Genomic DNA, 70,727 nt, shown 5'->3' with positions numbered 1-70,727 from the left:
TCATATATGTAAAATGCTTAGAAATCCTTACGGAAGTGTTGTTGATAATCGTTCAGAAATGTTCAAGACATGGTAACTAAAAAAAAAGTTGCTAACCACAAGGAAACCAAATTCAATCCTTTAGCCCCATTTCCATCCTCATACAATTTGTAAATCGAGCTGGAAGACAAGCTGAAGATTAGTCAGTCTGTCCTTCCCACCAATTGTACAGGTGAGCCAACTGAGGCTCTGAGAGGTGAATGACTCCCCTGGGGTCTCTCAGGAGCTCTTGGCCATGCTAGAACTTGAACCCAGGTTCCCAAGCTCCATCCAGAGCTCTTGATCCGGACCTCCTGCACTCACTCACACTGCCCTACACATCCACCCTGGCCTTTGCCACCCTCATCCCAGACCATGTAGCTCTGCCCTGACAAGCGCCAGCCCTCCTGTCCTGTGGCCAGGTCCTTAAAGAGACTCTCCCCTCTCCCCCTTAAATCATTCCTGTCCTTGCCATTGAGTCCGGGAGAATGAGGTACAAAGAAAAGAACGATGGCAGCAGGCCCAAAGGAATTCAGGCAACTGATCTTTTTAAGAAACGATCCTTTCTGGGGGTCACGTTCTCAGTTATTTGTCTGTATTGAAGGTAAATAGTTGGAGGGAGAAGAAACAGGCCTGTGGGGGCGGGGGTGGGAGTTGAGGCGAATAAGATGGGGAGCAGAGGGGCGCAATTTTGAGTGGGGACAAAAGGCAGGGGGAAGGTGGGGCAGGGGTGTATTCTAGGGACTACTCAGGTAGGGACCAGACTTGGAGAGTGTTGTCAGTGGATGGAAAGATGTCCTCCCACCAACACACACACACACACACACACACACACACACACACACACACACACGGCTTCCCTGGACCTCCCAATCACAGGTGAGGAGAAAGGAGCTCTATTAATCTTAGACACAGGTGGGCTCATGGCCTTCTTTGCCAGGAGGAGGCTAGAAACAGCCCAGTTCCCCTAGTCTGAGCCCCTAGAAAAACCCTATGGAATAAAAGAAGCGGGTGTCTTCTCCCTGAAATCAAAAGAGCAACCGTGTCAGCCCTCCCAGCTTCCACTCTGAGAGCAGATGTTTGAGAGGCACTGCAGGGAGGAGAAGCCTCATCACACACGCACACACACGTACACACACGTGTGCACACACACCACCCCCCAGCTCGGCCATTTGTCTTGCCGGGGGCCTAGAAAGAGATACAGACAAGGAGTCTGCTGTAGAAAAGGCTACATGGCCCCTTGCTCAGCCAAAGCAGCTCTAGACCAACAAATCTCATCTGATCTCCAAAATCAGCAGCGAGGGCACGTGATTGCTCCCGTGACTCCCCTCCTTGGGTGCATGCATGGCCAATTCAGACTGCTCTTCCTCCCGCATTCACTGTGAAGATGGATATAACCTTACTTTTGTCTATTGTTTCCTAACCCCAGGGAATCCACTTGCTGGATTGTTCTATGTGTAATAGTAACCACTACACAGTGTGGCCTCCAGGTGCTCCTCTCTGTGTAAATAAACATAGGCCTGCACGAGCAGGGTGGGGTCAGGCTGTGCCCGGTTCTGGCCAGTTTCATTCCCTCCGGGTGCAATAGGTCCAGAGGTCAGACGGCCATCCCCCTAGCAAGAGGGCAAGTGAGGAAACATGCCTTGCCCCGGCGTTCTCTCGTGCCTATGTCAGAACTTGTTTAGGGCAGCGTAGTTTATATTATTAGTCCCAAGTAAATATCTGACACGGTGAAGTTCAACAGATACTACAGATGAAATGCCTCAGACCCTTTCCCAGAGTTTAAAAGGAGGCCTGGAAATGCACGCACATTTATCTTCTATGGTTTATGCAAACTACTCAAGTGACTGAAACAGGAACATGGTCACGTGTGAAGGCCGAGTGGAGCATTCTTCCCAGGCCCAGGAGGTGTTTTCTGTGGCATGGTCAGAGCCTATGGTCCAGCCAGGGGCCAGGAGTCACCTCTGGTGGCACCAACTCTGTCTCTTGCGTGGAAGCCTGGGCTCCCACTCCGGTAGCTAACTCCCCGGACCCTGCCATCTTGCCTGCACTAACACCTCTTTCTGCCACCTGCCTTCTTTAGACACCCCCATTTCAGGGACACTCAGCTACCAAGGGGTATTTCTGGCAACCTCTGGCCTTGGGGGTCCAGGGAAAGGGGAGCAGGAAGAACAATGGGAAGCTCTGAGCCTGGGGAGTTCAGGGAGAGGCCCCTCTGCCTTCAACTTCACCTTCAGATCAAGACACAGGCCTACACCTGCCTGAAATCCTTCAGTCCCTGTCAGAGGTAGAGCTTCTGAGTCAGAGGCTGGATAATTACAGGGTGGGAGGCTATCACAGAAGTGACTGCAGGAATCACAGAGCCTCTAGGTGGAAAAGACCTCACATAGGAGGGGAGACAGGCTCACATTTACTGAGTGCCTATGATGTGCCAGGGACTGCTGGGTATACCACCTCCTGCTGAATTCTTAGAACAGGTGAAAACGCTGAGGTTCAGAAAGCCTGTGTGACTTACCTGAAGCAACACAGCCATTAGAATAACTACGACCTTACCACAATTGTGTTAGCATCAAACCTGTACTAAGCATCAAACCTTAACTCATTTAATCCTCAAGCAACCCTGCTAGGCCGGGAATCTGAGGCTCAGAGAGGTTAAGTAACTTGGCCAAAACGCACAGCTGCTACGTGATAAATCTTCACTAAGTGGCTTAGTTCTTGACCAGTTCTTTGACCAGCTGGCTTCCGAAGCCCGTGTTCTTGCCACTCGACTACACAAGCCAACTAAATAGCTGCTCGGTCATTACCAAATATGCATGGAGCCCCTCCTTTGCGCCAGGCCTTGTGCCAATATTCTCAAAATGTACCAGCCAAAACTTTGCAAAACCTACTGGACACAAAGCTCTGACCTGGGAGGAGGGAGAACCAAATAACAAAGATACAGCCCCCATCCACCAGGGGGATGTGACCCCACGGGCCCTGTGGCAACCAGGTCTTTGCTGCTCCTTGAGAGCTTGGTCTCCCCTTCTCTCCTCCAGGCTCTGCTTCCCACCCAAGCTTCCCCCACAGGCCAGCCCTGCAGGGCTGCAGGCTCTAGGAGGCAAGTGTCTGGGCTCTGCCACGGACATACTGGGCAACACCGGTGAGTGGTTCCCCCCCACCCCCACCCCGGGCCTTCATCTCCTTAACTGTGAGGTGGGGGAGCTGCACCAAATGATTTCCACCATTGCTTCCCGCTCTGACGCGGTGGCGGCTCCTCACCTGGGTGAGGTCGGCCAGGCAGGGCACTCTGGGCACACTGATGCCTGGAAGGGGTACAGAGTGAGTGGGTGAGGGGCTGAGGAAGCTGCCCCACCCCCAGCTGTGGTTTCTGGTGGGGCCACCGTGGCAGCAGGTGGAGGGAAGTGTTTGTCACCCTTCCAACAAAGCAGTAAAACAAAAGCCTCCCGGGGCACTATGGGAGCAGGCAGCAAAGGGCGCCAAAAGTGCCAAAAATAAAACACACCTTTCCTTTGATAGACACCAGCGGCTGCCGAGGTGCCTGGCCTGGGGGCGGTGAGGAAAAGGCTTCGATTTCATGCCCGAGACAGCACCTGCACACAACCGGCATGCACATACACATATACAAGTTGCACGCACTCATATACACAACCAGCTTCACGGGCCTGAGACCCGTGCAGTCCCACAGAGCTGCGCTCAGAAGGGCCCACACTTGATTTAATGCTCAGCTGTCTCTATCTTGAACTTCTTAATAATTTTTGCGCAAGAGGCTCAGCGTTCTCATTTTGCACTGGACTGGACTGTACAAGTTCTGCACTGAACCCTGCTGGTGTACATGCAAAAGCATGTACATTCACAATATGCTTAAGAAACACACAAGCATTTATATACACCACACACACACACACACACACACACACACACACACACAAGTATAGATATGTGCATACACTCCCACGTAGAGCAGTAGTCCCCTCAACCTCCATGCACACTCACTGCAGCACACACATGACCAAGGGGCCATGGACACTCACCAGTAACACTGAGACACCTGCAGTTCACCCACACCTGTTGGCACAGCTCAATCACCTTAACGTTGAGAGACAGCCGAACAAAGCTTTGGGGAAGGGGCATGGTGGGAAAGCATTTCCTCCTGTCCCCAGCCTCCCCAACAGCTACAGCTGGCTTCTCTCATCAGCCCAAGGCCAGCAGCTGGGACCAGAAGCAAGGTAGAGATTGGGAAGTGGAGGGATCAGTGGGAAGGGAGCAGGACATGGGGTGGAAGGGAGAGAGACAGCAAAAAAGAACAAGAAGAACAATAATGGAGTCTCCAGGCAAGTTAGCCAGAGCAGTGGTCCCATACGAGTTTAAAAGGCCTTGGATTCTGGGCACCTGGGTGGCTCAGTTGGGTAGGCTGGTTTCAGCTCAGGTCATGATCTCACGGTTTGTGAGTTCAAGCCCCACGTCAGGCTCTGCACTGACGGCATGGAACCTGCTTGGGATTCTCTCTCTCCCTCTCTCTCTCTCTCTGCCCCTCCCCTGCTCACACACACGCACTCTCTCTCTCTCTCTCAAAATAAATAAACTTAAAAAAAAAGAAAAAAAGGTCTTTGACTCAAAAAAGTAACAGCACTGTCCGCCCCTGAAAGCACAGTACCCCCACTCCACCCTGGAGAGGCAGTCACAGGAACCCCACCTCCTCTTCTCACTAGCTCCAGGGCCTTGGGCAAGCCACTCAACTTCCCAGCCTCAGCTTCCTCCTCCTCGGGATGGAGAAAACGATGTCCACACCAGAGGGGTATGAGGTACGCCCAGATCCCGCAGCCTCGCCTCCTGGATTCTTCCCAAGCTTCAACATCTTGTCTCCTTGTCAGGCCTTGCAATCCGATCCTTGGTTCAGAAACTCCAGACCCCTCATTAATGGCAGATGTTCAGACGTGTTTATTCCCTGTCTTCCCCTCCCCTCCTTTCCTAGCCAGACGCAGACGTGACAGGTAGACACATTCCATGACCCACCATCCCTTCAAAGACCTTCAGCATCCTGAGGCCCCTTTTGATGCCACTGCACACACCCCCTCAAACCAAGCAGGGCCTCAAGGCCTGGAACATTTTCTTCCTTCTCTGCTTTCTGCCCCCAATCCTAATGTTCCCTCCTTAAAGTTGTTCCAGACTCTGTCACTACCCTAAGGGCCCAGCAACCTGTTCAGTGTTACCAGACTCTAAGGAGTTAACCGGGAAGCAAATCAGCTCCAAGGGGTGCCTCTTTTCCCCTAAGAGATGAAGGAACTATTTCCCTTGACACATGAGAGAAGAAGTCACTTGCTTTGGTTGCAGAGTGAGGGCCATGGCTCTGCCCCCCCTTACACCCGCCCACACGAAGAGTGGAACGGCCATCTGAGTGACGACCACCAAGAACCTTGATTTCATTAGAATTCTTACAAGGGTGTAGATCCTTCAGATCCCCACACACACTCCCTCGATGTATGGAGAAGGAAACTGAGGCACTGATGAGTGAAATGATGGGGAAGATGGGCCTGTGGTCTTTCTGCCATGCGGCCCCTAAGAGACGAAATTCAGAGCGTCCTTCCCCACCCGCCCCCAGTCTCTCTCACACACAGCTGACTTTTCCCATTCCTCAGGCAGGTTGGAGGTCAGCCAGGGAGGGGGAGAGGCGGTCTGGTCACCAGGTACCCCTTGACAGGCAGGAGCGGGGCAAAACAAGGGATCTGGCGCCCAATTCCCATTCTGGTTTCAACATTTACTGTCTGTGTAGCCTTGACCAGTGCCTTACCCTCCACAGCCTCTGTTTCTCCCTCTGAAAATGGGCATGATGTTTTTCCAACAACTTTCCTACAGCTGTCGGGAGAATTACATTGAATGACATAGGGGAGACAGGAGCTCTTTGTGACAGTAAAGTCGTGTGGAAATAAAGCCTTTTTGTGTTGGCTTGCTAAATGATACCTAACTGGGAAATTAACACAAAACGAGGGCCTCGGCCTGGCGATCGCTAGACAAAAAGCCCTTCAGCCTGGACGACACCTTTGGAAAAGACACCCTTTCCTTCACAGTAACTGGAATACTCCCCTCTTATGTGAGTACATGCTTGACCATTTAGGGGCAATTTTTCCCCAAAAGGTGTGGGAAGTAGCCCCACCCCCCTTGGCACATGAGAACAGAAGTCTCTTGCTTTGGTTGCAGAACAAGGGCAGTGGCTTGGGTGCACCTGTGTGCTCCTGTACCATGTGGTCGGTCCTCAGCAGGTGCCCACCGTGCTCCTTCATGACTGCAGCTCCTTCCAGGAAAGGAGGCTTCAGCCACCAACCTGAGCTGATACAGACCAGTTCCTGATTGGCCAGCCGAGCCCAGTACCTGGCACAGAATAGGTCAAAAACATTTGTGGAATAAATGTATAAATGGTGAATTTGGGGTCTTCCCACACCCTTGACTCATAAGTTTAAAATCTACCCAAAATCCCCCGTGCTGCAGAGATATGCCCAGCAGACGGGCCTCTGTGTGGGAAGAGCTTAGTCAAGGCTAAAGGTAAGGGGGGCCCTTTCAGACGTGCTGTCCTGAAAGAGTTTCAGACCATAAACAGATGACCTTGCCTTCTGATGCCCGCCCCCACCCCCCACCCCCCAGCACGGGGTCCAGGTGCTGACGCAGGCTCCTCTGCAAATAGATGCCGTTTCCATGGGAACTGAAACCCCAGTTTGTTTTTCCCTCCAAGGCACTCTGTAATTTCCAGCACATTTCTGTGCAACGTCAGCATCGTAACCTCACGGCAAGCTGCTCCTCGGAGTGTGAATCCAGACCAGGGCAGCTGAACTGACCCAGAGACATCACAATGAGGGTCCTCTCCCGGAAGGGTCTCTGGGGGCAGCAGTCGCCAGCCTCTGCCTGCCTCCCCACTGCGGAGCGGTGCCCAGCAGAGGAGGAGAGGGAGAGATGAGTCCTCCAACCTCCCCAGGGAGGCTGGGTGGGGGACGGGGGGGGGGCAGGGGTGGACGGGGGACTCATTTCCAGTAAGAAGTAGGAGAGATGCACAAGGTCTCAGTCTGGCAGCCTGGGCCCCAGCGATGGGTAACAGATGATTTCTGGCTGCAGGGGGGAGGGGAGGTGGTGCTCTCAGCGGTTGGATCATCAGCCTCTATTGTCTGAGCCTCTGAGGAAACCGCCACGAAAGCAAAAGCAAAGCGGAGAAGGACTTGGGAGCTGGAGGGGGTGTGGTTGGTGGACAAGGCAATGGGGAACTTAAAAGCCAGGATGAGAACTATATGGAGCAGGGGTGGGGGGAAGATTCTCTGCTCTCTGTCTCCTGTCCATTCAGGCTTAGGGCCTGGGAGGCATGTCCTTCCCAAGTCAAGCCCTGAGATGGCCACAGCCTGGGAAAGACCCAGAGCCAAAGGACCCAGCTAAGCCCACCTGGACTCCTGGCCCAGGGCGGCTGTGGCCTCTGCCTCCCACCACCTATAAAGGCAACAGGTGCACGGCCCAGGCACCCTCAGGGGCCCCAGAAGGGGAGTGTGAAGCCAGGGCAGGAGTTTGGATGCCTTTGAACTAGGCCCTTGACCTCACACACTCTCTCTCTCTGAGCATCATCATCAGCAACTCGGGACATAACAATAACGCCCACTCCTGCCCCTTCCAAGGGTGTCGTGGGCGGGGTGAGGAAACGTGTGACAATGCTCTGCACCCCAGAGCCCTCAGCTGCTGCTGCTGCTGTTGTTGTTATTGTTACCTGTGGGGACAGCTCCACTGCACCCTGCTTCAACCCCAGAGCTCTCCACACTGCCCACCCCTCCTGCAGAGCGCCCGGCCACGGACCGACTGATGGCCTGCCTCTCCGCGGGCCGGGTTCCCCGATTACTCAACAGCGTCCACTCGGGACGCTTCAACCCCAGGCAGGCGGCCGAGGCCCCCAGCAGAGCGAGAGGAATGTTGAGAGGAAACGGGACACGGCCAGCAACGTGCCCTCCCCAGATTGGTAGCCATGTGGCTGCTTTCTGGGGGCCCCCGTGGCCCGGTGGCCCCATACCCCGGCCTCACCCTTCTGCCCTCAGCACTTGGAGGCCATGGCCATTCATGCTACCTATTCAGTGCACCATGTGGTTAACGACAACTGTCAAACCACTGACCTGATTTTCTGCAAAAAAGAAAAGATAACAGGGCACTTCCATGTGGGTGGTGTCACAGGCGCGCACTTGCACACACATGCAAGTTCCACACAGTGGAAACTTTCTCTGTCTCCTTGACAGGAACCCAGCCCTGAGAGAGAGGGGGAGAGACTGAAGTGCCTATACCCGGAGCTTCCTGGGGTACAAAGCTCGGTGTTTACCTGAGCTCACTGAGAACTCCTTCATGAGCACGGCCGGTTTGAGGTGCCTCCCCTGCAGGGGACATTGCCTCTAACATGATCTGAGCCTCTGTGAGGTGTCAGCTTTCCCACCGGGTTGCTAAGTTCAGGCAGGATGGGGCCATATACCACACCCCCACGGATCCCCCAGCTCAGCGCCATGCTACGGTCCCACAAAGGGATTGTTAACAAGTTCCCTAACCCCCAAAAGGTCCAGAGAGGTCCTGAGTGGAAATATCTGCCAGAGGAAAAAAAAAAAAAAAATGTGTCCTGTCCCTGCACTTTCTCTACACCCAGAGTCCCGCAGACCCAAACAAAAATATCTTAGGGCTAATTCTGCCACTTATAAGTGAGATATGGTCTCCTCGTGGTTAGTTCTTGGTGGTGGGCAGCTGTTATTATTATTAGTCCCCATCAAAGGGAAGCTGCCTTCCTCTGTCAGTCTGGAACAGCATCGAGAAGAGCCGTCGAGTGGCCGAGCTCAGCACTGTGGCCACCCACCCCCATGTGGTCTTAGCTGTGCAGGGTGTCAGAATGGAGACACCAGAGGTCACAGGCCAACACCGCAAGGACTTGCCTCAGGCCTGGAGAGTCCCCAGCACCCCCACTCCCCATTATCTATCCTTCCTACTCAAGCGTGGTCCTGAACCAGCAGCACCTGGGAGCTTATAGGAAACGCAGATGTTCAGGCCTTACACCTCTGAAATCAGAATGTGCATTTTGACAAGCTCCCTAGTTGACTCCCCAGCCCAGGCCCAGGTCTCCTGGGAGTTGTGTTGTGCCCCAGGGAGGCTGCGGCCAGCTCACCTCAGCCACCACTGCCTTCTTTCCCCAGAGAAAAGTCAGGTGAGGTGGGTGTGCTCATGACTCAGAGGGTGCTGGCTGCCTGTGCTGACAATGGGCAGAAGCCCCATGCCCGAACCTACCTCTCATCCCCCCCGTCTCTCCACCTTCCAGACTTTGTCCGTCTCGAAGCACGGAGTGGTGGTGGGCAGGGGGCCACGTGCAAGGTGTCATCTGGTCTGACCAAACCTTTGAAAGTCTTCCGGCTCGCCCACTCTCCAACAGTTGATGGTCACAAAGGTGACCCAGCGCTCCAGGTGTGCCTACCCCTTGCCCTTTGGCTTGTGTCCCCTGGTTAGCTCTATTCTGAACCTCCTCGGTTGACTAGAGCCAAAACTTGGGCCTCCACTCCCTGCAGGCAATCCGCACTCCAGACGAGCCCCAGAGCCCCAGCGGAGTTCAGGGAGGGGAGTCATGTTGGTTAAGAAGGCAGTTTGGCTGAACAGAAAGCCCTTAACAGCTATCAACGCCCCTAGGGTGTGAATATCATCGATTCACTTATTCACTTAACATCTTAGTGTGAATTAGCTACTGGCAGAGGTGGGGTGGGACATGTGGCCTGTGAGAGTTTAAGAGACCTGGTCTCAGGATTGGGAAAGCAGGGGTCTAGCTCGTTTCCACTCCTCTCCCCCACTACTCCAGCCAGCCACTCCTGCAAGGGCAAAACCTCAGAGGTCTGTGCCTGGGGGTGAAGTCACCAGTTTCCAGTTTGCCCCTGTCTCCTGACCTGGGATTTCGAGGAGTTCTATGAGGAGGGGGCTGCCTCAGAGCTCCTCCTTCAAAGCAGCTTTGAAATTCCCCAGAATGGAAAGAAGAGAGGTAAGAAGAAGGGAAGGAGGGAAACTGGTATTTAAGGGGCTCCTAATATGCATTGGTCACTGTGCTGACTGTGTAACCATTAGCTCATTGGGTTCTCACAACGCTGTGAGTTGGTACTGTTACTATTCTCATTTCATAGTCAAGGAGATTGAGGCTGGAAGAGGTTAATAATGCGCACAAGGTCACCCAGCTAATAAGAGGCAGAGGCAGGATTAGACCCAAGTTCTGTCTAACCTGGGGATTCCCCCACGACCAGCCAGGTCTAGCGAGGCAGGATCATGAGTCCGTTTGCTCTGCCTCTGAGACCAGCCAAAGGGGGCGGACAGCTCCAACACGTCCCTCCTCATGGACTTTGGACAAAAACTGGCAAAATGAACCTCCATCCTGAAGCCCCTCTCTGTAACGCTCCTCCTGGAGAAAGTTTACAAAAGGAAAGGGAGCCGGCAAGCCAGCCTGAGTGGCACCCGCTGGTGACCTGGTGGCTGTGCCAGCATTGGGCATAGGGCCCAGAGATCCTGACACCGCCACCCCTCCCCCCACGTAGTCTCATTCCCAGCCCCTGGCGCTGCAGGGCTCCTGCTGGCCTGATGTCACAGCGCCCAGGACGCCACAGATCCCAGGGCCCTACCCATCCTACCAGGTGGGAGAGCCGGGGGAGGAGCCAGCCGGGGCCGGGAAGGGCACAGGTGTTCCAGCTGCACCCTCCTCTCCCCCAACCAGGGCAGACACGGGGTGAAAAGGAGCAGGGGCCATTTTGCCAGGCTGGCCTGCCACAGTACTGAAGAGCTCCCCCACCTGTGCCATTCCCAATATTTAGAAAACTAATATTTATTGAAGTAAGCCAGGATGGCCATCTTATTTTACCCGTGAGCCACAGGTGTTGTTATCCTCAGGTCACTCTGAGGAAACTGAGGCCCAGAGGGATTTACCAACGTGCCGAACGTCCCACAGCCGGTGGGTGCAGCAGCCAAGAGGCAAGCCCGGGCTTCTCTGGCTCCCTCTCCGCTCAGGGCTGATACTTCCCCCAGGATCTCAGTCCTTTAAATGTGAGCCTGATTTGATTCTTGAGACCGGAAGCCGAATTGCCCGCGCGCAAGCCCTCTGGCCGCTTCAGTGTGGTCAGCGCTGCTCTGGGCCTGACCCTGGCACTACCCCGCAGGCAGGTGGACGGTCTCACCACGGGGTGAGGGCGGCTGGAAAGGTGTGTTCCACACAAAGAGCAGGCTGTCAGTTACGTCCTCGTCCTTCCTCCGCTCAGAAACCTCACAAGGGTCCCACTGCCTCTCAGTGAAACACAAGCTTCACATTCGAGCCCTCCTCTGTCTAACCCCACCCTGCTCGATACCCCCCTGACTCCCCATCACCCCTTTGGTTTCAGCTCAACTGGACTGGTCTGTGTTCCCCCACTGAGACCTGCGTTTCCCTTCCCCTCCACCTTTGCTGGGCTCTTTCTTCCCCCTGAAATCCCCACCCAGCCATCTTCACCTGTCCGAGTCCCGTGTCTCTGTCACGACCCATTACCAATGCCACTCCCTCCAACTAACACTTTAATGCGAACTCCCCTTCCTGTAGCTCCCCGTGGGTCTACTCCACCAGGTTTACAGTTCTCCAAAGAATAGCTCATCCCCCACCCCCCTTGCCCCAGTCTGTTGCGAGCTCCCAGGGCAAACCCTGTCTGGTTTCTCCGTGCGACTTCCCTGGTGCCCCACACGGCACTGGGAACGTGGCAGGTGCCTCGCAGGCCTGGGTGGAACAGAATTGTCATGGCATCTCTCTGGAGGCAGGTCTTGCACCTAGAGAGCTAGGGTGGTTCAAAATGAGACTCGGATTTCCTGGGGTGCAGGGTGTTCTTGAGCAAGGCTCTGCCCCTCTCCAAGACTGGTTAGAGGTGCCAACTCTGTCACCAGGAATCAGGAGAAATCTGGGAACGGTGCGCAGAGCCAAGGAATGTCCCACCCACGGCATCTGGAGCCACTTCCTTCCTGGAAAGAGAACAAAGCAGAGAGAGGAGATAAAACCTCCCCCTGCATGGAGGGTGTGGAGGGCTGGGCCCCAAGTGGGCAGGTCTCCAAGAAGGGAGGCTGCCAGGTGACAAATGGGAGACCTGAGGGTGTGGTCGGCCCAAGACCCCTTCTCTTCCCCCCTTCTCCTCTGTTTCTTCCAACCTCTCCTCTGTGAACCCCAGACTTTCCTCCCCCACCTCCTTTGTCTTTCTATTTCCTCACCTCCTCCCCCATCTCTCCCTCCTTTGTCTCCATGACCACCTACTCCCCTGGACTCCACTGCAGAAAGACCACGCGTGACTCTGCATTTCCACCCCCTTATCTTGACATTCCAGGCTTCCTCGTGGGCTGCCAACACACCTCTCCACCCCTTCCCGCCTCCGCCTCCCCCTCCCTGAGCTTTCCTCCCTCTTGACTCTGTTCATGTGATTCCCTTAGGCCTCCATGAGCTTTCTCCACCTCCCCCTATGTGGCTGTCCTGCCTGTCCTTCAAGACCCCTCAGATTCCACCCCCCCCCACCACACACACGTCGGAAGTCAGAATGTATCACCCCCTTTGCTAAGCTCCCCCTGTGCTTTTACCTCCCACCCGATGTTTACTACTCTCTGCTCTGGATGGAAAGAGCAATAATAACAGAAATAGAAATCTTTGTTTCCCAGAGAGTCCTGCCTCCCCTTCCGTAGTACACAGAGTCGACCCTGGGAAGTGGCTGCCCGCCCAGAACTACATTTCCTGGCCCCCATGGCATTAAGATGAGGCCACGCGACTCACCAATAGAATGTGAGCACATGTGGAGCTCCTGGGCCGAGGCGGTAAGAGGCTGATGTACCTTCTCTACACTCTCTTCCCCACCCACTGCCTGGATGCCCATGGCCGAAGAAATCTTGGAAGCCACACGTTGAAGATGGCGGAATTGGCAGCAACCTGGTCTCCCAATGAGCTCCACGGCCAACCTGGTATCTCCCGAGACCATCCTAGGAGCAAAAACCAAACCTCGAATCGTCTCTCAGCCATTATACATTCTTGGGCCTATTTGTTACACCAGTTAGCCTGTCCTGACCAATACAAGCAGCTACCAATGCATGGAGCACCTACTATCTGCCTGCAACTCTATTAAGTGCTTTCACATTCATTACCTCAGTTCATGCTCCCGGCACTTCTGTGAGGGGGTTGCTGTTAAGTCCCCATTTTACAGATGAGAAAACTAACACTTAGAAAGATTAAGTAACTTGGCCAAAGTTACCCAGTTAATAAGCTTCATTCTAACTGGAACCAGAGAACAGAGCCATCTATAGTGAGTTGGGCACTTGTCTGATATCCTCCCTGAGGTTATTGTCACTGGGAGGGTCAGGGTGGTGTTCTAGTCAACCCTTTCTCCGCCGCAGGGCCAAGTGTGTGAGCCACCCTAGATATTGTTAAATGTAACTGCTTTTTAGTTCTTATTTTCCAAAAGCCTGCTAGGTCCTACAACGGGGATGGGGGGGGGGGTGGCACTGCCCATATGTCACCTCTGATCACTGCAGAAACCCTGCCCGGTGGGTATTTACTTGGCTGACCTGGAAGCAGGTTCCAGGAAGCTAAGCGACCGGGCCAAGTAGAAGGAGCCGTGTCTGTTGGGCCCTCACCTCCTCGCTGCGCCCAGGAGAAAGCCTCACCTTCATTCCACCTCTCTCTTGTCAGATCACTGCTGACCCTCCCCGGGGGTTCTGGCAGAGCCAAGGTGGGACTGGAGGGGCACATGCACACGCATGTGTGTGCAGGCACGGGTCCTACGTGAGTGTATCAGTGTTTTGCCGTTCCTCTCTCACTCAGTCTGGTTTTCATTTCTTCAGGGAAGGGGGTGGCGTATGACCAAAAAGTAGAAAGAAAGAGAATTCCTCAGGCTGATGGAATGAAAGATCAGAGAACATCAAGGTCGACAGAAACCGTGGGTATCATGGCCAGCCCACTGGCTTACCTCAGGAGGAAACAGGCCCCAAGAAAAAGACTAGCTTGGTGAGCTGGGGTTAAAATCGGCACTTCAAAACCCCCACAAGTGTTCTTTGTATAAACCCCTCCGCCCCAAAGCTGCGGAGGGCCTAGAGCACCCACAGCTTCGCGGCTCAGCTCAAGTGTCCTCTCCTCCAGGCAGTCTTCCTTGGCGACTCTACCCCTTCCCTGTACTGCAACGGTTGTCTCACCCACTAGATTGGGAGAGGGCAGAAACAGATTCTGTCTTTGTCACTGTTGCTTCCCCAGACCTCCGAAGACCTGGCACGTAGTAGGCGCTCAGTAAATACTGTGGAACTGAATGTCCACCTGAGCAAATGGATAAACCGAGTGGTTATAGGTGCTCTTATACATAATAGTGGCCTGGTGATGTCCGCACATTGCTTTCGTTTCTCAGACCAGATAGTCTCAATGGAATCCCATGAGACCCCTGGGGCAAGAAGAGTGATATCAAGTGTACACGCAAGTGCTCACGTACACACATGCAAGCCAGCACAAGCAGTTCCCATTTGTGCGTAGGTATAAGCATATAGAGACTCATCCCCTTTCTAGCTAGCAAGGAGGATGCCATGACGTGCTATTTCCTGTTTTATCTGCAGAAATGGAAGCCTCCTCCACCACACACACACACATACACACACATCTGGTCCCTCATGAGTGCAGGGCTGGTTTTCCCCTTTAGTGGAGGAGAGCAAGAGAAAGCCAGCTGGCCACAAGGGGGCATCCAGAGACCATTGGGACTCAACGCCTGAAAGCCAGTGACTACTCTCACTTCAGAGACAAGGAGACCCGACCCGCAGGGAAAACTGAAGGGCCTGGGTGGGGTCTCGTGTGGAAGTCGGGAGGAAGAGATGACCAGCCGCTGGAGAAACGAGACCAAGAGACGAGGATAGAGCCTCAGTCACTAGATAATGGAAATGGTAATAACAATTGTTCTGTTTACTCAGTGTTTACCATGTGATGTCCCATGTGCTGATCTAATCGCCCAGCAGGTAATAACCCATTTCATCCTCACCTCACCTCTGCAAGGCTCAGTATTGCTATAATCCCTGTTTTATAGGTGACAAAACACATGTCTCAGAAAGATTAAGGGGCAAAGTCAGAATTTGAACTGAGGACCCGTTGTCCACAGTCGACACTGTTAACTACTCTGTAGCCTCGGCATTAGACCTACAGACTTCCTATTTCTTAAGAGTTTTTTTTACGTGTTTATTTATTGGGGGGTGGGGGGCGCAGAGGATCTGAAGCAGGCTCCGAGCTGTCAGCACAGAGCCCGACGCAGGCTTCAAAGTCACAAATCACGAGATCATGACCTGAGCCGAGTCAGACGCTTAACTGACCGAGCCACCCAGGCGCCCCCAGACCTCCTATTTCTCAGCCCAGGACTCCACACTGCACCCCATTTGCCTCGTCTGTGAGGCCTTTCATGTAGTTTTGGAAGGGCCTGGGAACCGATTTCCCAAGAGTGAATTGCTTGTTGCCCTGAAGCTATCCCTTCGCATGCTCTAAACTGTTGACGTTGGTTGGCATAGTTCCTTTGAAAGCAATAAAGCATCTCACAGCAACACCCATAAAGCTATTTCTCTTCCTCTGACCCAATAATCTCATTCCTGGGACTTTATTCCAAGGAAATAATTCCAGCGGAAGCCCAGTGTTATCTGCATAAATGCGTGCACTGAAGTCTTTTCTTTAAAGGTCAAAAACTGGGAACCAGACTAGGGAAGTGGTTTAGTAAACTGGGACATCAACACAATGGGCAATCAGGCCTGGAAAACTGCAGCTGTAGAACTGTGACAGGAATGGGGAATGCTTTTACTACCCGCTGTGTCACCACCAACACCCCCCCCCCCCCACTAGCTAACTCAACTAACCACGCTTATCAGAGACACGGAGAGGGAGAGAAATCTCTGCTGGTGTTCAAAATAGATTCTTAGCCTCCGCCGCCCCCAAGGAAATGAAAGACAAGCTGAAACACAGCGACAATATAAAGCTAAGGAATTCTCTGCTTTTGAGTTTCCGAGGCCCGAGGTCCTAATGATCTAGAGGATTTTCAGAGAGTGATTTTGATTATTGGTTATTGATGATTTTCACCTTTCACACCGTGGCTGTGATGGAATTAAGTGATGTGATTCTTCATAAATTCTGTGAAGGTTTAAAAAAGTAATAACAGGGGCACCTGGGTGGCTCAGTTGGTTGGGTGTTCGAATCTTGATTTTGGCTCAGGTCAGGCTTTGCACTGACAGCATGGAGCCTGCTTGGGATTCTCTGTCTCTCCGTCTGCCCCTCCGCCGCTCATGCTTTCTCTCCCTCTCTCTCAAAATAAATAAATAAACACAACACAAATAAAAATTTTTTAATTTTAAAGAAGAATAATAAAGGGGCGCCTGGGTGGCGCAGTCGGTTAAGCGTCCGACTTCAGCCAGGTCACGATCTCGCGGTCCGTGAGTTCGAGCCCCGCGTCGGGCTCTGGGCTGATGGCTCAGAGCCTGGAGCCTGTTTCCGATTCTGTGTCTCCCTCTCTCTCTGCCCCTCCCCCGTTCATGCTCTGTCTCTCTCTGTCCCAAAAATAAATAAACGTTGAAAAAAAAAATTAAAAAAAAAAAAAAAGAAGAAGAATAAAATAAATTCTGTGAAGGTAACTGGTATGGTTTCTGCTTTCTGGCGGGACCCCGGGAGACACATACACGGACCACAGACCCTGATGTGCGATATCGCGCCCCTTGTTGATAAATGGAGGGGAAAAAGGAGATTTCAAAATTAGCCTGCCGCCAGGAGTTCAAATTACGTGAATGTATATATACGTTAGGATGGTGACAAGGATGGCTTTCAAATCAGTCATACTTTTCCAAATCATACTTTGCATTAGTTACCTACTGCTACAAATTGCCCTAAAACTGAAGTGTCTTTCACCAACTTTTAGTAAACCGCAGGTCACGGTGAAGGTCGTGAATCCAGGTACAGCTTAGCCGAGTCCTCCGCCTCAGGGTCTCTCGAGGGCCGCAACGAAGTCACCGTCCAAAGCTCACTCACGCGGTCGTTGGCCGGATTCAGCTCCTCGTGGGCTGCTGGGCCAGAGGCCTTGATTCCCTCACCGCCAGTTGGCTGGAGGGCTCCCTTGGCACCTTGGCACATGGGCTCCTCCATAGGGCAGCCCCAAGGCTGCAGCTGGCTTCAACAGAGCGAGTGAGAGAGAAGAGTCACAGAGAGTGGGTTCGGGCAGGATGGAAGTCACAGTCCTGAATAGCCTGACCTCAAAAGTGACAGCCTCTCGTGTGTGCCATGTTTTATTCATTAGAAGCAAGTCACTAGGTCCAGCCCACACTCAGAGGGAGGGGAATACACAAGGACGTGTGGTATGCCTACCACATACTTGAACACTTATAGCATCTTCTCAATAACAAAAAACAGTATTTTCGACATGACTTGTCTGACATGGGGATTTTCTAAATCTGTCGGCAAACTCCCACACCCATTTCTCATAGGCCGCGGGCGGGCATCCCCTGCCCCCATGGAGCTAAGATTCATGGTGTTCATGGCCTCTGATTCCCACCTCACCTAGCAGAAAGGCCCGGCTTAGTGAGTGAATTCCAGACTTGGAAGGAGGGTGACGGTCGTGTGAGAATGGGGCAACCAGACACTTGCAGAAGCCAACAAGGCCTGGCCAGAGGTGGCCTCATCTCTCTCAGGCTCAACTCCCCCCTTTCTTCTCAGCCCTCCTCACTCCAGCCACACCGGCCTCTTCCCTGGTCTCAGACAGGCCAGCCTCTCCCATCTCCCTGCAGGAGCTTGTGATCTTGCCTCTCTCGGAAGCTGGCCTGCCCCAAAGCCTCACCTGCCTAACCCTTACTGAACCTTCAGCCTCAGCCTGGACATCACCTCCCTGCAGGGACTTCCCTTGGGCCTCCACACTAGGCCAGGTCCCCTCCCTAGAGATTTCTTTTTTTTTTTTTTCACATTTCGAAGAATTTTGACATTTATTTTTACTCAGTCTCCTAAAAGCTTTAGCACAGACTTTTTTTTTCAAAGTTTCAAAGTATTCTTTGCACACAAGTTCTTTCATGTTTTTAAGTTGTATCATCTACTCTCCATGAAACTTGTCTCCATTAAGTTGACGATACATCCAAAAGGGAAGGAATTCCCCAAAAATGCCAAAACGAAATAAATTCTAGACTCTAAATCATATTGATATCCATCTGGTTATGTCTACTTTCCTCTGGATCCTTAAAAGTGACATTTCCCAAAATGCTCCCTGGGAAAAGAGTTCTGTGGTCCGGTCGATTTGAACAAAGTTGCGTCCTCTGCCTCTATGCAGATCTTGAAAACTCCTGCAGTAACTTTGAGCAGGTGCAAATCTGTTTAAATCCATTTTCTTACTTAAGGTTATTTGGTCACCAAACTACCAAAAAAAAAAAAAAAATCTGATCCTACAAATACTCCAGTGTATACACTTAGAGAGCCACCTGTCTAGAGTAAGCTGGAGACAGGACGCCTCCCTGGAGATTTCTGAGGCTGACTCACTTGGAAGAGCATTTTCAGCAAGCCCTGGGGGATTTGTTATGTAGTGCGGGTTTGGGAGACCCTGGCCATCACTGTTACAGGCTCCCACAGCACTTCCTTCCCTAACCTCAGTCAGCACATGGCACACAGGGGAGTGATTAGTTAGTTCCCTGAAGGCCAGGTCCACCATGGGGGGTGAATGGGGAAGGGAGGAAGCAGGCCAGAGGGAGATGGGGACAGTCTGCCACCGAAAAGGTGGGGCAGAGCAAAGCAGCACTGATTGCTTTGATGTGGACAGGAGGGAGACTCAGCTTGGTTCTGAGGGAGGTAGGCCCCACAGGACATCTGGGCTCCACTGAGAACACTGAGGATGCCAGGGGAGAGTCAGAGATCCAGGACTAGCAGAGATCTTCCAGAATTCCTGCAGAAAATCGGGATCCTTGGGTTCCTTCAGGTACAGTGTGGGTGGCCCACAGCCCCGAGATTTAGGGTTGCCAGATTCAGCAAATAAAAACACAGATGCCCCCATTAAATTTGAATTTCAGGGAAGCAACAAATAACTTTTTAGAATAGGTATGTCTCAAATATGACACGGGCGTCTTGTATTTTAGCTAGCAACCCTGCCAAGTATGAATTGAGTCTCTGGCACCCGGGCTGGAGTCCATGATTGTTCCAAGGAGTTTCTGGAGAAAGGAACTAATTCTAGGGCTCCTCTCTCCAAACAGGCCAGGCCCCAGCCACACTGCTCAGAAAATGGCAGCAAGCATCACTATTATAATAATGCAAGATTAGAAGCACATAAATGTCCTTCGAGAGGAGTGTCTTGGGTTTCCTAGGTTTGCTGTAACAAATACCACAAACGAAGTGGCTTAAAATAAGAGAAGTTCATTGTCTCACAATTCTAAAAGCTAGAAACCCAAAATCAAGGAGGCAGCAGGGCCAGGCTTCCTCTGGGACTCTGAGCAGAATCCTTCTTCGCCTCTTCCTAGCTTCCAGTGGTGGTCACCAATCCTTGGTGCTCCTTGGCTTGTGGTTGCATCACACCGGCCTCTGTCTCTGTCATCACTTGACATCGTCGCTGCATCTCTGTCTCTCGTCTTCTTATAAGGAGACCAGTCACCCTAATTAAGTGTGACTTCATCTGCATTCAATCGCCCCTTGCCAAGATCCTCTTTCCAAATAAAGTCACATTCCCAGGTAGGGGGGATTAAGACTTCAACATACGTTTTTGGGGTCACAATTCAACCCACAACAAAGACAGTGCATACATTAGAAATGGATACACGGAAGAAAGTTCCTTATGGACTTTTGAGTAAAAACAAAACAAAACAAAAAAACCAGGGTACATGAAATAAAGCATGCATGGCATGATCCTCTTTGTGATCTTCTACAAAACCTACGTCTGAGCCTTTATGTGTAATTATTACTTATTTGTTAACTCATTCAACAAATATTTACCGAGCACCTACTAGGAATACTGCAGTGAATAAGGCGGGTCCCATCCCTGCCTTCCTAGAGCCTATACAATTGGGGGAGCAGCTTGCTGGAAGGGCACACATCTACCCATTGTTTCTATTTCCAAGTGAGTTTGGAGGGGGAGAAGGAAAGAGGTTTTCTTTGCAATTTTTTTGCTGTGCTGCTTGAATTTTTGTAACAAGCATGTTATTAATTTGTCACTTTCAAAAAAAAAGTGTTTAACCATTTTTTAATCTGAAAGCCTGGCCCTTTGGAAGTTCCTCTGCCATGTCTTCCTGAGCACGGCGGTTCTGACACAGTTACAAAACTTGTGACACCACCTTGTGTGGCTGTCGGACCAACCAGCAGGGCTTTCCCTGAGTGTAGGTAAGCGATACCCAGTAGGAGTGCTGCGTATGATCCAGGTGCTTATTTCTTAAAATTTTATTAATTAAGAGTGAGATACTTATAACTACACACTTATCTATGTGCTTATTTGACGTCTATCTCTCCTACTAGATTCTAAACCCCAAGATGGTGGGGCCATAATTTTTTTGTACAATATTGGATAACCAGCCTCCCGACACAACGTTCAACACATATCAATGAGGTACTCCATAAAACTGCGGTGAATGAATGAAAGAATATCAACACTTGGGTTGGCTCCTACCCATCACCTAGTCGAACCCATTCGTTTTATAACTGACAAAGCTGAAGCCCAGAAAAGTCAAGCCGCAGAGCCAGTAAGTGGTAGCATAACCTAGAAGCTTGTCGCTCTCAATCCAGCCTCTTACTCTGGGGGAAAAAAAAAAAAAGTGATACACGTTCTACAGTGAGATCAAAAGACATACGCAATTAAGTATAGAGAAGCACTGTCCAATAATTATCAAACTTTGAAACCACTGTTTTCATCTAACTGTGACTTTTCCCACTGGGGCTACGTAGTCAACAGATGTTGGGTTTTGCGGGTGCTAGTTAATCACACCCCTCGATTTTCCAAGTTCTGATCCAATTGAGAAATAGTCACAGGAGACAAGTAGGGATTAAAATGTCGGCTTTATTGCTGGTCCAGATGGATCGGAGGATGTGGCTGAGACCCAAGACCCGAATGGGCTTCCTTTCCCTTCTCCCCTGACTTGACCCTACCCACCCACTCACACCAGAGCAGCTGGACTATTGAAGTCCTCTCGGGCCGGGGCTGGGCCTGCCCTGGTGCTCAGCGCCTGGAGGACGCAGGAGCAGAGAGGGCAACATGCCATTTGGAGTCAGGTCAGTCCCAGAGCGAGAGCCAAGAACAGGCTGAGCAATTGCACACTTGATACCTTTTCCTTGCCCCACCAACCCAAGAGGTCACTGCTTCTCTCACACTGAGGACCCAGGAAGGGGGTGGCAAGAAAGTCGAAAGGTTTCTTCCCAATACTTCCAAGAGGATGTAAGTTCCTGTTTCATAGGCTGATGGGAGAATGTGGAGAGGAAAAAATTGTCCCCCTTAATGACAGCCCTCAATTCACTCAATACCTCTGTGTTCCAGAGGATCTGAACACCTTTTCAGGGATCTGAATACCTCTGTGTTCCAGAAGGCAGCTCCGAGTTTAAAGATTGGATCAAGTGAAAGGTGAATTTGCTGGGGGTGGGAGGGGGAAGAAGCCACAGAAATCTGAACAATTGGTAACTTAAACTAATAAGGGATATATTTTTCTTATGCAACAGGAAATGCAGAGGTGAGCAGACCTGGGTTGGTGTGAAGCTAGGTGATGTACCCCAGACCAGGGCTCGTTCTGTCCTTCTGCTGCACTTTCTTAGCAAGTGGCTTTTGTCTTCACGCTCACAGGATTCCTACTCCATGTCTAGGCATGCTATCTATGTTCCAGGCAGGAGGAAGGGAGAAGGGCCAAAGGGCAGCTGAGTCTGTCCCTTTTACCCAGAAAATGGTCGTTTTTTTCATTCAGTACATGTGTGTTTTCTCACTGGCCAGAACTGGGTCACTTTCCCCACCTCTCCGCAAGAGGACCTGTGAAATTTAATTTCTAACTTGGCAAAATTGATTTCTTTCAAGCAAAGGAAGAATAAGAATAAATACTGGATAGCAGAATGACCTGCCACAAAGGTCGTAAAACAATGATGAAAGAAAACATAGAAAATATTGTCAAAATATTGCTTATTTTAAAAAAAAAATCTAGGGGTGCCTGCGTGGCGCAGTCAGTTAAGCATCAGACTCTTGATCTCAGCTCAGGTCATGATCTCAAAGTGCATTGGGCTCCATGCTGAGTGTGGAACCTGCTTAAGATTCTCTCTTCCTCTCTCTCTCTCTCTCTCTCTCTGCCCCTCCCCCACTTGTTCTGTCTTTCTCTTTCTCTGTCTCTCAATAAATGAATAAATATTTAAAAAGTTTTTAAAATAGAAAAATATCTAGGGGCACCTGGCTGGCTTAGTCAGTGGAGTATGCAATTCTTGATCTCAAGGTTGTGAGTTTGAGCCCCACACTGGGCATAGAGATAGCTTGAATGAATGAATGAATGAATGAATGAATAAAACTCTTTTTAGTTTTATTTATTTATTTTGAAAAAGAAAGAGAGAGAGGCATAAAAAGAGAGGGAAAGAGATAATCCCAAGCAGGCTCCATGCTGTCAGCACAGAGCCTGGCTCAGGGCTTGAACTCATGAACCGTGAGATCATGACCTGAGCTGAAACCAAGAGTCAAACACTTAACCGACTAAACCATCCAGGTGCCCCTGAATGGATAAAACTTTTAAAAATAAAAAAATCTAAATGGGCTGGGCTTACTGGGGAGGGGAGCAAACATTCAAGAAAGAGATTATCCCCTGTGCAAACACATTCAGAGCATAAAAAAGATTATAAACTTAGTTCATTTTACAAAGCTAACATAACCCTGATGCCTAAACCTAAGAGAAAAACATACTAACGTAATTAATTAATTAAGCAGTTAAAACCACATACCAAGCTAACTTGCAGGCTGACAAAAATTCTGCTTTTCCCTTTCTTGGTTCCCCCCTTGTCTTACTTCAGCACATCCTCAAATAACTTCCTCGGAAAGACCGTGTGGCAAGTAAACCTCCTCAGCCCTCATCTGTCTCTGTGTGTCTTTGATTTGCCCTGGTCCCTAACAGACAGTTGAGTCAGGTAGTGCATTCTAAAGTGAGAGTCATTTTCCTTCAAAATTTTGAAGATACTGTTCCACTGTCTTTTGGCATCCAGCACTTCTGGTGAGAAATCTGGCACTTTTCTGATCTTCATCCCTTTGTAGGTCACTTTTTTTCTCTCTCTGGAAACTTTTAGGAGATGCCTTCTCATTTTCTTGGGTATTCTGAAATTTCAAAATCTTGTGTGTTCTTTATGCTGCGGGCTCTGTGAGCTGTGTTAGTTTGAAGACTTGAGTCTTTTTGGTCTGAGAAATTCCGTTCAATTATTTATTTGGAAATTCTCTCCCCTGCTTTCTCTCTTCTCCCTAAAATACTTATTCATCAAATGTGGACTTCCTGCATTGTTTCATTTTTCCTCTGTCTCATCTTTTCTCTAATAAAATTTTGATTATTTTCCTTTTTGCTTTATTTTCTGAGAGATTATCCTGACTTTAACTTCCAACATTTCTATGAATATTAGTTAATTTTTTTTTTATGTCCAGGGACTATTTTGTTCCCTAAGTGTTCCTTTTTTTTAATACTACTCATGTTTGAGAAATCCAGTGCCTTCTTGAATTCTCTTTTTAACTTCTACCTATAAATTGTTGTGATTGACTCGGAGGTCTTATTTTCAGTTTGTTTATCTTTGTCTTTCTATTTCATATTTCAGGTTTCCTTAAATAGCTCCTGGCTCGTGGTTGTCCCTTCATATTTAAGAATCGGGCAGTAGAAAAGTTTCCTGGAAGTTTCGTGCACATGGATAAGAAGAGATGAATGGCAGGCTTTGTTTCAGAGTGAGCTGGTCTTTATTTACACTTTTGGGCTTCTAAATGTCAGCCTGTGATGTGCTTTACTTGAAAATACCACCTCAAAACCCAGCTTTCCTAGTCTTCCTCAGACAGTTTAATTTCTTTAAAGAAGACTCTCCATTTTAGGGGGAAAAAGTAATACGGGGGTGGGGAGTAGAGCTGAGCACCGTGCTTGTCTGGCCGAGCACTTTGTGTGCAAGGCTCAGGGAAATTTATTGTCCCACTTATAGACTTTTTTTCTTTTTAGAGAGAGACAGAGAGAGAGAGCACATGAGCAGAGGAGAGGGGCATAGGGAGAAAGAGAGAGAATCTCAAGCAGGCTCCACGCTGAGTGGACTCAGCAGACTTGACACAGGGCTTGATCCCACAACCTGGGATCATGACCTGAGCCGAAACCAAGAGTCGGACGTTCAACCAACTGAGCCAGCCAGGTGCCCTCCATTTATAGACTTTCAGTTAAGCCCCCATCTTCAGCCACATATCCCCTTGCCGTCTTCCATTTAACCCAGCAAACCCAAGTCCCAAGTTTCTCCCCCATCAAACCACTCCTCCAGAAATTTGTTGAGATTTCTCTTGCCCACAGATGCCCTTCCCTTAAGCCTTTCTTTGGAAAGGTGTATATGTTTATTATTTATTTCTAAGACATTTCTGAAGAAAGAGGACACAATGTGCGTTTAGTTGACCGTCATGGACTGGAAGTCCCACCTGCCTCATGATGGAGGGTGGCGGGCACGGGAGTGTTTTCTCTTTTATGATTTTACACGGATGGACCTAAGCAGACTGTGCAGTCTTTCTAATCAATGACACATTTATAAGAAATTCAAAAATCTGCACAGAGATGGAAGGAAAACTTGTTTTTATTACATAATATTTGAGAGTGTGATTAAAATATATTTTAATCTATGAAACTAAAAGCGGACATGTCCCTAAAGCACCTCTTCAGAATCCTAAGTTTCATAGAATATGCTCAAGAAACCACTGGCCTAGTAAAATGAGCCTGATATTTGGAGTCAGACGAACTTGATTCAGAACATGGCTCAATCATCTATTCTCTCCAAATGTTAGTTTCCTTAATATCGATACCACCTCCTTAATCGGTACCCACCTCCTTAATTACCGGGAGGATTAAATGGGATAATACACATGCAAAGCACCTAGCACAGAACCTGGAGATTAGTAGGTGCTCAATAAATGGAATTACTCTTCCTCCTTCCCGCCTCATACTGAGCTATCCCCCATGCCCACTTTGTTCATGCTATTTTTCCACCTCCCCCCTCTCCACCTCTTGAATGCTCAGTTTTCAAGGTTCACATCAAACATTCCCACATTTACAGAGTCTTCTCCAACCCGGAAGAAGGTTCATTGTTCATACCTCTGGCACCTGTTCACACTTCTGTTGTAGCTGCTATTTCTCTGCAAAAGAGACAGCTGTGTGCACACACCTGTCCTTCGGGTGGAGAAGGATTCCTTTAAGGCAACATCCTGATCCTGTTCCTAAGATTCCCCCCAGCACCCAATATGGTAGCTGGCACATAGTAGGTACTCAGCAAATGTTGGAATCGAATTGCACTGCAACAAACTAAACTGGATTATGGGTAGCCTTAAACAACTTCCAGGCTGAGACACAAAAACCAAGTCGTGACCCAAGGCAGACAGATTCTAACTTGTCCACATTGCAAACACCTTGTTCCTTTCTTGCGGGAGTTTCTGAGCTGTTGTCATGATGACCTCTGCCTCCAACCTTGCCACTATGCCAAACACAAGTAAACACGTTCAACTCCACGAGACAGAACCTTGGTTTGGCTTCGCCCTTGCCCCGCCCCATGAGACAGAGTCAGGAGGACTAGACAGAGCTTACCTGGATTTATGGGAACCCACTGGGTGGGGATAGGATTTTTCATTCGCAAGAATGACATGTTTAGCTCTGGGGCTGGGCAGGGGCAGGATGCTTTCTCTGTTATTCTTCTCTTTACCTTCCTGGGCAGCACACGGCAGAAGAAGATGTCTTGGGCCTGGACCTCTCCCCTCTTCTCCCCTCTACCTTCACCTCCCACCCAGACACGGTCATGCCATTAGTCAGGCAAAATAGAGATATGACACAATCTGCAAGCAGGACCCTGTTCCCGGGCCTCACACAGAGCCTGGGGGGTGGAAGAACATACTGGGAGTCACTGGCCTAATGAAGAATGCAAAGTCCCTACCCTCAAGAAGCCCCAGTCTGATAGGGTGGGGCGGGGGGACAAAGCACAACTCCCAGGCTGATGTGGTCACATCCACACCGAGGTAACACCCAGTCCAGTGGGGGAGACAGTGCATGTGCACACAAGCATCATCCAAAACTGAGTGGATTCAGCACTGGTCATGTTGCCCACCGCGTCCCTACTGTGTGCCAAGTGTTTAACATCTGTTCTCGCTTACAAGGTCATCACCCAAGTGGTCCCGTCTCAAAGCCGCCTTACCATCCACAATGGCCACCCAAAAAATGATTAATTTCAAAATAACTCAGCTTGTGGATTGGAATTCCTTAACCCCACCAGAAGGGATTTGTAAGTCACAGCGATGCTGTGGAGACCTCCTTGCCCTCCGATGCTCCTTGATCTCCAGGCTCTCCTTCCTGACACAGGGCAGCTGCCCTCACAAGGCCCTGCTCTCTTAGCCCCGCCCCCAACTCCCCCTCTCTCTCCCTCCTCTCAATGCTACATCACATTTGCTCAAGGATTATTCTGACAAGTCGGCACCCTCCTCAGAGGCTGAGGGAGGCAAAGCAACTGAGTAAGCCAAGCCGAATGTGCTCCAACGGGCAGGGAGGAGGGAACGCCTGGGAAGGAACACTCGTGCACTAATAATTTCCATCCTGTCACACACATATTACCTCACTTCAGCCTCACGGCCACTCTATAAGGTTGGCGCTATTATTTCTATTCTATAGAAGGGAAAAAACGGAGCTTAGCAAATAGTGTGGGGCCAGCAGCATACCACAGCTCAGTGGTAGAAGAGGGACTTGAACCCATGACGTCTGGCTTCCATGCACAGAGAAACACTAAAAGGACAAATATCAGTTAGAAGGGTGCCCAGAGTGAAGGAGTCGGGTGACTCAGGGCTTTGAGGGAATGCTTTGTGGAAAGCATTCTCCGGGGTGTGGCAAACTCTTCAATACCTCAGGATATGTATGTGTTTGTGTCTGTATGTGTCTGGGAGGTAGGTGAGGTGACCACAAGGAGTTCCCCTCAGCCGTGGTCCACCTCTTACAGCTCACGGTGTGGGAGGACATTCCATACGGAGCCACTCACGCTGAGGAAGTGCAGGGGCAGCTGTGAGGTCACCTCCAACCCTGAGAAAGACGCACGGGGACTCTCCCCCGGGGTCAGAGTGGGCCAGGGGACTCCTGAGAGTATAATTCACTCAGGCAATCTTGCCACAGAACGTGAAGATTCTGTCTCTGACAACAGGGGGCTGGCAGGGCAGAGAGGGTTGTCCCACTTTACAAGCAAGAAAGGTGGGGCCCAGTGACGTTTCGCTGCCGTCGAGGAGTTGGGGCCAGGCTCACGCCCCGACCTCCTGACTCCCACCACACCCTGCAGCCGGCCCAGGCTGCCGGGGAGAAGCAGAGAGTTCTACACCTCACTCCCACGTCCCCAGACCACCCCCCCCAAAATGGTGCGCCAGATGGGGCTTTAACACTTCCCTCTTTTCCTTCTGGGGCCAAGTGACTGTGTGCGCATTGGGTAGCTCCTCAGGGTCTGGTAAGAGAAGGCACCCAGTGAACGGAGGGGTGCGAGCGAGGATGGCAGATGGTATTAAGAGAAGAGCGCTGGGCAGGAGTCCATGGGGACCTCTTCCTGTTCTGCCACAACCCAACACCCAGGACAGCCTTCCTTCACTGCCCAGGAGGGGGTGAGAGCACACCGTGCTGTACGGAACCCTTGGAGGGCAGGGGGGTGCAGGAGGGTGGAGGGGGCCGAACAGTTGGGGTGCATATGCCTTTCCTCAATGCCCACCTCCCTTCAACTGGATTAGCTCCGACTTAACTGTTTTATGCGTCCACACTTGCTGGCAGGCTTCTGCTTGAAGAAAGGTTCAGGCCTCCTACCTTCTTGCTTAAGAACACCTTTGTACAGGGTTTGTTTTCAATCCTTTTCTGCCGTGTGGGTTGAAATCAGGACCCCCCGTTTAGGAGGAGGTTCCTACACGGGGCTGGAACAGGCCGAGGGAGTTTTCTCTCCTTCGCTGCTCCTGAGTACCCCCCCCCCAACTCTTGATCTCAGAAGTCTTGAAAATATGGCTTCTCTTTGAGGCCACCTCCCCCAAACACCTCCCCCTTCAGTATCTGAACCTTCTGAACGTGTCTCTCTTTTACTCCCCTTGTGGTCCTTGCCCTGCCAAATTTGGAGGCTACTCCCAAGTGTTTTCCTCAGTCCTTCAAGAAGGGAGTTTGTGTGGGGTATTTCTGAAGCCCTCGAACACATAGGCTGTGCCTGTGCCCTCGGATCTTCTCACAGCCCGTCGTGCATCCCTGGTCACTCATGGTCTTCCTGTTTCACCTGCACGTTGAAGCCTGTGGAGCTGTCTCCCAGCCCCATCAGTTGTAGAAGATTCCAGCAGAATGCTTGGGTTAATTCCCTTTTCCCTTCATCACCTCTGCACTCTGTTAACCCCCTTCCCCCCCCCTTCTTTTTTATTTATTTATTTATTTATTTATTTATTTATTTATTTATTTTTGAGAGAGAGACAGAACATGAGCTGGCAGGGGCAGAGAGAGAGAGAGAGGGAGACACAGGATCCGAAGCAGGCTCCAGGCCCTGAACCGTCAGCACAGAGCTGAACTGTGCTCACAGAATTTGAGATCATGACCTGAGCCCAAGTAGGATGTTTAACCCACTGAGCCACTCAAGCGCCTCCTCCCCACCCCCCACCTTCTAGAAAGCCCACAGCTCCATGATAGTCCATCTAAATACCCAGAGTGCCAGGACAAAGGGGGCCGGGGGGGGGCGGGGAACAAGTGTCCTATCCTCCAAACACCCCTCCCCATGATCTGAGGAGGTTTGAGTAGATACCCAAAGGCAGTAAGACGAGAGCAAGAATTGGAGGACGCTTCAGTCCACAGCTCACCCTGGAGAGAATCCCTCCCTGTCAGGGAGCTGGATTGGATGATCTTGAGCTCTTAGCCCTGGGGCCCAATGGTGGGGCTGCCCCCAGGCCCTGGTGCTGGTCAGCAGAGTCTCTTCCCCCTCTGACCTTCCAGGAGGCAGCTCTTCCCTTCCCTATGTAGGTCTGTTGGCCTGGTCTGTGAAGCAGACCCATGAGGCCGGGAGGAAGTAGAGGGAGAGGGTACATGCTGTCAGTACCCCAAGGCAGACATAAAAACCACCCTGAAGTCAGAAGCCAGAACATCACGCATGTACCACAACCCATAAATCTTGACCCCATTTCTAGCCACAGTGAGCCCTGGCGATTATGGATGAAATGGGTAGATTGGGGAAACACCTCAAAGCCTACAAATGCTCCCCACAGCCCAGGCCCCCGAGCGCAGCTGGAACCCGCAACAGTCCTGTCCTCAGCACCCAGAGGACAGATGGGAAGGCAGCGGTTGTAGCCTCACACACCCACCCCACCACTCACCATCCAGACTTTGGGAGGGTCCCTCAGAGCTTTCTGGGGGGCCTGGGGATGGCAGGAAGGTTACCAGCAACAGGGCCTCTGGGAGGGAACACTCCTCAAAGCCTTGCAGGAGCCCCAGTTTCAAGGCAAAGAAACATCCCTGCCCTCAGGGAGCTCCCACTCCAAGGGGAAGACCCTGGCCTTATTTGGGATAGGGGGTCAGGCTTGCTTGCTGAGACACCTCAGGGCTCCTCTGCTGCTCCTTCCCCCAGGGAAGGGCGGGGCTGAGGGTGGAGACTGTGACTAAGCGAGGTTGCAAAGAAATACACTTCCAAGGAAAGTGACTCAGAGGCCGGAAGAGAGTGAGAACTGGGCTGGGCCCTCACCTGGCCTGGTGGGCACAGCTGCCCCCAGGCACTTGGGGAGACCCCTGTGCCCTCCCAAACCCTCAGGCTCTACTACTCCGAGAAAAGGGCCTCGCAGGGGTGACATGCGCCCCGGGGTGCCAGATAGATTCCCAGGGTCAAGAGCCCTGCAAATGATGGCAGGGTGGAGAGGAGACCTTAATGGATTCCTCTCCCAGAGCCCTGACTTCTCTCTGCCAGGAGCTCAAAAGGGGTTTGCAGAGAGCACCCACCCCAGGTGCCCGTTCTCCCTCCAGACGTGTGCCTTGGGGCAGAGGCCATCTGAACCTCTCAGAGCACTTTGCACTTTCAACCTGGCTGGGACGCCTCTGGCTGGTCCAGAGAGACTGAGAGCTACATGAGGCCAGAGACCAGCCTGACTGTGGCTCAAGACAGTACAGAGCAGATTCCCGGTAGGTGTTTAAAAGTGTTGAATGAAAAAATGACCCACTAAGTACAGTATTTCTTAAGGCCAGTCATGTGCCTCCATCTCCACTCCATCTCGGGGATGCCACAGCCTCCGAACCGGTCTCCCAGCTTCCTCTCTTGACCACCTCCAGCCTTCAGCCATAATACAGCCAAAGGATCTTTCAAAAACACAGTATCATTACACTTCTTCAAACACCATTGCTTCCCGCTGATCTTGGGATAAATCCAAAATCTCTAACCTAGCCCACAGGAGCTGACCCTGTCTACACCCCCCACCCAGCCTTGTTACTATAAGCCCCTCATTCTTTGTGGCACTGAATTGTCTTTGGCACTTCAGGTGGACAGCTATCACTCCTACTTCAGGACCTTGGCGCTTACAGTCCCCTCCCCCTGCCAGCTCTTTCTCTTATCCTCTGAATTCACTTGCCTATATCTTCAGGTCTCAGATTAATTGTCTTTTTCTTGGGGAAGCCCTTCCTGATCCCCCAAAGGGAAGTTCCCCATTACATACCCTCAAGGCAACCTCGGCTTTTCTTTCAGAGTATTTTTCACTGTTTGTAATTATGCATTTGCACAGTTATTTCATCAACGTCTCTCCACCATACTTATGCTGCTCCCACCCCAAAGACCATCAGCAGCATATGGACCAATGCCCAGCCCCAAACCAAGAACACACCTGACCCAGAAACGCCCTGCACCACATGGGACTGGGATTCGGGAAGTACTTGAACCAAGAGGTCAGCCCCACCCTGTGCAAAAGGTGTGGGGGGGGGAAGGAACTCGGCGGGGGGCAGCATGCTCACCTGGAAAGGGAAAGCTGTGGAATATTTAGAGAGAGAGAGAGAAGGTGGCCAAAAAGCAGGAAATGAGCGGTGGGGAGCTGTTGGCTGAGACAGGGCAGTTTAGAATGAAGGCTGCAGATCAGAGCCACAGGAAGTGGGCTGGTTTTTTCAGTAACGGAAGAATCTGATCAAAGCCACACTTTCCGGTCTGGGTGGGGTAGGCAATTCATTCACTTATTCATTTGTGTTTGTACATTATCATACGATCACTCCACAAATATTGATGGGGCACCTCTCTCTGAGCCAAGCACTGTGCTGCGCCCTGGAAATACAGTGCTGAATAAAAGTGGACCTGGCCTCTACCATCTCGAGTTTACAGGCTTCGAGCTTAGTGTCCAGACCAGTTTCACACTGCAAATCTGCCGTCCATTTAGTGGGTCCCAGCCAGCATATTTTGAAATGAAATACAGACTAGAATGGAATGAGACGGGATGGAACGGAATGGAAAATATCAGTGTATCCCACATAGTAAGGAAAAGTATTGGTTCAGTTATTCATGTATTGTGTGAACTGGGTCCCAGCATAAAATGTATTTCTCACTGTGGGTCACAACCAAAAAAAGTCTGAAAGCTACCAGTCTAAACATTACTTAAATAACTCCAGAAGTCTATAGCTGACGTCTACGCTAGGGAGCGAGCAGAGATACAGGAGTGCTAGGGGAGAATAGGACAGTAGGATCCCACTGGTCTGGGCTGGAGAAGGCTGGTCAGGGATGTCTTCCCTGGGGTGAAAGGCAGGGCAAAGCAGCAGAGGAGGCAGAGAAAACCGAGTGTGCCATCTGGGAGAAGAAGCATGGAAAATGTAAGGGGAGGAGGGGGCAGGGGCCTGTAGTCCGGTGAGCAGAGGAGAGGACAGCAAGACATGCGGATGGATAGGTAGGAAGGACCCTTATGTGGCTTGTTGAAGGGTTTGTTCTTGACCCTAAAAGCAAGGAGAAGCCACAGATGGGTTTATTCATTCATACACTCGACAGTTTGCTTGACCTGGCTGTCCTGGTGCTGGAGGCGCGGAGGTGAACGAACCTGCACGCCTCTTCAAGGCCAGCTAGAGAGTCGCAATACACGGGAGCGGTTACTCCAATGGGCAGACTCACATCCTATTTAAGTAAACTGATGCCTTGGGTTGGGTTCCCCCAGAAGCAGACTCTAAGGCAAGAATGAGCATGTAAGTCATTTACTTGGGAGGTGATCCCAGGAAGCACTGGTAGGAAAATGGAAGTGACACAGGGAAGGGGAGGAGGCCCGTGGCAGGGGATGGACGCACAGCCTCGGGCAACCATCTCTATCTGCCCGGAGACCTCTGGGAGACTGTGAGGGGCACACTTCCTAAGGGGCAGGAGCTGTGGTTTCCATACTCCTGGGGCACTCCTGGCCTGTCCTCCACATAGGCTGGGCTGCTCCTGTTGCAGAGATAGCCATCTGGCAGGATCGCAGGGTACAGCGCCAGAGGGATATGGACAGGGCACTGGCCATTTCTGCCAAAGTCATCCTGTACCATTTCTAGAGGATTCTGTGGTCCCTTAACTCATCTGCATTTGATTTAAGGATTACCCCAAAATCTCTAACTCCACTCCTCACTTTTCCTCTGATCTCCGAATCTTTATATCAACCAACCATCACTCAGACCTCCCCCTTTGGATGCCCCATGAGCACCTCAAATCATCAAGCCCTAACCTCAATTCATATGAGTCCCCATCCCCACCATCAGAGCAACACCTCCAATTTTCCTGTTGGGATGAATGGCACCCCAATTACCCTGTCATCCAAGCCAGAAACATAACATCCCTTCTCCCCCTCTGCCTCCAACCAGCAGACAACAGTCCCTTAGTCCTGCCCCTCCCTGGTCCAGGCCACCACTGCCCAGCCAGAGGATGCCTCAGCCCCTTTCACCAGGTCCCATCAGCTGCCTGGCTGCCTTCGTCACCCCCATCGGGCCATCCCAGGTCAGCCTTCCAAAACGCAGATCTGGTTGTGTCAGTCCCCTGATCAAAATCCTTCACGCCTCCTCACTGCCCTGAGGATGAGGTCCAGACACCTACTTGCATACAAAGGCTTCCATGTAGGGCTTCACCCCCGGCCATCCTGGTGTCCCCGCTCCATCATTGCCACCATCTCACCTCATCTGCTCCAACTATTCAGATTATTCCTAATTCCCCCTCACACACCCATTCCTTTGCCCTTGTACCTACCTGGCCCGTGACCCTTCTGGTCTCAGCTCAGGCTGAGTCCCCTGGAAAGGCCACCCTGATCTCCCCCAAATACCTTACGCGTCCTCCTTTAGAGCAAGGATGTCATGAAATAACCACTGTTTAACTGCAGATCTGCCTCACCAACTATATCGTGAGCTCTTTGAGGGCGGGACATTATGTCATCTTTGTTTCCGGAGAACCTAGCATGTGGGCTTCTCCCAGAAAACGCTCCATTAACATTGGCCCACCAATGAAGTGACCAGGCTCAGGTGACACTGATGGACAGTGGCTGAGCTGAGATGGGAAGCCATCAGCACAGGTGACAGACACCTGTTAGGACAAGACAGCATAGAGTACTCCTTCCTCTACTGGCACGGCACTCCTGAACCCTGTCAACAGGACCTAGAGTTGTCGTGAGAGTGGGGACACGTGGCACCTAGCCATCCGCACTCTCTCAGGACCAGAGGCAGGGTCAGACTGACAGACAGGCTTTGAACTCGGCAGAGCAAAAGGTTTCTATCCTGCTGGGTACTACAGACAGCCTTGGCTTCAAGGGGCCATGTGAATACAGGGCGGTACCCACATGGGCCAAGTGCCCAGTGAGGATTAGGTGATAGATTTGCCATCTGTGACTCTGGACGTGTCCCTTCCCCTCTCTGGGCCTCAATCCCCCCATTTGTATAATGGCAACTTATACCAGGTCAATTCTAGTTCAAAAATACTATGAAGCGAGCCTTAAGGCCGAGTCCAGGACCCATGACATGGTGTGGAAAGGATAGTATTTAGGAATGGCTGCCTCTGTCCAGCCTCTGCCCTTGGTACCTGTTCTCTGGGCGAGTCCCTTCACCTCCCTCAGTTTCTTCATCTGTAAAAGAGAATATTGGCATCTACAGAGTAAGATTGCTATAAGGAGAAATGCAATGAATCTGTAAAGTACCCGGAGCAGTGCTCCACCCATAATTGATGCTATAATTTATGTGGGCCCTTTCCCCTGATACTAGAAGGCACCTGTGAGTGCTGGGCACACCCCGGCTCAGCCTCAGAGCACCAGCCTCGAAAATTCTTCCCTCACTTACTTCCCATGCCTGCCTCTCCCTTCTCCCCTATATGCGGCTTCCCTCAGCACCAAGCTCAGCTCCTTGCCTGAGTCTGGCGGAGGGCCAGAGTGGCCAGGTGACTATGGTTAGCCACAGATGTGACCACCCAAGATCCTAGACCAGAGCGGCAGAGCCTGGATTCACACTGAGGTCTGGGGGCTCCAAGTCCAGAGCTCCCATCACAAGACAGCAGACCCCCATGTGATACAGGCCCACAGGCTTGCTGCCCGCTCGCTGTCCAGCCACCCTCCCTCTGTCCCCAGGTGACCCCACTGCGTTCCTGTGGCTTGGGGTTTGCAGTTGCGGTGGCGGGTGACCAAAGGCTTGGCACCCTCCCACCAGCAAGTGGGGAGGGGGCTCCAGGGGCCAAATTCTTCTTCAAATGAGATTCCCGTGGTTTCCTCAGCTGAGGCGTCTGCGGAGCAGAGAGCAAACAATGTGGAATTAAATTTCTCTGGAAAACAGGCCCTGCGAGTGAAGATCTAAGCATCCCTTTGGGCATGGGGCCGACTTCGCCGGGTGCCAGGCTGGACTCCCACTGACTTCCAGGCCCAGCAGTTGAGCAATGCTAACCCCTGAGGCCATGCACCCCTTACCCCCACCAGCAGCTTCCCCACCCTGCGTGACCTCAGAACTGTCACCAGAGAAGATCTCCGGCTTTTCCTGGACTCGGCTGGGGCACCCTGACCAGGGACAGCTGAGAACCCCCAAACAGGAGCATCCTTCTGGGACGGGTCCACACCAGCTGCGTCTGCCACCGCCACCACCACTGGGCGGGATTCAGGATCAGGTTGCAAAGACTAGGGGACGTGGTGAGACTGGCTGTCTCCCTGGGTCCCTAGGCCCCAGCAGCATATTCTAGAGTGACAGAACCCAAGAGGCACAGAGGAGGAAAGAACAAAAAAGCACAGCCACCAGCGGATTTCCCCAATCCCCTGCCCAATATCGTCTTAGATCCTGGCAGGGAAAAAAAAAAAAAAAAGGCCCCTACACATGTGATGTATTCGTACAATAGAGCATCACACGGTCATAATAAGGCTGGACATACGGACACATGATACAATATGGATGAAACTTGAAATCATTATGCTAAGTGAAAGGAGCCAGTCACAAAGACACATATTGTATGATCCCATTTATAGCAAATATCCAGAAAAAGTAAATGAATGGAGATAGAATTCAGATCAGAGGTTGCCAGGGCCCGGGGTGGGGGGTGGGGGGGTGGGGGGTGTGTGGAGAAGGAATGGGGAGTGACTGTTAAATGGGTATAGTATTTCCTTTTAGGGATGATGAAAACATTCTGGAACTCAATAGAGAGGATAGTTGCACAACATTGTGAGTGTGCTAAGTGTGGCTAATGTTACATTTATGTTATATGTGTTTTACCACATTAAAAGAAAAAAAAAAAAAAAAAGAAAGTCCCTGTCCCTGGGTCCCCCACTTGCAGAGGGATCCTGCTGTGGCCGCCCCTGAGGAATGAGGACTCCAAAGGTCTGAAGTGGATGTACCCACCAGAGCCACAGCCTCCCTTCTAGAACACACTTGACACACTATTTTATTTCTTATCTAAACACCCTGAGACTTCTCCAAGTTCCTTTTCCCAAAGGCAAACTGCACTCTGGGCCCAAGGACAGACAAGGGACAGCAGTTTGCAGGGGAGTAGATGGAATTTAGCTTATCTGGCCTTGCCTGTCCACCCCTTCCGGTGCAGGGTGGAGCCAAGAATGACAAGAGAAGAGGGTCAGACCACAGGCCAGGGCCTGGGACCCAGGGGCCAGCCCTCCCTGGGCAGCTGCCTGCTGGCACAGAATTTTAAGTCGTCAGAGAATTATGAATTTGACCCTGGCCCTCAAGGTCATTATGAAGGTATATATGCCAAGATGTATGGATAGAACATACTTCATTAACGGTGTGTAAGCTTGACTTAGAACTTTTGGATATTTAGACTCATGGTATTTGGGCATCTGTATTCACCTTCTATCGCTGTGTGTTAACAAATGACCACAGAGTGGCTTAAAAGAACACGGATTTATGAACTCACAGCTCCACAGGTCAGAAGTCCAGGTGGACTTAACTGGGTTCTCTGCTTGAGTTCCTGTAAGGACGAAACCAAGTGTCAGCCGGGCTGGGCTCTTGTCTGGAGGTTCTGGAGAAGAATCTGCTTACAGGCTCACACAGACTGTTGGCAGAATCCAGTTCCACGTGGTTGCAGGACTGAGGTCCCCATGTCCTTGCTGGCTGTCAACTGAGGGTCACTCAAGTCAAATCTTTCTCATGCTTCAAATCTCTATTGCTTCCCGTTCTGCTACCAGATGGGAGGGAACTCTCTTCTTACAAAGAATTCATCTGATTAGGTCAGGCCCATCTAATTCACCTCCATATTTTAAGGCCAGCCAACTTGAAACTTTATATCTGCAAAATTTCTTCATAGTGTACCTAGATTAGTATTTGATTGAGTAAGTAGAGGATGGCATCTTAGGATTCTGCCTCCAATTGCCCCTATTTGTAATCTTTCCCAGGGTCTTGGAAATGTGAGGGGACAACTGCTCCAGCCAGGCAGGTCCAGTTCTCTCTACCTCAAGACTTAACTCATGGGAGCTTTGCTTAACCTAGAGCAACCATGGCCCACTTCTATGGTGTCAACGCTACACTTTCTCCTTCAAGGACCTACTGAAATGCCACCTCCTCCATGAAGCCTTCTGCCTGCACCTCAGACAGACTTAATCTCCCCCAGGGAACACTTTACTTATACCCCTCCTCTGTGGCACATCCCAGCCTGCCTTGGGTTACAGCAGAGAGCTTTGAGTCGTCTCTGCCCACTAGACCAGGAGCAACCTGTACCAGGTCCAGCAGGGATCCAGAGAGATGAATCCAATATGGTCCCTGCTTTGGACGATGCCAAGTCCAGCAGGATCAATGAACCTAATAATAATTACCATTTGTAAATGTTTAGTGGGCGGGAATCAGGAATCATTGCACATACCTTTCAAACATCCCAGAAAACTGAGGTTCAGGGACATTAACCAGTTTTCCCAGAGTCACATGGCTCATCGGTGGGGAAATTGGGAGTCCAGCTCCAGAGTCTAAATTGTAAGTCCTACACAATATTGGCTCACAAAATCTTAAAGAATTCAAGCCCCCCCCCAACTTCTCATCTGGGGTCAGACACTGTGTTAATCAGGCTGTCACCGCTGTACTCACTGCAACATTTTGGTGGCTTCACATATGAAGATTTCTTTCTCACATAGGTGCAGTGGGTGTGGGCTCTTCTCCTCATAACTCTGCAGGGGCCAGGACCCCTCCACCCCACTCTGGTGAAGGCCTTATCATCTTCCCCTGGGACCTCCATATCTAACCATTGGACAGGGAAGAGAGTGAGCCAAGGTGAACTTTTCAGGGATCAGACTAGGATAAGACACAGGTGACATTTCTTTGACTACATTCCACTGGCCAGAACTCAGTCCCTGGCCCTGTTTAACTGCAGGGGAGGCCGGGAAGTGCAGTCTCACTGTGTGCCCAGGAGGAAAAGGAAATTGAATCTGGGGAACAGACAACATGGGTGTTGCCACGGATGCCAGGCTCTTTGGCCACACGTGGCTCCAGGGGTGCTGTGTGCAAACGGCCACCAGGTGCATGACAACAGAGCTGAGCTCAGGAAGTGAAGACAAGGGTGGCCATGATGGCGGGGGATTGGGGGCAGGGAGGTGTGAGAGCACAGTGTGTCCTTTTACTCACTTACCAGGCTCAGCAGGAAGCCTGGCTCATCCAGTGAGCTCACTGTGGGCCTAGAGCTATGCAGAATCACCTTCCTCCTCCCTCAAGCTAGCCGGGGATCCTCTTCCATAGGCCAGGCCTGGGCAGATGGTCCAGCAGCTTGGGTCCAGGGGTGGAGCACAGGCACTGATGTCCCGAGGAGCATCCTTCCATCTCCCCTCCCCCAGAAGAATGAAAGTCCAACAAGGTCTGCCCAAGGGGAGCATTGTCAGGCCCTCAGCCTGCCTGTTTTTGGATCCAGGTAACGGCTTTTCTTTTCAAACTTAACTCTGATTAAGGTATAAGAATCCATAAATTATGTTCCAAAGCCAAGTATGGATTATTTGGTCCAAAGAGGCCACACAACTTATCCTTGATCGAAAGATCCAGGCTCTGCCATAAGAGAGGAAGGGGTGGACAGGAAAAGGGTATTCTAACAAGAAGCATGTCCACACCTGCACTTGGGGCCCACCCAGTGCTGCTCCCCAGAGAACACAGGGTAGAGAAAATGCCAAAGTGCTGGCCCTGGGCCCTAAGAGGGTAGGTATTCCTGGGGCCCCAGGACCCTGTGCAGTGGGGATGGGAACTGCACAGACCAGCCTGCACTGACTTCACATGCCCTGGTTGGTATCAGGGGAGGGCCCAAGAAGGCAAGGACCTGAGTTTCAGTCTGGCTCTGTCACCTCTTGCCGTGGGCCCTTAAGCCACCCCTAGCCCCACTTCTGTGCCTCTCTGAGCCTCAGTGACCCATCAGTCCACTGAGATCTGACCTTCAGAGCAAAATGCACATACCCCTAGGGTAGCACAAAATGATCCATCAGCACCTGGGAAGAAGAATTTTAGAATTCAAGGTATATGTATGTGCACGTATTTCCATCTAAAAGTAAGGAAGGAATGCAGCTCTAATAATATTTGACATACAGATGTTATGTACCCCTTCTTGGCCGATCACGTCCCCCGCATTGGTCAATGTCTGCAGGGAGGTGCAGGTGCCCCTCAGGCAGACGACTTGAGAGTGACGTGCTTACTCTCTTGTTTGCTTTGCAACAGATCGTGACCTACCGCCGCTTACATATGCCCAGGTCAGTGGAATTTGCAGATTGTAATGTCTGATTCAATCTAAATTAACCCTCCTAAAGAAAGGACAAGTGGCCTAAAAAGATTTCTGCAAAGACACGGCAGGAAAGGCGCTTCCCCCTTAATCCTAGGACATGATTTCATGTGACATTTCATAAAGGAAAAACAAGGGTTGTCTGTTGAGATTTCCAAAAATGAAATCCTTTTCAGCAGGATAATGGCGAAGTTTAAACAGTTGTTGAGGAAGTAACTTTTTTTGGAAGGAAAATAGTATATAGAGCCTTTAGAAATAAAGTTTGAAAGTGTTCCCATTGTTATAAGATTTTGTGGTTGGAAACCTTGTGTGTTCCCAAAATCTTTCATATCCACCCTTTAAAAAAAATTTTTTTTTAACTTGGTTAAAAATCTTCCAAGTGAGGGGCGCGTGGGTGGCTCAGTTGGTTGAGGGTCCGTTCATCTCTTGATTTTGGCTCAAGTCATGATCCCAGGGTCATGGGATTAAACCCTGTGTTGGGCTCTGTGCTGAGCATGAGGCCTGCTTGAGATTCTCTCTTTCTCCCTCTGCCCCTCTCCCCCGCTTGCTCACTTTCTCTTTCTCTAAAGTAAAAAAAGAAAAGAAAGAAAAAAAATCTTCCAAATGAGAGTTTGAGTGGGTTTTAAATCCATTTGCTGAAAGTATTAAAATGCACCACATTCCAATTTCTTTGCAAGAACAACTGATTGACATGAGAGAGGATGGAAATTTGAAAGTCAATTTTGAACAAAACCTTTGCATAATTGGTGGATGGCACTGAAAATTGAAACATGAATGTCATGACTTAATGAGCTGAGCCCACAATGCACCTCGTCCGTCTGGATCTAGGTATCTCCATGAGGCCTCCTTTCTAGCCGTGACAGCCTTAAAAGCTGAATATGAAATAAACCGAATTTAGGGCCAGACATTCAAGCCACTGCTCTACGAAGTGTTAAATCAGGCTTTTCAAAAAATAAAGAAGCATATTCAGTGGTGGTGTTCTCACTGTGAAAGCAAAAAGGGATTTTATACCATGATTAAATGAAAAGCCTTAAAAATTACTTTAAAACTTGGTGTTTATTATATTTTTAATTTCTATTTGTATGGCTTTACAGTATACATAATATTGTACATTATAGCTAATTTGTACCTATATGGATAATGCACATAATGCATTTTGTAAGGTACATATACTTATGTAATGTACATACTAATATATATTTGTGTGTGTGTGTGTGTGTGTGTGTGTGTGTGTGTGTGTGTATAGTTCGTGTATGTAACATTCTATGTATATAATTTGTAAACTAATAGCTATGGGGGGGGGTGCCTGCTCAACATTTTTTGCTGATGGGACGAATGGATTATAAAGCTTGAGTTCAAAGATGGCTTCAGTGCCAGGGACCCCTCCAGCTCTGGCATTAGAGACGGCATGGGGCGCCCTTTGTCCTGGATGGGGGTATTCATAGATAACAACGATGTTCCTGGCTTGGGCCTCACCTGATCTGCAGGTGGAATTTCAGGCATGCACATTTTGTAGCTAAGGAGTCAGAAGAACAGAAGAATAAGACCAGAGAAAACTCCACCTCCTGAAGGCAGCTCCTTTGTAAGGGCAGAATGCCCTCCCCCCTCCCACTGCAACAGGGGAAGGAAAACGAAACTTGCCTCCCGCTCAGGGGGAATCCAGAGACCCTGAGAGGATAACTATCTTTCCTGGAGCATGACAGCAAATGGCAATGGAGACCAGGTATAAATTCAGGCCTCCAGAGTGCCAGGTCTGGCCTTTTACCTGCTCTGCTCTCCCTGGACCTTGATGCAGAACCTAGTTCTTACCAAAATTCTCACCACCGTCTCTGTTGAGAAGGCCTTCCTGCTATTAATTTTAGTCTCGCGTGCTGCAAATAAAGCCTAATGTTCAGGTCAGTTCTCTCTGCCCCCCTGCAGCAAAGAACATCCCTCCCCAACATCTTTTGCATCTGTCTTAACACCAAAGAAAAGAGAGTTCCAGAGAAAAGTAAGGCCTGCGCCTCTGCTATGCTTTCAGGGGGCTCGGCAACTCCCAGAAGCAAAGATCTTTCTATGGCACAAATATGTCCATGTTATTCCTTCCCTGGTCCTACTGTGCCTAAAAGCATCCCCTGTGTCTCCACTGCCAGCAACAGAAAAGCCAGGCCGCTGAAGCCCCAACCCACATACCCTTCCCCCCTGGCCCCATATCAGTCACCGGCAAGAAACAGAAACCACACTAGCAAATTTAAGCAGAAAGGAATTCCGTGCATCCTGTGCTCACAAAATCATCAGAAAGGCTAGAGGAACAGGCTGCACCTGCAGGAATGGCTCCCAGAAAAACCCGCGACCCGACTTGGGAGCCCGCCTCTGGCGCCTTCAGGAAGGTAAAGAATCAGGAGCCACCCAGTGTCTGTTGACTTTAAGACCATCACCTAACTGGTTCAGGATCAGGAAGCCATTTTCAGGAACAGCCTCTCCACACCCACAAAGCTGGACTCTGGATGCTAGAAGGCAGCTGCCCCCAAATCCCAGTGTCTCCACCACCGTGTTGACCAGCAGCAACAAACCACGTTCCCAAGGCCATTTGATTGACAGAAACTGTTGCCTAACCAGGACTCCAGGCAAGGGAGGGTGAGAAATACAGAAAAATGCATCTGCTGCGTTTTGGGAAATCAATTAGCATACGCCATCGCATCAACAAGCTATAGAAGGGGGGCATCTGGGTGGCTCAGTTGATTGAGCATCCTGCTTCAGTTCAGGTCACGATCTCAGGGTTCAGAAGTTCAAGCCCCACATCGGCTGGCTGCTGTCGGTGCAGAGCCCGCTTCAGATCCTCTGTCCCCCTCTCTCTCTGATCCTCCCCTGCTTGCGCTCTCTCAAAAATAAATAAAACATCAAAAGCAAAACAAAACAAAAAACAAGCTATAGAAGAAAAATCACACAACATATCCACAGATGCAGGAAGAAATGCTGCCCCAGGCTCTGGGGAGACTGATCGTGTCAGGGGGAAGGAAGGGTCAGGAGAGGAGCAGAGAGAGGTTGGGGGAGAAGCAGGGTGGCATGGGGATGGGTAGGCAGGGTCTGGAAGGTCGCTGAGACTGGAATCAGTGTTCGAGGACTGGCCTAAGGTGCAGAAAGTGACCAAATGTAAACCAAAAACAGCCACACCTTCCAAGAAAGACTATAACCTGAGGCACAGGGTCATAAGGCTGGGGGGCCTCCCAGCCCTGAAAGAATTGCCATAAAGGCCGTCCTCTGTGCCAGTCCCCAGGGAGGCAGCCAGGACTAATGCCAGAACCACCACAATCCTGGCCCAACGTGATCACCTCCCTGTGACGTGCCCCTTCCACAGCAGATACTCAGCATCTGTCCCTCTGCACTCCCCCACCCCTACCCCATTCTCCCACCCCACCCCCACCCCCAACGCCCTTCCTGAGCTACTGCAGTGGGTAAGGCCACTGCATGCAGTGCACCCGGCTTGTAGCTTACAGCTTGCAACCGCCTCATTTTCTTCATTCAAAGACACAACCGTTCCTCAAGCCATGTGCCAGCCGGGCTGCACGAATCTCCAGAGACGCCTTTTAACGTGACCGTCAGGAGGGAGCACCTTTTTATAACTTGGCACAGTTTTGCTCCCTGGCCTCCCATGACGCTGGTTCATCATGCCTCCACCAAGCCACAGGGCATCAAATACTTTGAGGCAGGAAGCCTTTTCACTGAGCATAATGGGGGCACTGAGTGGCCCACCCACCCACCCAGCCATCCCTGAGATTAGCCACTGCTGGGATCACCAGGAGTCCCTGAGCTAGTGACTTTGCCAGCTCCCTCTCAGCAGACCAACATGCCCAGACCTGGCTCGGCTCTGCCACCAGCGCCCTCCCCCCACTGTGACTGGATGCCCCCTTGCAACTCTCTGGGACCCCTGGCACAGAACAAGGAGGGGGTTGGGGCCAGGGAGAGGGGATGTTTAGACTTGAGGTCTTTCTGCCATCACCCCTGCATGGAACTTCCACCCCGGGGGCACAGACCAGACCACGCAGAAGGGTAGCCCCTGAGTGAATGAATGAAGAGGAGCAAGGTTAGGTACGAGCCCTTCTCAAAGTCCTCCAGACACTCAGAGCGCCTCCCCTTGGTTCAGAAGCCCCATTCCCAGGCTAAGAAGGAAAAAAAAAGAAAATAGAAGATCTATGCCCAGGGGCGCCTGGGTGGCTCAGTCGGTTGGGCGTCCGACTTCGGCTCGGGTCATGATCTTACGGTCCGTGAGTTCGAGCCCCGTGTCGGGCTCTGTGCTGACAGCTCAGAGCCTGGAGCCTGCTTCGGATTCTGTGTCTCCCTCTCTCTCTGCCCCTCCCCTGCTCACGCTCTGTCTCTCTCTCTCTATCAAAAAATGAATAAACGTTAAAAAAAAAATCTATGCCCAGCCTTAATTCCAGTGCACCCCTACCCTGGGCTTGCCACAGTGTGACCCAGCCCAGAGAGTACAGGGGAAGGGTCCTTGCTCACCGATGTCCTCCTTTCCCAAAGGCAAGGACTTCGCTTTCTGCTGGTTCCGCCAGCCCACAGTCCCTTTCCTGGCTGCCACATGGTAGGAGGAATGCCCACAGTGCACCTTAGTCCTACAAGGACCTTGTCCCTAACAGGTAGAGCTTGTCCTAATAAGCAGGGCTCCACTGACCACATGGTACATAGACCCCTCTCTCCCATAACAAGGGGCATGGGGCAGGGGGCGGGGGAGCAGGCAAGCAAGAAGCTTGGGAAACATACACGCGTGCGCACACACACACACACACACACACACACACACAGCCCCAGCAAACACCAGGCCAGGTCACCACCCATTGCTTCCCTTCCCCGGTGCCCGTGCCAGCCCCACCTGAGCTCATCCAGACACAGGAGGGGTGGGGCCTGTGGGCTATCAGCCACGTGTAGGGCCTGGAGGGGAAGAGGGAGGGAGGGTGGGAGGGCCAAGTGCTGCTCTTCAGGCAGGTCTGAAGGTGAACTGCACCTCCCCCTTGAGCAGTCTTGATCCCAGGAGTCAGGAGTGAACACAGCCGCCTGCCCGCTCTGGACACCAGGTATGTGCCTTTATTCTTTAAGGACGAGAGGGAGACTCAGCACCTTCACCAACCTCATTTAACCCTTTGTCCTCAGCTTCTCCACGTGTCCTGGGGCTCCAAGTGAAGGTGGAGAGAAAGGGGAGGAGGCCGTAGATGACAGAGAGATGGTCTCAGGACCACAGACCCCGGAGTTCAGCGCTTTAAGAGAAGGAAATCTGTACCCTTCGGTGTACAGATGAGGGAACCAAGGTCCAGGGCTGGGGTGGAAAGAGGCTTGCCCAAGGTCACAGAGACTTGGGAAGGGAATGGACAGAGAACCCAGGCCTCCTGCCTCCCAGCCCACAGCACGAAGCCTGTCCCTGAGCCCCCATGCTGGGCCATTCAGAGGCTGCCAGGAATGGGGGGGGGGGGGGCATGGCCATACGAGGGTCTGCTTTAGTGAGTCTGGGATGGGAAAATCAGAAGCCACTCTTCAAGGATGGGGGTGGGGTGGAGATGGGCTGTAGAGGCAAAATGCTTTGGAGAGGAGGCTCAGGCTTCACCTTCTGTCACCCTCCCCCTTTGCTGACCTGGGCTCATAGTAGGAGGGAGAGAGTAAGTCAATGAAATGGAAACAGGGATTTGCCAAGGTACAGGATCCCCCTGGCTCCGGAGCCCTTGGAAACAAAGTTATTTGAGTCCAAATCAGAAAGGGGAATATATGGGAAGGACCTATGAATAGGGCAGAGCTGGCTGGAGCCCTATACACCCCCAACACATACAGAGGCAGGTGTGTGTGTGCGCGCGCACACACACACACACACACACACACAGAGTCTGGAGCCCCAGCAACCCTCACCTAGAGGGTGAGGAAAGAAAGAGCTAGAGAGTGGGCTGGTGGGGGTGTCCAAGAATAAAGGAGTGAGATCCAGCCCCTGCCCTGGAAGTGTTCAAGGTGAGAAGAGAGTTTGAACAAGACCCTGAGGGGCTACCTGCCTTTCACTCAATCCCAGGCCTGTCCCACTGGGTTCCAGAATCCCAGAAGGAGCAGATGTGAAATGGGTCTTAGCTCTGAAGCAGTAACACAAGGTTAAGAGTTTGGGACTGTGGAGCCAAGACCACCCAGGCTCAAAACTACTGGGTTCAAACGCCATTTCCACCAGTGGATTCTGCAGGCTCTATGACCTGAGTCAAATCCCTGAACCTCTCCAGCCCCATAGTAATAGTACCCTCCTCATGGAGCCACGGAGAAAATGAGATGAGTACATTTTAAGCTCCATTATTATTATATCCCCATCATACAGATGGGACAACTGAGGCCCATAGGGGAAAGGGTAGCAGTTTTCCAATCAGTAAGCAGGCATCCCGAGTGATAACCCCAGCCCACAATGTGCTCTGCAAAGTCAGTAACCCCAGGCTCCTCTGTGGGGCCCAGCCAAAAACCCCTCAGGGTGCACTGAGATCCTGCCCCAGTAAACTCAGGCCACCTGGAGCATGTGAGGAAAGAGCCACAGCTCCGCGTCCTCGGTTGCTCCTAGGAAGGAGCTCAGAGGACTATTCCCTTCCACTGCCATTTATAGACATCCTTCCCAAGCTTGGGATGCACCGCCCCCTCCAGGCCCCAGCCAAGGAGAAGTCTGGCAACAGAGCCTACAGGAGCCATGGGGGACAAGGGAGACTGGCTTTTCTCATTAATTTGCTGTGTGACCTTGGGCAAATCGTACACCCTCTCTGGACCTCGGATATCCCTCTGCATTTGAACTCCATGCGGTAAAGGGAGTTAAGAATCCCAAGTCCCGCAGCCTGGGTCTGAATCTCAGCTCTACTTTTCTGGATGTGTGACCTATGTAGATTCCTTAACCTCTCTGAGTCTCAGTTTCTTCACCTGTAAAATGGACTAGTTAATAGAGATACAACAATTCCTAGTGATGTGGGGGATTCGAATAGTTACCATGTGTAAAACACATAGGTGAGAGCTTGGCACATGGCGAGTGCTCAGTAAACGGGAGCTATGATTACTATTGTGAAAGTGTTATACTCTACATAAGCCCTTCTTTCCAAGTATTTAGAATTTCCCAGCTGCTTTCACTCACCGATTCCACACCTCTCTCTGGGAGGATACAGGGCAGGAATTCTTATTCTTAGCTCACAGACGAGGAAACTGAGGGTCAGAGTTATACCTTACAGAGCTGTTTGAGCTGGGACTTGAATCTGAATCTTCAGCCTCCACAGTTTGCATTTGCCCTAGACTGGTCTCTATGCCTTCTCCAGCCCTGGGGTCTGATGTGATGGAGGCATTTTGAGAAGAGGGAGAAGTAGAGTCAGGGGGTGGTGTGGGGCACACAGTGAGGCTCAGGGCTAGCAGTGGTCGTACAACCAGCAAGTCCCCTCTCCTTACAGTTTTCTTGGCAGCCCCAATCCCAGAACCTGTCACCACCTACCCAGCCCAACCTATAAGAAACTACTAACATGTGGCATTAAGGCTAGACAACAAGGAGAACTTTCCACACTAAGGGAAACAGGGAAGTCGGAACATCTCTTTCCCAAATGAGCCCACAGGGAATGATTATCAACTGATGATGTCACTGCCAAGCTCAGAACTATTCTGTGGCTCCTCATTGCCCTCAGGGTGCAGCAGGCACTACAGAGCCCAGCCTACATCTGCAGGGTCTGGCCAGCCTGCCTCCCCCCACCTCATCTTTCCCCCCATCCAACTAGGTGCTCTCTGTTTCTCAGATGCTCAGTAATACCTAGTGATGTCCCCTGCCCACTAGGGCCCTGAACATACCTGTCTCTTCACCCTACTTGCCTTGCTCAGCTAGCTCTTGCTTTTCCTTGTTGTCTCCCTTTACATGTCCCTTCCTCCAGGAAGTCCTCCCTGACCTCCACACCAGTGCCTACAGAGTCTCCTTGCTTTGCCTCTTCCCCGGGAACCCTGTTTAGAATTGCTCACCTGCTTGCTTGTCTGTTTCACCAATTGGCCCACATGCAGTAGCAGCTAAATACAGGGTTTCTGACATCAGGCAGGCTGAGGTCCTGTCCTGCTCTGATACTTGTTGGCCGTATGACCCTTGGGCGGGTAACTGACCGCTCTGTCTCTCCAGTCACACATCATAAAATGGAAAATAATAGTATCTACCTCGTATGGTTGTTAGGAGGAGTTTAAATGGTTTTCTGTGTAATATGTGTGCATAGTAATTACTCAATAAATATTAGCTAGTATTTATTTAATAAATAAGGCTGTGACATAGTAGATATTCAATAACCTCTCAATAAAAGAGATTTTATTTAAGAATCACTTACATAATGCTTTTTATGTGTCACGCACTGTTCTAAGTATGCTACAAATCTTAACTCATTTTACAGATCAGGAAAACTGAGGTACAGAGAAGTTAATTAATTTGTCCAACATTGTACAGCTACTAAGTAGTAGAGCCAGGATGCAAACCCAGACAGTCTGGCTCCAGTATCCTTGCTTCTTATTTTATTATTATTTTTTAAATACTTATTAAGTAATCTCAACACCCAACATGCCACCCAAACTCACAACCCTGAGATCAAGAGTCACATGCTCTTCCGACTGAGCCAGCCAGGCGCCACTCCACCCCCACCCCCACCCCTGCCAGTATCCATGCTTTTAATGAGTGAATAAATAAGCCTTTGCCTTGTGGGGAGGGGTGGCAGGGGCTTCATCTACCAAAGTTACTCAGTTCCCAACCTTGGTATCTTTCAGGTCCTGGGAGCTTCCGGTTGGCAAGTGACATCTCTGGGGTGTAACTGAGGCTGATTTGAAACCAGAGGTAAACCGACAGTCACTGGCCCCACCATGTCGCAAGTGATGTCCAGCCCCCTGCTGGCAGGAGGCCATGCAGTCAGCCTGACTCCCTGTGAAGAACCCAGGAGGGTCCTGCACCCAGCACCCAGCCCCAGCCTGCCGCCCCAGTGTCCTTACTACACCACAGAAGGCTGGGGAGCCCAGGCCCTGATGGCCCCTACACCCAACAAGGGGCCCCCCAGCAGGCTCCAGCAAGGCCCACAGACTGGGGCCAAAGCCAGCTGCCTCCTACAGTCCCCTGCTGAGCAGGCCTCAGGGGCCCTGGAGGACCTTGACTCCTACATTGACTTCTCACTGGAGAGCCTCAACCAGATGATTCTGGAACTGGACCCCACCTTCCAGCTGCTCCCCCCAGGAGCTGGTACGCCCTGGGCCGAACCTACCCAGAGCATTACCACAAAGAAAAAGAAAGACGAGCCTGAAGCCTTGGGTAAGGACGTGGGGCACAGTGCCAGAAGGGGGGACCAGACCTCATGAGGAAGAAGGACTTTTTCCAACAAATCAGAGGAGCAGGAGACTATGTCCTATTGGGAGGTGCTGGGCAGCCCTAAACAAGTTACTTAGCCTCTGTTTTCTCTCCTGTATAAAGGAGATAAATACAAGTTTCCCTCACTATCCAATTCTATTTTATTACTGAGTTTGGAAAGGTGATGGATACCTGTTTTATGCGATTTTTCAGACTTTAAATAAGCTACTATATATAAGAATTTCACACAATGCCATGCAGTAAATAAGAGCTTGATAAATGTGGAATCCCTGAACCTCACTGTTCTATGGTATATCTCTTGAGGTCCTAACCCCGGTCCCCTGAAACTCTTGTAGGATTGCTCTCTGGGCCCCTGTTGCTGTTTAGGGGAGTATCTCTCTGGGGAGTCCCAAGCTGGAAGTAGAGTCACAGAGGTCAGTCTACTTAGGGCAGGACCCTGCTGTGTCTCAGGGGTGGTGTGCTGGTAAATGTCTAACACCTAGCTCCACGATGGGATGGGAGAGAGCCCTGATTTGAAACATCTGCCACCAGGACCGATTTCAAACTATCAACATGATGTCACTGAATGTAGCACTGGAAAGACATGCCTGTACAAGGCCGTTATTGTATTTATAGTATTTCTATTATACAATACAATAGATATTAATAACCTCAAGAATATAGATGATAGTGGAGTGCCTGGCTGGCTCAGTCAGAAGAGCATGTGACTCGTGATCTCAGGGTCGTGAATCTGAGCCCTACGTTGGGCGTAGAGATTACTTAAATAAACAAAACTTTTTAAAAATAGAGTTTAGATTATAGTAAAATAGTTGGAATGTGGTGAGTTGTATTTATTACTTTTGTTTTTATCATAAGTTATTTCGTTGTAAGTTTGCATGATTAAAAAAATGTTTAATGTTTATTTATATTTTGAGAAAGAGAGAGACAGTGCAAGCGGGGGAGGGGCAGGCAGAGAGGGAGACACAGAATCCGAATGAGGCTCCAGGCTCTGAGGTGTCAGCACAGAGCACGACGCGGGGCTCCAACCCATGAGATCATGACCTGAGCCGAAGTCGGATGCCCAACCGACTGAGCCACCCAGGCGCCCCTATATAATTTGATTTTTAATCATGTCTAAGTTTAGAACTCAGCTGGACAAAATCTGAAAAATTTAACAATCAGCTCCCATGGACTGGTACAACTAACTTCAATATACCACCACATCTAAGGAATTCTAGAAATCCCTACATCTGGTGTCCGTTTCCCCAACAAAGAGTTTCAAGTATACTCTGAGGATAAGGATCAAGACGCAGCAGCCCCATTAGATAGGCCAGAAGACTGAGATCTCCAGGGCGGTAAACATGGATTAAGGGGTACAATTAGGATTAGAGATAGGGTCCATAAGAATTTCTACTTATTGAACACTTATTATGTCCAAGCACTGTGCTGAGCCCCTTACAGGAGAACATTTAATCCTCCCAATCTATTCCCATGAAATATTTTCTGCCCATTTTACAGATGAAAAAACTGAGGCTGATGGACTTCAGTAAGGAGCCAGTCCAGCCTAATCACTGGAGGTGGACAAACCTTATACAAGCTATTGACTTCACTTCTTTGTCTCCTACTCCTCGTCTGTAAAACAGAGACGAGTTCTTACCTCAAAGGGGGTCGCAGGGATTAAAAGAAATAACACTTGTTGAGGGTTTATCACAAATCCTGGCACACTGTTAGTCATTATGAATGACAGCTGGGTTTTTTCTTAATTTTTTTTAACATTTATTCATTTTTGAGAGTGAGAGAGACAGAGCATGAGCGGGGGAGGGGCAGAGAGAGAGGGAGACACAGAATCAGAAACAGGATCCAGGCTCCAAGCTGTCAGCACAGGGCCCGACGCGGGGCTCGAACTCACAGACTGCGAGATCATGACCTGAGCCGAAGTTGGTTGCTCAACTGACTGAGCCACCCAGGCACCCCACAGCTGTTTTAATTAAACACTGGGGTTGCATTTAGGACCAGCCCCAGGATAGGTTCAGGGTCTGGGGCGGAGGTGAGCCCAGCACCCAGGTCCTCTGGCGCCCGAGTTCCCAGCCTCCAGCCTGCCTCCTCCCCCTCCCATTGAGCATTGCCGACCAAGGCTGTTATAAGAACCACCTCTATGCCCCCAAGATCTTCCTGCTTCTGGAGGCCAGTCACAGGCATGTCTCTGCAGGGAAGGTCACTTGGGTCTAATTACCATTGGCAGGAGCAAGCCCAGGGCTTTAATGTTCATGCCCGAAGGCAGGGGTTCCACACATTCAAGGCCAGCTGGGGCAAGACCAGTCTCTGTGGAGCATCCACATGTATGGGGTGGGGACGCTGACAACCAGGCCCTTTCTCCAGGGGCCAAAGGTCAGTAGTCTGGAAGCTCAGATGCTCTGAGCTATGTCCACCTGACTCTGGGTAGCAGAGGGGTTTGGGGAATGAGTGGGCAGCCAACAGTGGTCATAGGGTCCTGATGAAGCCCCCCAGCTCTGCCCTAGCCTCTTGTGATGGAATAAGAAAATACTCTCTCTAACCTCCACCTGAATGGCAGTGATGCCTGGGAGCTCACTACCTCCTGAGAGAGCCAGCATAGTCAGCTCCCAGTTAGACTGTGATCACTAATAGCACATCACTGTGATGGGTGGCACCTGTCTCATGCATCTCCACCTGCCGAAACCCTCACCTCAGACCACCACTCCTGGTGACAGCAATTGCCAGCCCATGGCAGCATAGCTAATTCTGGGCACAGTGGTGAGTTCTCATTGGGCCAAAGGTATCCAAATGTGTGGGATGCCCCACCTTTGCCTCTCATCCCTCCTTCTCTTGGGGTGTCAAGGGGAATTGTGGTGCTAGCGGATGTTTACTTTTTCTCTTTGTCCTCACTTGGCAAAATTAGACATTAAGCGTCGGCGATCCTATGCTTCTCCCTTCCCTAAATGTACATAGATTTTGTAGTGCATGATCTCAGCATCGACCCTGTGAAGGAAATAGTGGCAGGCTCATTTCACAAATGAGAAAATGAGGCTCAGGGAGAAGAAGAAGTAATGACCCATGGTCACACAGCCAGTGAGTCATAGGCCAGGCCTCAAAGCCCAGGCTTCTGGCCTCCAGAGTCTGTGTTCTTGCCTTTCTCTCTTTGGTGCTAGTTTCCTGCCCTCCAGAGCTTTGAAGAACAAATCTGTTTGGAGGCAGCCTGAGGGCTCCTCTTCTGGGTTCCACCTCCCCCCAGTACTCACACACCTCCCCCAGCTCCTCTGCCCCTGCCCCTTCCTTCAGACTTACCCTGGGTGGGGGTGGGGGGGTGTGGGGCATCCCACCAGGAGGATGGCTTCTCCAAGCAAACACCATATCCATCTCCAACACCCCTCCCCATCTTTGGAACAGGAGCCCACATTTCATTTTCCAGCAATTTCTGCCAGGCAAGGCTGTTTGCCAATCCCAAGTGAAGGGTGTTTAATAACTATCTCTCTGCCCCCCACCCACATGCCCCCTTCCACCAGCCCAGCTTGGTGCTGGCGCCTGCATCCACCCAGCACTGCTCAGACTTGCCCCACAGGCCTGTAAACAGCGGCTGCACCCTGGGGAGGGTGTGGGGGCCTCCACTCCCCCAGCCACATGCACCTCAGGGCAGCAGGGAGAGGTGACTCACAGCTCCAGGACTCCTTCAGTCCTCCCTTCCCAACCCTACTCTGCAGTCCCCAAGAAAGGCCTTTGGTTGGTGTTTGGATGACCCAGTGAGTAGGAAGCTCAGAGCTTCACCAGGCCAAGAGACCCTCTCCAAAGCAGCCAAGGACTTCTCACAAGGACCAGGCCTTGGGAAAGTGTCCTGAGGAGCCCCTCCTCCTGGAAGGGGCCCCCGAAAATGAGCACAGGAGCAGGAGTCGGATTCCTCCGCTCCCTGGCTGTGTGGCATTGGATAACTCACTCAACCTTTCTGAGCCTTGATTTCTCATCTGTTATATGGAATAACATTTTTTACTTCAACGGAGTTGTTGTGAGGATTAAATGAGCCAATACAGGTAATGTGTTTGCAACAGCGCTGGCACACAGCACTCAATAAATACCAGCCTTCATTAAAAAATTATGCAATAAATGCCAGTTCCATTGCCACATTTCTCTGAGCCTCAGTTTCCTCCTCTGTAAAAGCAATGGCTGCTGGCATTGAGCATAAGGGCCGAGAGGATTACGGGTATAAGCACTATAAAGTCCTATAAAAATAGAAGTTGTGCTTGCCAACCTTCTGGAAGAATCCACCCCATTCCAAGACCTCTACTTTTTCAGAACCCACAATACATGTGCCAAATCGTCTTCTCTTGCCCTCAGCAGTAGGACTCCCACTTTAGCTGGACAGTGTCAGCCATCTGACCAATACTGGTCTCAAAAAGCAGGCACTCGGGAGAAGTTCCCTGAAGCCTACCATGCGCCAAGCTCCAGGCATCGTTCATCAATGTATTTTATCCTTACCAAAATCTCAGGAGGTTGGTTTTAGATCCCCACTTTGCAGATGAGGAAACTGAGGCTCACAGTGGTTAGGAATGTTACCTGATGCCTCTTGGCGGGAAAGTGGCAAAGCCAGGATTCACACCCAGGTTTATCTGACGACAAAGCCAGGCCTGTTCCTCTACCCCTTGGAACAGCATGCTCAGGTCAGCCTCCCAGCCCCCCTCATCTGATGTAATCCTCCACCTCCACCCCAGCCCAAAGCAGGCTCAGACAGAGGCAGTAACCGCCAGCAGGCTCAGAGGTCCTACCCGGGAGCGGGCTGGGGCAGGCAGGGATTCCACAGTCATGGTGGGCGGGAGTTGATGCATGTGCCAAAGCCCAAGGGGGTGGGAGGCCGGCAGACAGGAGCTGAAGGTGCAGTTTCCCGCTGACTTTGCCCCAGTTTCCATCCTGGGAAGCCGGAGGCAGGACTCAACAGGCCTGCAGGAGGGAGCAGCTAGGTAGCCCCCCTCCCCCCCCACACACACACCTTCCACCACCTTTGCTGGAACAGCACCAAGGACAGTTCCCTTCCCCCAGGTCAGGACCAGGGGTGTCCATACTCACCCTGGAGAAAACCACCCATTGCCCCACTCCAGGGAGGAGCAATTTCTCAGAACAAGAGTCCTGGATGCCCCCATTGGGAAAAGGAAAGAGCACTGGAGTGAGCCACCACCCTGGGGCATGTTTAATATCCAACAACTGTGCACCAGCTACAAGCATGACCTGGGAGGTCCACAGCTTGATAATGTAGCAAACCCTACCTTCTGGGAGCTCCTGCTCTAAAGCGGACTTCTCAAAACTCTAAAGTGCACTCAGATTCCAGGGAGTCTTGCTAAAATGCAGACTCTGATTCAGCAGGCTTGCAGTGGAAACAGATTATACGAATCTTACCAGCTCCCAGGTAAAGTGGTGGTGCTGGGCTGGGCTGGGGGCCACAGTGGTGTGGCTTGGTGCACATTGGAACCAGCTGGGGGACTAAACAAACAACCTGAGGTGTGGGTTTATACCAAATATTCTGATCTATTTGGCACAAGGTGTAGCCTTGGGCATTAGGACTTTTAAAAGCTCATCAGATGAGTCTAATGTGCCACCAAGCTTGAGACCCCCTGCCTTCATTGTAGACACAGATGTAGAAACACCCTTCAAACACCCTGACCAATGGAGGCATCAGAAAATGTGACTGGCACACTCCAAAAAGCAGTCATTTCAACCTGGGGAGGGGGACATTCACTCAGGAAAAGATTCCCTAGTTTAAAAGATTTATGTGCCAAGAACAGTGCTATGTCTCCATCTTGTCTCATCCTTACTGTAACACAAAGAGGCTGGGTATAGTCACCCCATTTTACAGGTGTGGAAGCCAAGGTTCTAGTTGCTGAAGTCCTTTGGCCAAGTTCTGTGATAGTAAGTGGCAGAGTCAGATCTGAAACCCAGGTCTGTCAGATTCCAAGACCTGTGTTCATTCCACTGCATCTCCACATGAAAGGAAGATATCACAAAGAGGGTGACTTTGAAACAGTGCCTAGAAGGTGGAGCTGGGTGCTAATCCTAATCCAGCAAACTCCTCCTCCCTGAGCCTGTTTCTACATCGGTCTAAAAGAGGAGAGACCAGATGGGCTTGAGGACTCTTCCAGCATTCCTGTTCTGTGAATACAGGCTCCCAGGTTTCATCGATGCTCTGCTCTCTCCCCAGACATAAAGTACATCGAGGTGACCTCCACCAGATCAAGGTGCCATGATGGCCCCCAGCGCTGCTCCAGCCCATCTGTCACTCCACCCTTCGGCTCCCCGCGCAGTGGTGGTCTCCTCCTTTCCAGAGACATCCCTCGAGAAACTCGAAGCAGCAGCGAGAGCCTCATCTTCTCTGGGAGCCAGGGCAGGGGGCACCAGCGCCCCCCTCCCCACTGTGGGGCTCCCTCCTCTCATTCCCCACCCTCTCCCAGCATCTCCATCCCCTGCATGGGGAACAAGACGTCAGGCCCCCATGGCTTGGGCTCTCCACTGGTGGCTTCTCCAGGCTTGGAGAAGGGGCTGGGGGGCCTGGCCCCACAGCGGGGCAGCAGGGTCTCTGTATTGTCAGCCAGCCCAGCATCTGACATCAGCTATGTGTTTGGAAGGTAGGTCACTCCCATCATAGCTTCTGATATTGCCTCCACAACACACACACACACACACACACACACACACAGATCCTAAAATAGATGGGCACCCTGCTCTATCTGAGCAAAATCAGGATGTGTACCAAAAACATGAGTGAATATTCTCTTTTATGCCATCACAGCCATTTGGACCTCAAGCTTTCCTCAAGCATTTAGAACATAACTCAATATACAAAGATTTTTATTCATGCCTACCTCTTGGGAAAAGAACTGATGAGGCTTACCTTCATCCTTTTCCAGCATTCATACAACCCATCTCAAGGAAGAGAGCTCTTTTTTCAACCTCAAAACACAAGGGCATAAATAAAATTTGGGGGCTTAGGGAAAACCATTTAGGAAAGGAAAGCCTCCCTCCTCTTTATTGCTAGCAAGACCTAGGAGGAGGGAGGCCAACCTGCCTGAGCATTATTCCTAATTGCCACAGCCCCGTGTGCAGGCCTCACAGTGGAGCTGCACACACAGACACCCTGCCCAGGAGGACCAAACTGCAGGACCTCTGTCCCCCACACCAACTCCAAAGCTGCTGTGCCAAGGCAGTAGTTGGCAAGGAGGTTGGGATTCCATAGCCATGGCCGTTGGCATGGGCCTCTGAGCTCAGAGAGAAGTCTGGCTGGATGCAGAGCTGGCCCCCTCCTCTTCCTCCAGCTGGGGAGCTCCCTCTGCATCCACCATAGACACGGTCCGGCCTGGGTCCAGCCTGCGTGCAAAGCTCTTGGGAGTATTGGGGTGCTTGTGTGATAGCTGTCAGAACTTCCTGGCTGGGAAGGCAGAGGGAATCCGGTCCAGCCCAAGCCCACATGTCCTGCAAGGAATCAGCTCATTGGCTACTTTAAGTGACCAAAGACTTGGCAGTACAGAGATATTTCTGTACCCTTCAGCATCCCTTGGGGATCAGGTGGGCATGTACTTTGTCCTGGGCTATGGGGAATGGAGTATACAATACTCTGTTTAACCAGAACTCTAGGCCCCGAGTGTCCACTCTGACATCCTAACACCCTGCCTGTCTGGTGCCCTCCCTGCAGCAGCCAGTCCCTCCTCCACTCCAGCATCTCCAGCCATCAGTCATCTTCTAGGTCCTTGGAAAGCCCAGCCAGCTCTTCCTCCAGTCTCCACAGCCTTGGCCAAATGTCTCTGTGCACGAAAGCCAGTGACTTCCAGGTCCCCAGCAACCCCACTGCAGGCATGGGCCAGCCCAGAGCAACCCACTCCCCACCACTGGCCAAGGAGCATGCCAGCAGCTGCCCGCCCTCCATCACCAACTCCATGGTGGACATACCCATCGTGCTGATCAACGGCTGCCCAGAACCAGGGTCTCCTCCATCCCAGCCGACCCCAGGACACCAGGACTTTGTCCGACCTGGGGCCACTTCTTCCGGCCACTCCTGTCCGGCCACCAGGAGCCACAGCCAGACCCTGCCAGACGCCCCTCTTACCACATCCTCGGAGGGTATGTTGTAAATCAATACTTAAACCGTTGTGAAGTTTGGCTTGGGGGAATAGATAAAACATCAGTGGGTTTCTGCAATAGCAAGTCAACACGCTGAATACCTACTGTGTGCCAAGCACTTTGCCAAGTAGTAGGGACAGAGAGATGGCCACAGTCTAGAAGGAGATACAAAAGCCAAGGAATCCGTGTAGAGTAGAGTAGGATAAACACAGAAGTAAAGAGATGTCCTAAGTCTTGGGGGGGTCACAGAGGGAGGAGTGATCCTTTTAGTCTGAAAAACTGGGAAAGCTCCTCAGAGGACGTGACATCTGAGCTGAATCTGGAAAGTGGATGGAGTCTGTAGCCAGAGCAGGAGAGGAGGGGCATTCCCAGCAGAGGGAACAGCGAGTCCACAGTCATGAAGGTGTAGAAGCACATGCATGTTTAGGAAATGACTGCAGTGTTGGGTGTGGGGTCAAGTCATTGAGTCATCTGGGGCCAGATTGGGAAAGGCCTTGAACCCCAGGCTAGAGCGGATTTTACCCGTTAGGCCACGGGGACCTTAGCAGAGCGTCTCAATCGAGAGAGTGATGGGGTCGGAGGTGCACGTTTGATAGATCACTCTGGCAGAGGAGCTGTAGGGAGAACTGTTTTGTTTTGGTTTTCATCACGAAGTGGTCCAGACAAGCTATAATGGGGGCCTGAACCAGGGCAGGGCAGGGCAGTGGAGGAGAGGGGACGGAGCCAAGAGACCCTCGGGATATGAAAACAGCAGGCTTGATGACTAACCCACAAGAGGGAGAGGGAGAAGGAGAGTCAGTCCTACCTCTGACGTTCATGGATGACGAGCACACAGAGGGCTGACCGAGACAATGCATTCCAATTCAGACAGCTAAAAACCACAAAACAGCAAACACCCTCCTTCCCGTAGTCTGTGACTACAGGCATCCAAAAAGAACAAAACCAGCCAGAACCCAAAGCAGGAAACACAGAGGCCCAGCCTTAGCACCCACGGGGTACATCTCTCCAGAGTAAAGCTCTTGCACAGCCCCCGGGGACACTGTCCCTGCTCTGGCCTCATTCAGTCACCTCCTTCCTGAGGCTTCTCAGCCCTCACTCAGCCACAAGCATCAGGGTGACTCCTGGGGGGTGTGATGTTCACTCTGGCCCACGCTGCCATTCAGGAAGCCATGTCAATGTAAGCAAGAGAAAATGGTATGACGGGTGTGCTTTGAATCTGCTCTGATCGTTTTCCCAGGGCAAATCGTTTGCAGATTTTAGTACATCTTTTTTTATAATGAGTTGCTCTCAACTGGCCATAACACACCTTTTTAAGATGCCAAAATTGAGAACCACAGCTCTCTGTCTTAGGGGACCTGGGAAAATGGCCATTCTGTCATTTCAAAAAGCACATTTACTTAGCCTGGTAATATTCCCATCCTGGTTTGGTGATGCCCCAGGATATCACTAATTATACCCTGGAACCTTATCAAATTCTGCAAACCATTCTCAAAACAAAATCCATGCTAATCGCCTAGGCTATTGGAGTATTAAAGACCCTGAGAGGCTGGTTAGTACATTCGGTCCTCTCTGGGCTTCAGGAGCAAAACAACTGTCCCAAATCAGAGTCAGGAATCCTGTCTCCTGACTTCTTCTGCACAGGCTCATCGGCCCAGATCTGCTGCTTTCTTTTCCTCAACCTTTTCTTTCAATTTCTTTTCCAACCCCCCCCCCCCCAAGACACTTGTAGGATTCTTAAGGAGGAAGAGAGGGTAAAATCAAACAGATGATGCATCTCAGAATCTCTTATTTATCCCTTCTTTCGGTCCACACCAGACAACACTAGATTTGAGAAACTGTTTCTCATTAAACTGAGATTTTTATCTGTTTGTGATTCATTACCAAGGATACAAGGGGAGACTCCTAAGTCCTACATGTGCCAAGCCCTGGAATTCTTCTGTTGGATTTTGCCTCTTGCAGGACGTTGGAGATACAATGGGGTTGGGGTAGGGTGGGGCGGGTTGAACGGGACCACTGCACAGAGGAGGGGGGAGGGTCTCTCAGCTCCCTTCTGTCCAGCCTACAGGGTCCACCCTCTCTGTCTCCAGGTCCCCCCAGGGACATGCAGCCCACGATGAAGTTTGTGATGGACACATCTAAATACTGGTTTAAGCCAAGCATCACCCGGGAACAAGGTAAAAGGAAGCACTGTGTTTCAACGGATGAGTGACCCAAGAGGCTGGGTTCCCCACCTTGTATCAGGCATATGGGGCCCTGGGTCATGTTAGGGGAGGGAAAGACAAATGGTAGGTCCAGGGAAGGGGGTTATCCTGTGAATCTCTTGTCTCAAGGAAATAGAGACTGCAGCAGGAAGGGTAGAGATTAGATAATAGAAAGGACTTCCTGGGAACAAAAAGTGATTCTGTAATGTCTGCTCTATGAAGACCTAAGGGGGCTGGGGGACAGAGGGTGTCCAGAAGAGAGGGAGGAGGGTGCGGTTAACTGTCTCTGACCCAAGGATTGTTCCAGCAATCGAGCTGCTGAGGAAGGAGGAGCCAGGGGCTTTCGTCGTGAGGGACAGTTCTTCCTACCGAGGTTCCTTCGGCCTTGCCTTGAAGGTGCATGAGGCTCCTGCACCTGCCCAGAACCGATCAGGTACACACCGGTCTCTGTCCTCACTCAAGACCTCGCAGACGCAATGGAGTGTGGTAGGCTTTAGTCCCAGCTCTGCTGCTGCCTTGCAGCAGGCCTGTAATGACAGCTGGGAGGACGGTCCACCTCAGGGCTCTCCCAGCTGCCTTCCTGCAGGGGGACTCTAGAAGGAGCTCCTTCCACGGCAAGCCTAAGCTGCTTCTGCCTCCCGGAGTCCCCAGATTCCCCGCTCTGCTCTCCTGGGGGGCCAAAGAGGAAGTTCCCAGCCCCTCTCCAGGATCCTCTCCTCTGGGCGCCCACCTCTGTCCAGACCAGATTTATTGTGAAGGAACCTAAGGTAGTCATAATGTGTGTGCCCTAGCTTATGATATGTGTGTGACAGTTTATCACATGTGATAGCTTATCACACGCTTTCCCGTGGCCTCACACACAACACACACAGCTGTGGGGCATCCACCCTACACCAGGATACGCTGGGAAGACAGATAAAGACAGATCATATCATTATAGTACAAGGTACCTAAGTACCAGCCCCTCACCAAACCCCAGAATTGCAGCTCTCACGTGACGAACAGATGAGGTAAATGGGGCTCCGAGAATTAGCTGATGACCCCCCAGAGCAAGGATGAAAACCCCAAATGCATGCTCTCTACACCACGCCTCTCTGTCTAAATAAGAAAGTGACCTCTGGGTGGCGTTGGTTGTCAACGAGCCTTGCCAGCGAGCACAGAGAGGAGGAAGCCAGGGGCTGGTGAGAACAAGCAGACGGACATTGTTCACCCTCCAGGGCCAGCCTGGCGTCAGCAGGGACCGTCTGGTGGAGAATAATAGCCCCTGGGAAGGAGTGGGTAGGGGGAGAGAGAAATCAGGCTGATGCGTTAAAATCTGATTTGAGTAGTCATTGAGGACCAACCCCCGTAGCTCTTGAAACCAAGAGAAGGATCTCCTGAGAGAATTACTGGACACAGAAGCCTTTGAGCAAGGGCGTTGACACCTCCTTTGTGGGAGGCGTTGAAGACAGGGTTCTTACCAGCAGTCCCACCCAGAGCCAGGGGAATGGACAAGTTCACCTCTGGACAGACCAGGAGGAGGCAGGTCAGGGAATGAGATGGTCAGCGTTCGGCCAACACTGGACTCTGGAACTCCCATCCACACGCACTCTTTCTTCTTTCTTTGTCCAGGTGAGGACAACAGTGACCTCATCCGCCACTTCCTCATTGAGTCTTCTGCCAAAGGGGTGCATCTCAAAGGAGCAGATGAGGAGCCTTACTTTGGTGAGCGTCTCCGGCCTGCAGGCCCCGGGGTGGGCCCTGCCCTTCCGGGCCGGGAGGCTGGTCGGGGACAGGCCTTCTCACACAGAGCTGCCCGTCTCCTTGCAGGGAGCCTCTCTGCCTTTGTGTGCCAGCATTCCATCATGGCCCTGGCCCTGCCCTGCAAACTCACCATCCCGCAGAAAGGTGGGTGTGGGCCCCAGAGAGGCAGCATCGGGGCACTGGGCCTGTGTGTTCCTACTACAAAGGCTCCTAGTGGTCACATCTCACCTTATTTATGGATTAGTGTCACAGTTAAAAGTGCGTTGTCTAGCATCCATCCGGCATCGCCACTTCCTGGCTTGAGGAGGTTGACCTCTCTGAGCCTCTGTTTCCTCCTCTACAAAATGGGGACAGCCGTCATCATACCACAACTGTGTCAAATAGGTGTTATCCTCATTTCACAGATAAGAAAAAGGGGGCTCAAGGGGCTGAGTAATTCACCCCAAGGTATACAGATCATACATCAAACCGAGACCAGGAAGTCCCATCCGGAGCCTACAGCCCAGTAGGCTGGTGAGCCGGACTAGACGATCTCAGGGTGTGCAGGAGGAGCAGCAGGGCGGTTCTGGGAGAGGAGTCGGGGCAGGGGAAGCTGCCAGTGTGGTGATGTGGAGGGCCTCCCTACTTTCTGAAAAGAAAGGCCTGGGTTTAGGAAGGGCCTGAAAGAAGGGAGGAGGTCAGAGGCTCCTGAGGGTCAGGTGATTACAGCAGATCCAGGGGCTGGAGGAGTGAGGAGGAAAAGGAGGGATCAAAAGACTTGCAAGCTAGGCATCTGGGGAGCCCCAAGTGGCCCCGTTTGTCCGATTACGGTAATCACTCCAGGTTCCTCAGCGGCTTGCTTCCTGAAGGTGGGGGCGGAGGTGGGAGAGGTTCAAAGGGATTAATGTTCCTAAGAGAAGGGTCCGTTCACTCCGCCCCCGCCCCCTCCGGGGCCTGTTCTTTGCTTTGGCTCAGAATTGGGAGGTGGAGAAGCCTCAGACCCTGCTACAGGCAGCCGGGCCTCCTGCCTAAAGAAATCCGCAGGTGAGTGGCATGGAGGAGGCTCCAGTCTTGGCTATGCCCCCGCGGGCACCTCCCAGCCCCACACTCACTCACATGGGCATGCAGGCCCGCACGCGTTCCCATCACAGCTTTATTTCTTCATCCTTACGAAGGTGCCCCGGTTCTCCCCATCCCTGTAAACCCGGAGGTGAAAGGCCGCAGGCCTGGGGGGTGCAGGCAGTGGGCAGAAGACAGGGAGGTGGGTGAGGCTTACGCCCCATCCTGCACACATATGGGCACATGTGGACATGCCGAGGTCTCTCTGGTCCTGAGGGACCTGCCCTGGAGGTGGTCTGTGGATCTGGGATCCTCTGTGGAGTGTCAGGTCCAAGTCTTGGGGGTTTCCAAGGGGGAAAGGTCGTTCGTCTTCTCGTCCAGAGGCCAGGCACAGATCAGCCCTTGTCTGAGTGACAGCTCCTGCAACGGGCCCTTCCCCATCCTTGCCTTCTCCACCTTCTCTTGACAATGAACCAGGGCCCCAGGGTGGGTGGAGGTCGAGGCAGTGCCACCCATGCTTCTGGACAGAAGGAAGGTTTGTCTGGACATCCCTAACATAGGGCAACAGCCCCTCCTTTACTCCACCCTGAGGGCCAGAGGCCAGAGCAATGCAAAGCCACAGATGATCCCGAAGTCCCCTGGGACTGGTCCTCTGCATGGTGGATCCTGGCAGGGCCCAAGCACAGCATTTACCTTCCACAGGCTGCCATGCCCTGTACTTGACCTCCGTGAGTGTAGAGACCCTGAGCGGAGCCCTGGCCGTGCGGAAGGCCATCTCAACCACCTTTGAAAGGGACGTCCTCCCCACACCCACCGTGGTCCACTTCAAAGTCACCGATCAAGGCATCACCCTGACGGATGTCCAGAGGAAGTAAGGGACTTCCTTTGCCCTGGGGCTGCTGGGCTGGGCAGGGGGAAGTGGAGGGGATGGCTGAGACGGCCATGGATCAGTGATGAAAGTAAGATTCAGGATCATGGACCCAACGTGGTCAGTGACTTGCTGAGTGACTCCAGGCAAGTTCCCTGCCTTCTCTGAGCCTCACACCAATGACCTCCTACCAAAGTCCCCCTTCCCTATGACCAACAGAGATGGAATTAACCAGGATTCACTGGGCACTGGTTAAATCTGCATCCATTGATGGCACATCTGCAAAAGGCCAGACTCTGGCTGCCCACTGGGACACAGTGGATGAGATCACTCCTTCCCCAGGCTTAGGGCTTCGCAGTCTAGCAGGAGCCCGCTCCTGGGCTGGAGGAACAAGAGATGAGCAAGATGCCATTACGATCCTCAAGCAGTTACATGACACAGTGGGCGTGGGGTGGGGAGAGGGTAAAAAACCCCAATATGTAGGACACAAGGCAGATTCATTCCATGACTGGAAAGAAGTGCCAACGTGTGCCCCAGGGCCCAGCAGGGCAGGCTGTAAGGGTCTAGCTGGGAGGTTTCTTAGAGAGCAGGGCATGTGACTTCCGGGAGAGCTGGAGATGATGGAGGTAGGACATGGCCCTGGGATAGGCTCTCATCAGCTCTCCTTCTCTCCCTGCCTCTTCCAGGGTGTTTTTCCGGCGCCATTACCCCCTCACCACCATCCGCTTCTGTGGCATGGACCCCGAGCAACGGAAGTGAGTTCAAGGCTGGGCTGAACTCAGGAAAGCCATCCAGGGCCTAGCTGCCCACTGGGGTTTCTTGCTGACTCTGGGACTGGGATCACAGACAGAGCCTGTGAGCCTCGAGGGGCCAGGAGCAACGGGATGAGGGCAGGGTGGGACCCTGTGGGGTGTGGACGCAGTTGGCCGTGCTCCCCTCGCTGCTCAGCCAGAGTCCTGCGGAATGCAGAGAGGTCTCAGTACTCACAAATGTCCATCTTCCTTTCCCACAGGTGGCAAAAATATTGCAAGCCCTCCTGGTAAGGCCTTCCTGTGCACTGTCAGTCACCATAAGAGGTCTCCCTGGGGCAGGGCCTGGGACCCAACAGGAGAAGGGAGTTACAGAAGGAGGGAGCCCCTGTCCTGATCTTAAGAGAGCCCATGGTTTTGATGGGGTGGCACCAGCCCCAGTCCTCAGAGAGCCTCCAGTCTGAAGGAGGAGTCATGAGCCTGGGAGCCCCCAGTCTAATGTAGGAGGCACAGGGTCTAACCTCAGGGAGCTTTAATCTATAGCGATGCCCAATCTGATGGTCAAAACACATCCTTGCCCTCAGGAACCTCCCACTAGGATGAGGAATACACAGGTCCTGTCCTCAGAGCCCCCCCCCCCATTCAAAATGAGGGAAACTTAGATCTTGAGGAGGAGGAGGCATATCCTATCCTCAGCGAGCTGGGGAAGGGGCAGCAGGAGAGTACTGTATTTGCTGAGATCACCTCTCCTAACCTCTCTGGGCCCCACCACCTCACTCAGCCTGTGCTCTCCCACCAGGATCTTTGGATTTGTGGCCAAGAGCCAGACAGAGTCCCAGGAGAATGTATGCCACCTGTTCGCAGAGTATGACACGGTCCAGTCGGCCTCCCAGGTCCTCAGCCTCGTGGGTACTCTGCTGCAGGACACAGAGAGGATGTAGGGGGAGGGAGCTCCCTCTGCACCTTCCCAGACATCCCATCATACACTGATGAGCCAATCTATTGGACTGGAGGAGAGAGATACCACACCTTGGTGAAACCCTTGAAACCCTGTGACCTTCATCAGTGACCTTCAGCCAGACCCCACTGTGTCTCAGTTTCCTCAACCAAATAAGGAGGCCATAGACAGGACCAGCTGTTCTCAGACTTTGGTGGGCATCTTAACAAGTTCCCTGTGATCCTGAAGCACACCCACACCTGAGGACCACATGGAAACAACCTCTGAGGACCCCGGACTCCATCAACGTGGATACTACCAACACAGCAGCTTGAGTTAGAGACGTGTGACCCTCTGTCGTGGCAAACAGCAGGTGCTGGGTCAGGACCCATGCTCCCCTAGCTCAAGGCTGACCTGGGAAAGATGGTCTGCAAGAATTGACCAAAGGAGGAATGGACTGACTCTATTTCCCTCCATATCCGTTTCTTCCACCCCCACCCCCCTGCCACTTCTGCAATTGCTTCTTGGGCAGCTGTTCCCAGGACAAAGTAGGATCTTCCTGCCCTGGATTCTTTAGGCCAATGTGGCCATGATTGTCAGGGCAGCTTAGCCAGGGGAAACTTGGCCCTATGGTCAGAGACCACCCAGCTGGCCTCACATTCCCGATGTCTAATCCCCGCACTGCAAATGAGTATCAGCCCCATCTTTTCTTTCAATTTTTTGGTTAGCAAGTGTCCTCCAGCTGTCACAACTGCCCTAATGCTCCTTATGCAACCCACAGGAGGGAGGTGGGGGCCGGGAGACAAGGGTCAGCTTTCTCTGGTTCTGCCTCAGCCCCAGTCTTGTCGAGTGTCTCCTGGTCCCCAAAACACACTCATAGAGAAACGCCGACAAGTGTGCACAGCAGTAGGGCATCAACTGGCCTTCCAGCCACACGGGGGCAGCAGAGAGTCATGAATGCAAACAGCCAGCCAACTCCAGAGGCCTGGAGAAGCTGGGCGGTCTTTCTCCCACCCCACTTCCATCAAGACTCCCAAGAAGCTGGAATAGTTTGTCTAACAGGCCTGGGGTCCTAAGAAAACCACAACATGAGGATGGAAGAGGCTCGGAGAAGAAGCCCACTTTTGTTCTACCAGGAGCAAGTGCCTGCCTCCTCCCAGCTGTGGGCCCTGCCACCGCATCATTATCATTATCTTTGGCCAAAGCAGAGCCTGACAGATTATGGTTTCAACCCAGGCAGCCAAACTGGACTGAAGCTGCCCTGGGCTGGAGGGACTGGCTGAGAGCAGCCCACCCAGCCTGTGCTCAGGCACTGCCCCATCCCTGGAGAGTACAGAACACTGGACAAGGTTCTCGAGGTCACAGTGGCCAAGTTCTCAAGGTTATATTCAGGCGGCTGGCAGAGACCCCTTTTACCCATGGGTGCCTGTGTAGTTCCCATGGAAAATAAAATTTCTGTCTTGGCATAACGGTTGGTTCTAAGGCAATCAGGGCTGCCCCCTCAGAGGTGGAGACCTACACAGAGAGGCGACCTGAGTTGGCAGGCAATGACAGTGTCCTAGAGAAGACTGCATTTGCCACACTCCCTCCTACTCCCCTGGCCACAGCAGTACAGTAGCCACTGGCTTCCCTTCATAAACCATCTCTTAAACCATTCATGTGGTGTTCACCACATTTCTGGCATACTCGGTTTTCTTCTTCACAACTCCTTGCCTACCATTATGCCAGGAAGACGGAGAGTTGAGATTTTGCCCGTGTCCCAGGGCTGAAGGTGAGTGTGTGTAGCCCCCCCGATGGATTCCAAGGTCTCATTCGGGCTCCCTGAGGGATGAGAGGCAGGTGAAACATGGGCAGCTCAAGGGGAGTCTGGAAGAGTCTCTGAACCCAGATGAGCCCCGGGCTACCAACTCAGCCCTGGAGAAATGGACAATGGCTTCATCATTTCATCCTGGGCGGGGGGGGGGGGGGGGGGGGGGCGTTCTACCATTAGCTTCTGCCAGTTGGCAATTGGCAGTCCAAGTCTTGCCAGATGGTACAGGAGGGGCCTCGGGAAATCCACTTTCCTAGAGACCCTTAAGAAGGGGGGCTGTTGCTTCTGTTTAGGCTGAGCTCTATGACCCAGTGGCAGGAGCTGCCCTGAAGGGTCTGTGAAGAGACTCTCCCAACGGCTTTGAAATGCCATTGAGGGGCCCTGCCTCCCCTCTCACTACCAAACTTCAATTCCAGCCTCCCGCCCCAGCAGCCCCCCTCGACCTGGCCGTGGGCTGAGTCCACTGAAGGTAATTTATCTTCTCTGCCGCATTTACCATAAAGCTCATCTTTCCTCCAGGAAGATTTAACAAAAAATTTGACTTAGACTTTTGCCGATGGGGAGAGCAGCCAGCCCAGCAAGGGTAGGAGGGTTGGTGGGCAGAGGGGAGGAAGGACAGCCACCAAGCCAGGAGTCAGGAGAGGAGGTGTCTTCACATCTCAAGAGTTCTCTGTCCAGGAGGCCCCAGGCCTTGCAGCCCTTGGTCTGAAGCCTCCCTCACCAGTGTCATTCCTCCCAACTTTCCATCCTTCCATGTCCTGCTGTCTATACACATATACCTCCTGTCCACCCCTCCCTCAATCTCCCTCCCCACGTTCTCCCTTTTCGTTCTCACCTCATTCTTTCTTGACCCACCTGCTCTCAAACCTGTCCTCTCCCTCTTTACAGAAAAACCTTCCTCTCTCCAACTTTTGTCCCATTTATTTTTTTTACTGTTTATTTATTTATTTAGAAGGGGGAGGGGCAGAGAGGGAGGGAGAGCGAGACTCCCAAGCAGGTTCTGCATTGTCAGCACAGAGCCAGACGTGGGGCTCGATCTCACGAGCCTTGAGATCATGACCTGGGCTGAAATTAAGAGTTGGACGTTTAACCAACTGAGCCACCAGGGTGCCCTCACTCTTGTCCCATTTAATTTCCTCACCCCATTGTCCCAGATGGCTGGACCCAGAGCAAAGGCCAGCTAGAGTTGATGGGAAGGGAGAGGGACAGCCACCTGCACCGCCAACCATTTTTCAAGCCTCAGATTCCCACCCTCTCCAAAGCCTGCCTCCTCTCTGGCTACAGAGTGACCTCCCCAGAAACCCGAAGCACCCTCCCGCCCTGCCACCTCATCTGTCTGCTCACCTACACACATCTGCCTGCTCACCTCTTCTCTTTCATCCTCAGCCTCCTGTCCTTAACTCTCGAGCCATCCAACAGGCTGTGGGCTTGGACCCAGGGCAGGGCTAGGAGGTGAAGGGCTCCCGACCCAGAGATCAGTGCCTTGCTTCATGCAACAAGGGTTTTCTAGCTGGAGGCTTTGTTCGTGTGAGCTAGACACACAAATCAGCGTAACAGTGTTCTAACAGAGGTTCGAAGTGCCATGCAGGGCTGGCAGGAAGTTTAGAAACAGGGAAGGTAAACCTTATCCATTTGGAGGGAATGAGGGCAATGTTGCCAAGGAGGTAACATTCAGGTTGGGTCTTCAAGGGTAAATAGGAGTTTAGCATGCAAAGCAGGGGAGAGAAACCAACTTTTATCGGGGGGCTCTTATGTGCTAAGTACAATGTGAGTCACGATGTGTATGTTCAATCTCATTTTACTGAGACTCAGAGGGTTAACTTGCCCATATTCAAGGGCAGTGGCAAGAAATAAGATTCTAAATTTGTGCCCGTTCTACGGCCTCAGCATTCTCAGACAAGCAGATGGATGAATCTACATGTGGAACACACAGGTATGAGACGATACCATATTCACCGTGGCTGAAGTATATGGTACCCAAGGGAGTAAGTGTAAGGGGAAGCAGAATCGGCAGCCAGATTATCAAGAGCCTTGGGTGCCAGGCTGAGAATGCTTAGGGCATGAATACTTATTAAATGAATGAATGAGTCAATGAATGACTGAATGAGGCTGAACTCAAGACCACTGTATGCAGTTGTAGAGGTCGTACAATGTACAATCATGCACAGCAACCTGCTTGAACTTCATCTGATGAGCGCTAGGGAGACATCAGAGGCTCTTCAGCCAAGGAGTAAGTGACCAGATTTGTGCTTTAGAAATATGGCTTGGGGGTGTGGGGGGGCAGGAGACTGGATCTGAGGGCTGGGCTGGGGAGAAGTGTGATCACAAGAGGAAGCTGTGAGAATTTGGATTTTAGGCCAGGAAAGAGATAAGAGCCTAAGGAGACAGGCTGGGGCAGGAACCTACTTGATCTAGCCCTGAGTCCTTGGTTCCTCTGACATGGAAGGGCCACATGGGAAAGAGCAGGACCAAGGCATCCCAATCCCACTGGTGTGGGTCTCTTCAGACAGCCATAACATGATACTGGGTGGCCTCAACAACAGAAACTTACTTTGTCACTGTTCTGGAACCTGAAGTACCAGCATGGTTGGATTCTGGTGAGAGCTCTCTCCCTGGCTTGCAGACAGCCACCTTCTCGTCGTTTGTGCGCATGGCCTTTCTGCAGTGTGTGCTTCTAGAGAGAGAGCTCTCTTCTTTTTTTTAAGTTCATTTATATATTTTGAGAGAGAGAGAGAGAGAGAGAGAGAGAGAGAGAGAATCCCAAGCAGGCTCCATGCTGTCAGCACAGAGCCTGACTCAGGACTCAATCCCATGCATCATGAGATCATGGCCTGAGCCGAAATCAAGAGTCGGATGCTTAACTGACTGAGCCACCCTAGGCATCCCTCTCTTCTCTTCTTAATAAGGCTACCAAGTCTGTCAGATGGAGACCCCATTCTTCCGATCTCAGTTAACCTTAATTAGCTCCTAAAAATACTATCTCCAGATACAATCACACTGGGGTTAGGACTTGTGAATTTGGAGGGACACAATTCAATCTTCCCCCAGCTGAGCTCCCCACTCCCACAGTCCCCCTGTGCCCGCCTGGCTGGGGCTCTCTTCTTCCTGACCCTCGCCCTTGGAGGTAGTGGGGCTTATTCGGTAAGTCTCTGCTTCCTGGAAGGTATCTCAGCCTTTACTCCCTGCAATCGAGTCTTAGCAAGGTAGTCAAGTGGAGCTTGACTGGCAGCAGGCCTGGGGGCCAGGGAAGGCAAGCCAGGAGGAGGGAACCAGAGAACAAGAGGGGAAGGAGAAGGGAGAATGCCATTCAATTTATCATTCACTCATTCACCAAACGTGTGCTGAGCTCTTGTGTGAGCGGTGCAGGATTAGGCACACTGGGGTTGGGCAGGGAATGGAGAAGAGGTCTGTATGTGCCCCGGGAAAGATGTTCTCTCCTCTACAACATGAGATGTGATACCGCATTAACACTGAGATGGGACATATCTTTGCCTAGTTCACCGCCCCCCCCCCCCCAACACTTCCCTCTTCTGCATCAAGAATTAGAAGCCCGGGTGGTCAGGCAGAGCTGAGTGGCAGGTCCCCACTGCCACTGACAAGCTTCATGGTTTAGGACAAGTCACTTCTCTGGGCACTATAATACCCACCTCACAAAATTAAGGTTGTGGGAAGCCTAAAGAGACACTGAACGTGAATGTACAAACGTGCATTATGAGAAGGATGGCACTCGTATCAATCTGTCATTGAGCATTCAATATATTCCAAGTACCATGCCACTGGAGCAGGAGCTCTGTGAGGAAAGCTGAACTCCCAGCACCTAAAACAGTGCCTGGCACACATCATGCCTGCAGCATTTGCTAGAAGCTTTGCCATATGTAGGCTCATTGAATCTTGACGACACCACTGCATAAGTACCATTACTTAACCTTGTTTGATACATACAGAATTGTGGATTAGGAGATTAAGTCAGTTTCCCAGGGTGCAACCATAATAAATAGCGGAGCGAGATTTGAACCCAAGCAATCTGGACCCAAACCCACGGTGACGATGATAATAATGATCACATTTGGAGCTTATTGAACCCGAGGTCATTAAGTCCAATCCCCTGCCTCTACATACATTCACCAGGACAGGGTTGTCTGCCCTTCTTCCTAGTGTCTCTGCCAAACCCCTCCTCTTCCATCAGGGATTAGGTCCCTAGCCCCAAGCCACTCCGGATGTTGACAAAGTCACCCCTCCCTCTTTCTGCCTGGAAAGTGGCACATCTCCCCCTATAACCTCCCACCCAGAATCCCAGAATCTTCCCTCAGGACCTCCTTCCTTCTTCCCCAACTATAGCCTTACTTAGCTTCCCCTTTCTGGTCCCTGAAGAGTCCTTTCTTATGGAAAAAGGGTAGATGCCCAAATACCCCCCTGGACTCCCCGGGAGATGGTGCAAATAGAACTTGCCCTGAGTTCTAATCCACTGCTGCCGCCAGGTCATTTATGCCTTCAGACAAGCAAGTCACAGACCCCACTAGGCCTCCGTTTCCCCCACTGTGTAATGGGTGAACTAGAGAAGACCTTAAAGGCTGCTCTCAGCCCTGGTCTTCTTTTTTTTTTTT

The 70,727-nt window shown here is 51.4% G+C and overlaps 2 protein-coding genes across 3 annotated transcripts in view; both read left to right on the top strand.

Annotated features, from left to right (window-relative positions):
* CCR7 (C-C motif chemokine receptor 7) overlaps positions 1-16 on the top strand; it is a 13,564-nt gene extending 13,548 nt beyond the window's left edge. The window contains exon 3 of the mRNA XM_025917604.2: positions 1-16. This exon is cut by the window's left edge and continues 4,245 nt beyond it. The gene's annotated coding sequence lies outside the window, so the exon portion shown is untranslated.
* Positions 17-44,294: 44,278 nt separating this feature from the next.
* Positions 44,295-65,782, top strand: TNS4 (tensin 4). 2 transcript variants are annotated; one of them, XM_086687254.1, is made up of 13 exons: positions 44,295-44,406; positions 48,101-48,632; positions 54,865-55,288; positions 56,353-56,777; positions 58,865-58,951; positions 59,286-59,411; positions 60,590-60,682; positions 60,788-60,865; positions 61,676-61,744; positions 62,462-62,630; positions 63,314-63,382; positions 63,640-63,666; positions 64,176-65,782. In XM_086687254.1, the coding sequence occupies exons 2-13, from the start codon at positions 48,194-48,196 to the stop codon at positions 64,315-64,317; spliced, it is 2,148 nt and encodes a 715-aa protein (XP_086543380.1). In that variant the 5' UTR covers positions 44,295-44,406; positions 48,101-48,193; the 3' UTR covers positions 64,318-65,782. The 2 variants fall into 2 exon arrangements, with proteins under 2 accessions (XP_086543380.1, XP_086543381.1); XM_086687255.1 differs by lacking the exon at positions 63,640-63,666.
* The last annotated feature ends 4,945 nt before the right edge of the window (positions 65,783-70,727 follow it).

Source organism: Puma concolor, chromosome E1 (genome assembly GCF_028749965.1).
Source record: "Puma concolor isolate L17-30 chromosome E1, mPumCon1.1.hap2, whole genome shotgun sequence".
NCBI lineage: Eukaryota > Metazoa > Chordata > Mammalia > Carnivora > Felidae > Puma > Puma concolor.
The sequence above is the reverse complement of the archived record's forward strand: the minus strand, read 5'-3'. Positions and strand labels throughout refer to the sequence as shown.

What these genes read in the sequence shown, in the direction of transcription:
- TNS4 (XM_086687254.1), top strand. Translation starts at nt 48,194, where the DNA reads ATGTCGCAAGTGATGTCCAGCCCCCTGCTGGCAGGAGGCCATGCAGTC. An exon ending in ACCTGCCCAGAACCGATCAG is followed by an intron (nt 59,412 to 60,589) that starts GTACACACCGGT and finishes TTCTTTGTCCAG; the next exon opens with GTGAGGACAACAGTGACCTC. An exon ending in ACTCACCATCCCGCAGAAAG is followed by an intron (nt 60,866 to 61,675) that starts GTGGGTGTGGGC and finishes GCTTTGGCTCAG; the next exon opens with AATTGGGAGGTGGAGAAGCC.